General features: G+C 39.2%; 1 protein-coding gene across 6 annotated transcripts; it reads right to left on the bottom strand.

Moving 5' to 3' along the window:
• Window positions 1-32981: 32981 nt before the first annotated feature.
• Window positions 32982-70557, bottom strand: FOXP4 (forkhead box P4). Of its 6 annotated transcripts, none has more exons than XM_075195985.1 (17): window positions 70112-70557; window positions 49947-50133; window positions 48963-49052; window positions 48751-48873; window positions 47984-48097; window positions 46407-46557; window positions 46030-46222; window positions 45540-45647; window positions 43803-43890; window positions 42777-42860; window positions 42434-42635; window positions 41648-41724; window positions 41450-41551; window positions 40126-40247; window positions 36314-36380; window positions 35852-36024; window positions 32982-35623 (listed from the first exon to the last, which is right to left on the bottom strand). In XM_075195985.1, exons 2-17 carry the CDS (start codon window positions 50115-50117, stop codon window positions 35488-35490), a joined length of 2001 nt encoding a protein of 666 aa, XP_075052086.1. In that variant the 5' UTR covers window positions 50118-50133; window positions 70112-70557; the 3' UTR covers window positions 32982-35487. The 6 variants fall into 6 exon arrangements, with proteins under 6 accessions (XP_075052086.1, XP_075052085.1, XP_075052087.1 ...); XM_075195984.1 differs by having other exon boundaries at window positions 46407-46572; window positions 70112-70556; XM_075195986.1 differs by having other exon boundaries at window positions 35852-36006; window positions 46407-46572; window positions 70112-70555.
• Between the last annotated feature and the right edge of the window lie 1532 nt (window positions 70558-72089).

The following is a 72089-nucleotide window of genomic DNA, read 5'->3' as shown; positions in this document are numbered from 1 at the left end:
GGATATCAACACTAATTATAGAAATAAGGTTTCGTTTGTAACATAATACAATTCTGATTTTAGAAAAATTCATAAAATTCAAAAAAAATATTGTACAGTCCTTACCAGAGACCCAGGCATCAAAGAGGTTATTGATAGTAATCCTCATTTTATATACATAAAGGCACCAAACTTGAAAGGAAATAGAAGCCACCTCCACAGCTTCTGTATATAATATTAAAGATTTTATTACATGTAATTCTAAAAATTGTGTTTACATTATAGAATGTAGCTGTAATAAGCAGTATATAGACTGGACTTCAAGAAGGCTAAGAGAAAGATGGGCAAAGCACTTACCAAAAATAAAGAAAAGCTATCCTCTACATGCATTATCTTTACATTGTAAATTAAAGCATAGATGTAATAAAGACAATATTATTTCATTTTGTGGTATTAAAAAAGTAAGAGGGGAATGGAGAAAAAAAGATCTAGGTACATCACTAGTGGAGGCAGAAATGCAATTTATCTATTCAATTGGAACTTTAATTCCTAAGGGATTAAATAAGCATTTTGAATTAAAATGGTTCCTTTAAACTCCATATAGATCCCCTTCTTGTATTTTATTATTTCAGTATTAAAAGTTGATTATTTATATTATTTAACTACTTTCTTATTCTAGGTTAGAGCTGTGTCTCAAAAGGTTAGGCTTAGCTCTTAGTAATATACAGCTCTGATTTCTTGTTAAGAAATTTTTAGATATGCTTTAGTATACATTTATCATTCTTTTAAGGGCATTTTATGCCTTGTATGTATATTTATTGTATTTATTGATTTTTGACCCGATTTTGTGATTTTTATACATGTTTTGGAGATATTATGTATGTACATAATGTATATGATCTTGGTATTCATGGCATTGACGTGTATTAATTATGATTGTGATTAAGTGGTTAGCACTTCTGCCTTACAGCACTGGGGTCATGAGTTCAATTCCTGACCATGGCCTTATCTGTGAGGTGTTTGCGTGGGTTTTCTCCGGGTGCTCCAAAAACATACTGGTAGGTTAACTGGCTGCTATCAAATTGACCCTAGTCTGTGTGTGTTAAGGACTGTAAGCCTCAATGAGGCATGGACTGATGTGAATGAGTTCTCTGTACAGCACTGTGAAATTAGTGGTGCTATATAAATAAATAGTGATGATTATATAAAGATTCACACTGTTAATAATGGTCGATAAAAAGACGAGCCTCATTAATGATGTATTAATCATTTCCATATCAGTTTGTGTTATGTGTGTATACAGTATACACTATGTTTTGTGTTATTATTTTTTACATGGTAACATCTGAGAAATAAAGAACACACAGCACAACAAGAAAAGAATACATATTTTTCCTAATAAACACTTTAATATTTATATTCATATTTATTTGTGAATTACTGAACACTATCAAGCCGCATCTCCAGGTTAGAATAAAACAACATCATTTTTACGAGTATATTCAGATGGTAAAATACACTAAACTCCAAAACGATTGGCCCTTTGGGTTAATGAACTGTCTAAATCAGGGCCATGGCAACCCCTGGCATGCATGCTAGACATTTTTCAGTGACACTCCGACTACATCCAGACATCGCAGGAGCTCAGAGTTTCTGCCGCTGGTCTCTCCGGAATAGCTACTCTCTGTTTGGGCTGGCATTGATGTATGCTGGATAGGGTGAGCGGTCATTTAAACAGGAAACAGAGCGCAGCATCTAGCGCATGAAAGTGTGCCTACCCCAACCTCTACTTCACCTCTTCTCCTCCCTCTGGCTTCCACCATTGGCCTGGCCTTACAAAAAGAAATGTGATTGCCTTCCTTGTGGTGCACAGTAAAAAAGGCACCTGCACCAGTAAGTTAGCCCTTCCACATGCATTTCATCCCTGCCTTCTCCTGTCTCCAGTTTTCCCTGCCCAGGAGCACCTCTGCCTCCCCCTCCCCAAGACAAGTTGTGCCTCTGACACCACTGCTCATGTGTGCCCAAACTGTGTGTATTTGTCTCCACATTATGAGTGTCTGTTGCTTTCTCTCTCAGTCTTCGTGTGCATGTCTCCCTTGTGACCCAATCCCATCTGTTCCTCCACTTTTTTCTCCCATCTGCTCCCACAACCACTGTCCTCTTGCGCCACACCTACTCCCCCCTCGTCATTCACTTCTACACTTTCACACCTTTCCTTCCTCCTCATCTGGATGTGATAGGCCACATTGGTGGCTGACGATCAGATGTGATGTGGACAATCAGGAACAAAACCATGTCCAATGCCACATAAATAAGTATCTCTCTCTCTCTCTCTCTCTATATATATATATATATATATATATATATATATTACATATACAAAAATAAATATCAGGCGCACCTGAGCTTGACTGGATTTTAGCCGACACACTGATAGAAAAAGGTTGCTGACTCTTGGTCTAAATAAACTGCCCAGAGTTTTTCCTGGAGCCTGATACATGTATCTCATTGTAATACTGTCAGTCTGCCTTTTAAACATTCACTCACAAAAATAATGTTGGCCCAGAGCCTAAACATTTTAACAACCTATACTTTAGCAATACATTTTGCAATTCTAGCAGGTGGTGTGGAACCTGGAAGAGTTAAAACTTTTACACTCTGCTAATGCAATATTAGAGAACCATTGAAATATTTATTATAAGGGACTTTCCGGTTTAATAAACCAGAGTGCAAAATCCTACCCTCTCCATTTTTCTATATATGCAGCAAAGGTTTTTATAAATCATTGTTTAAGAGATGGTGAGGCAAGTGTGACACAGGATATGTGTTTATTGCTATGTGACACACCTTCACATTACCCTATGGATATTTTAGGAACTTTAAGAGAAAAAGGAACATATTAGGTGATACAGAAATTGCATTTGGTATAATGTTCCCAATGTATGGTGCATACTTGACCACTGAAAACATATATTAAATCTCTGGAATATTAAAGTAGTAAACACAACCGACACCTTAGAAAAACGTTGAGGAATTAAGAGCTACCAGGACTGTAGCCTTAGAAAACAGGATGGCCATAGATTTCCTGCGCGCTAATAAGATGAGAGTGTACAGTTTCATCCCTGGCCATGCGGATGACATAGCACACTGTATAAGAGTAATTATGAGAAGAGGAAAAATATGAAGTGCAAATGCTAATAATTGTGGTCTGTTCACTTGGCTTGGATATATAGGCCAAGGGGTGGTGGGTACAAAGTACCAGCACATGGGCCTGCCTGTGCCGGTAGATATGGTAAAGACCTACTGAGTTTAAAGAAATGCCTTCCATGCATGAGTGCGCCGTGCCTACAGAAACCCAGTTGTGTCAAACTATCATGGAAGCCTAATAAGAGTGAGTTCTTAGACCAGCCAGATCACAACACTCCAAGACAACAGGTTCCTAATATGACGAACAGCTTGTGTGCAGTTTCTATGGCACAGCTGATCTTGCAGCTCTTGTGTTACAAGCGGTGGTAGTCATTTTAGTGATAATCAGAACCCCGACACACTGTAAACCTACAATAGAGTTCTGATTGCAAGAATGACGATGAGAACGAAATACACACTTCCTATAACAAACACATTGTAGATGCCCGACATGCTTTCTATATATTATGATTGCAGTGAATGCCGCCACTTGCAATTTCCGTCACTTATCATGCCGACAGAGACATTTCTGTACTTAAAGCGGCAATGCCAGGGCCTAATGTCTTTAGAATCTAATTTAAAGGTTAGGGTTAGGATTATGGTAAAGGTTAAATTTACACTCACGATAAAGCCTTCTATAATAGAAACAAGCCCACATCTGGCATTGCCGCTTTAAATACAAAAATCTCACCGTCGGCATCATAAGTGATTGCAACTGCCGCCATTCAGTCCTATCGAAATATATAGAAAGCATGTCGGTCATCTACAATGTCTTTGTTATGGTAACTCTACATTTCGTTCTCATCAGCATTCTTGCAATTGGAATTCTTTTGTAGCTATAGTGTGTCGTATTTATGAGTATTGTACACTCGTACCCAACCTATTACAGGCATAGAGAAAGTGCAGAGAAGAGACCAAAAGAAATTAATGATTGAAGAAAAAGACACAAAAGATAGGTTACAGCTGCATACAATAGACATAAGGTCTGAAAGGGGCACAGACAATACACAGGAGGGACCATATGGACAAAAAGGATAGATTAGGGGTTAATGAACGGGTTAAAATCCAGTGAATTATGGGGTTGAATTAATTATTATCATTAATAGTAAGTATACAGGGTTTGGGGGCAAGCCGTTAGTAACATGCCACCCACCATACCTCCCTGAGGGGTGAGCATAGCATGGGCGACACAAATAACAAATAGCGACTCATCTTACTGTATACAGAGAAAGAGTGCTATGGAAGGAGTTCTTTTTGAAAATAAGAAAATCAATAAGGGTAAGTAAATAGAGGGGTATAGTTGAAAGGTGCAGTGAAATGTGGTGGGAAATACATTTTGGCAGGCTGAATCAGGAGGTGGGGGACCCAAACCAGTGACTTGCCTAGGGTACCATGAATAATTAGGGGCCTATTTATGAACCTACAAAAGGTTTAAATCCCCGAAAACTGCAGGGACTGCAAAAAAATGTTTTATTTATGTATCTCGCATATTGCAAGCTTGACACCAACAGCTAATGTTACCTGAAGATGGCGTTAGCCGTTCTAATCAATGGGGATAGCATCGCAGGAGAGGGATCTTCAGATCCCTCCCCGGCATGGTTTGGGCTCTTACCCATCGCAAATTGTCCAAGGTCATAAGAACCTGTTAGTAAAGTGATCGGAGCCTCTGGCCTGGCTAATCAAGTTTAATAAATTGCCATGTTAATTCATTTCTTATCATTGCAATAAGAAATGATAATGAATGTGAGCAATATGTGTTAGGTCATAAATAGACCCCTTAATCTGGCTCTGGCACACATGGCAATAGTATATGCAGGGTTTTATTTGTAAGGGGGGGCCCCCAAAAAGTGCCACCATGTCCCTTTGGGGGAAACACAGCTGTAGAGCACATAATATCTGTCCTAGTCCTCTATAGAGGGACCTCAAGAAGTTGCTGTACCGGGGCTCCAAAATCCTCTTGGCAGTTCTGTCTATTGGTAATATATATTTGCAAGGAATACCTATCTCAAGTTATAGTCAGAGCTCTAAGTGGTCTGATATATGGCGGTGCCATATTGCCACTTCTCCCAGTGCTGCGACTCATTTGGTACATCTGCTCATTGTGCCGAGTTAGTATATCCTCCCACTGTACACTCTCTCCCTCTCCTTCCTGTATAATCCTGCCCTGGTTCCTCCTTCCGTGAGCTGCTGCAATCTCACCTTTCCCTGGACAAATGCTGTGTATATGTCTCAAGGTATGGTCCGAGTGTGACATCTACCACCAGCTCTGCTTTGACCACCGGTGGTGAGTGATGTGAATGTGTGGATCGCCAGCGCAGCAGAAGCCACTGGGCTCCTGAGATGGTTACTAACCTTGTGTCTTTTTACCACTCTGTTCCTTAAATAACACGTGCAGGGGGTGTTTATGCCATTTTAAGATTAAATTTAACCTATCATTTCACAGTTTCTGACTACACTGCACTGAAGATTGTAAAATAAAAATTCGATCCTTGTCACTTATATATTAGTAAATTGTATCTGTGAACAGTTTTCAAGTGTCTGCTTGGTTATAATTGAGATGGTGCTGTGAGGTTGATACTCCTGGCACCCTGGGACTTGTGCATTGCAGATACTCATGAGTCCTTTTGCTTTCCTTGTACCTCCGGCAGCTGCCAGCTCTCTTCTGTTGCTTGCAGAGTCCTGGAAAATTACCTACAAAGGTGCTGATTAGTTGCTTTTGACTGTACCATCAGGACCGTAACTAGGACTGTGCGACAGGGGTGACCTGAGGGGCACAATTTAGGAATATTTTAGGTACATTTGGTTAAAATTGAGGGCTAGGGGGGCGGCATTTGTCTTTCTTTCCGCAGGCACTAGAATTCTAAGTTACGGCTCTGTGTACCATTTATGTAAACTAAACAATCTGTACTTATGCTATTGGCTGATCAGTACCACTGGTTTAAAATGCTATTGGTCATAAATAATTTTGCAGCGTACAATTCAGAAAAACAAAATCTGGGGCAACCCCATGTCAGTTCTGTATTTTGATATTCTGACTTACAGATCTGTATTTGCTTATTTATAAATAAAAACACAAGGCTACTTCCAACTGTTCTTTCCCTGGAACTCTTTTTTCCCCTCATAAAATCCATAACACAGGATAAATCTTTTTGGGAGGAGTCCAAATCTACTAAGGCAAAATTATTGTGTATGCTGCGCCCCACAACTTTTTCCAAGGGGTGGTGGTTTAGAGGCACCGAGGGGTGAATAAGGTACTTTATATTCAATAAGTATGCACACTAAGGTGTTAATGTTCTCCTGTATCTTTCTGTGCAGAATATCTCCCACCATCGTTCATGAGATTTTACCATTTCATTTCCTCAACAGAATTTTGGGCTGACTCTGTACCACTATATTTGGTAGGTGCCACTAGTTGGCTTAATCACCATTGCTTTCATTTTCTTGACTTGATGTTTAATTCCAAGGGTCACTGCCCATATCCACAGAGGGCATTATTACCATATTGTGATAAAGAAAGTTCACAAGATTTGTTTTGAAGAACTAAAACATCTTTGTATGTCAGTATGTATCATTCACTTAAACCATAGCTGGCATTTTTATCTCTGCCAGGATTAGATGAAAATTTCCACAGGTCATAGTGCACCATTTAATAATTTGTCATGGTTCACAATTTTCTATATTTTGGCCAGTTCTGTAGTCCCCAATATTGGATTGCTAAATGTTTGGTCAAACGCCTTTTTATTAAAAATAAAAGTTACAGGGGTGTGGTTTGGCGGCCATCAAGACCAGCCGCGTTCTAGGAGAGCTCCATGGAGCCTGTTAATATCTGTGGCTCCCCGGCGCTGAAACCCGGCACAACCGCATACGGAGTGCCTCGTTGCTCCCCGGGCACCCTCCGCTCGGCTCCAGCTCTAAGTTGCGGTGTCCTGTAACCGCTGTGCCACCCCCGGGGCTCCTGAGGCCTAGTTCACACAGCTGATCCCAGGCCTTGATTTTGGGCCCCGACGAGCAGTGCTCTGCTGCTGGATTGAATTCTCCTGCTGGTGCATCCAGCTAGTTTACTATGTTGGTCCCCTCTTAGCTGCTGCCAGTGACAGCTTGGGGACAGCTGAACCCCGGAGAATACTGAGGGCTTGCTGCAATTGTGGAAGAGATCTCCTATGGTTGTGTGGGCTCTATGTCTTGTTGAGCTCCACCTGCCCTATGAACCCTCTTTTGGGCCTGGAGGATTGAAGAGGCCTATTGCAGTATAACCCCTACTCTTGGGCTGGTGGTGACCCTCCAAAAGCCTTCCTGCAGGTACAAGCGCTTAGTACCTACCTGGTCTGCTGGTCGCTGCGTTCCTGGACTTGAACCCCCGCTGCCTGCTGTGATCGCTGCTGGACAGGACTTGCAGGTCAGTGGTGGCCTCTGTATTACCAGCTAGTCTCCAGGGATCGTTCACCAGCAGCGGTTCCCCAAGCTTCTTTTCTGTGTGAGTCTACACTGACAGATTGGACCTGCTCCCTTTCATTCTGCTGGAACCCCAGACTACTGTGGCTGTTCTTATTATCCGTTCCCTATATGGCACTATGGGTTCTACTTATGTTTTAACACCATATCTGGCTCGTATCGGATGGCCGGAGTCCTCAACTGCTATGTTTCTATGATGTAACTGTTATCTCATTCCCAAGTGGCATTTTCTGATTGAATTTTCTACTCTGAAGATTTCTACGGTGTTTGACCTACCCTCCCTGACTCTGATCTTGCTCTACCTAATTATGCCGAAAAACAAAAAACTACACTCTAAGGGTATCCCCCAATATTACCCTAATAAGACTTCCTCAGTCTCTGGAACCGAACAAGCATCTTCTCCTCGTTCCCTACGGACCATATTGAAAGGAAAATGGAAGATTTTGTCTCATTTCAGAAATCTACGGCTGACGACCTTTCTCAATTTAAGCAGGAGCTCAATACTATCCATGATCGCCAAGAAGATATGGACAATGGGGCCCAGAGAAACAACCTCCGAATTAAAGGCGTCCCAGAGTCCATTGAATCTGTGCATCTGGATCCCTATCTCCGGAGGCTATTCTCGCAGCTTGCACCAAAAGCTACTGGACAGAGCCCACAGGGCTTTTAAACCTTGTCCACCTGATCAGTCGACGTTATCCTCCGTCTTCACAATTTCACGGCCAAAGAAGCTGTCTTGTAGGCTGCCAGGAAGCTTCCTTCTTTAACCTATGAAGGATATGTCCTCCGAATCTTTCAGGACCTCTCTCCTACCACTTTATCTCGGAGACGAGAACTCCAGCCTGTCACTTCAGTCCTCAGGGAGAACAATATCAGATGTAATGGAATAAATTATGGTACATATATAAGTTGGATAAAATATTATTAATGTATATATGTGTTTACAATATAGTAGGTCAATTGTCTGTCTATGTATTTTGTGCAATGGGATAAATTCTTTCTATGTATATTACAACAGACATGGGCCTCTTTTCAACAGGATGTTCAAATTGATACCAGATGTAGTACTATGTGGACATAGGCTTAGAAATGTGAGAGTTCACATATGCCTCTTGACCTCTTATCAGGCGCCGCCCCCGCACTTCCTCGCTAGGCGGGGATGCACGCCTGATCACGTCAGAGCGCCCCGTTGCTAAGCAACGGGGACGCTTCCCCAGCAGTCAGCTGCGCATGCGTGCCCATCACCATGACGACGGGACGCGCAATGGAACTTCCGGTTGGCGGTCAGCACGTCTGACCGCCGAACCACTGCCCACCAATGAGATACCATCATTCTCTATATAACTCCTGCTCTGACATCACTAGGGTGCCAGAGCAACTAGTATTCTAGCCTCCAGCGTTCCTGTGTATATTAGCTTCCTGCCATTTGTTTCCTGTTACCGACCCGGCTCTCCTTGACTTCGCTTTAAGATCTTCCCTATTGTCCTGCATAATATCTCCGGTTCTGACTTCGGCCTGCTGACTATTCTTCGCTTCCTGATTTGGTACCTTCTCTGCCCGTCTGGTTCTGACTTCTGCCTGTACGACATTGATTACCTCCATCATCTCACAAATAGCTACCTGGGAGGGCCACGACCTGCACGTCGTTCGCCGCGAAGTCCAAACTTCCTTGCGGGGGTCCCTGGTGAAAACCGGCGGCGTGTTAGACTCCGCGCCTCCTAGTGTAGCTGTGCCAATACTTGCAGGTGTAGACACCATCCTGGTGACAGTTTGCTCTGGCCATGTCAACCAAAACGCCTGGCGAACCATCTGCTCGGGACATTCTCCTCCACCTGGCACACAGAGTTGAAAAACAGGAAGCCGAGCAGGCGCAGTTGCTGCAATGTATTCAAGGAGTCGCAGCGCGTCTCGAGACCCTTCAGACTTCCGTGGCTTCTACTCAGGCCGTGCCTGTGACGACTTCTGTTGCCATGGCAACCTCATCCTCTCCCGTGGTGGTCTCTACTGCTTCGTTAAAACTTCCCACGCCGGATAAATTTGATGGAGAACCCAAGAAATGCAGAGGGTTCCTTAATCAGTGTCTTATCCACTTTGAATGCAATCCAGCATCCTTTCCCTCAGAACGCATTAAGGTGGCCTTCATTATATCTCTTTTGTCTGGACAAGCTCTAGCCTGGGCCTCCCACCTGTGGGAGCGGAATGACCCCTTGTTGGCTAGTGCCTCTTCGTTTATTGAGGCATTCCAAAGAGTTTTTGATGAGCCCGGTCGTATTTCTTCAGCGGCTTCCAGCCTTTTGAATCTACGCCAGGGATCTCTGACAGTCGGTCAGTATGCAATTCAATTCCGCACCCTGTCCTCCGAGCTCAGTTGGAATAATGAAGCTTTAGTTGCGACTTTCTGGCAGGGACTGGCAGATCGAGTTAAAGATGAATAAACCTCACGAGAACTTCCGGCGGATCTGGACTCCTTGATCTCCCTATGCAACTGCATAGATCTACGCTTTCGGGAGCATACTCTGGAACGTTCCGCCACCAGACGGACTTCTACTCGCCTTGCTCCCCTATTTCAGAATCCCGTGCCTATGGAGGAACCCATGCAGCTCGGCCGTTCCCGACTAACACCTGAGGAACGTCAGCGACGCTTTAAGCAAAATCTCTGTTTGTACTGCGGAGACCCTGGTCATGTTATATCCTCTTGCACCAAGAGACCGGGAAACGCCCCCTCCTAGTCGGTGGCGGGGAGGCCGGCTTAGGAGTTGGAGTTACTACTCCCTACTCTACTTCTGGCACTGATTGTCTCATGCCCATCTCCTTGGAAACTCCTGTCGGCCCTTTTGAGACCTCTGCCTTTGTGGATTCCGGCTCTGCCGGGAATTTCATCTCTGCCACACTGGCATCGCAACTCCAATTATCCTCACTAAAATTGCCTCAGTCTTTATTCCTCACCGCGGTGGATGGGAATCGGATCTCCAACGGGTCCGTTTCCCATACCCGCACTCCAATTCGGCTGACAGTAGGGGTGCTACATTCTGAAGTCATCGAGTTCCTGGTTCTTCCTCGCTCAGTGAATGCCGTGATTCTAGGATTACCTTGGCTCAAGCTTCACTCTCCCCAATTCGATTGGAGTCGTGCGATGGCTACCTCTTGGGGTCTCCGATGTTTCAAGTCTTGTTTGGCTGGCCTAAAACTTGGTCAGTCCCCTGTTCCCTGTCGTTTGACGTCACCTCAGATTGACTTACCATCTCCATATCTCTCCTTCCAGGATGTGTTTTGCAAGGCCGCTGCAGAAACCCTTCCTCCTCACCATCCCTGGGACTGTGCTATTGAACTTCTTCCTGACAAACCACTCCCTAAGGGCAGAATCTATCCATTATCTCTACCTGAAAATTCTGCTATGACTACCTATATTTCTGAAAATCTTCAGCGTGGGTTCATCAGGAAGTCTATCTCTCCTGCTTCCGCAGGATTTTTCTTTGTTAAGAAGAAGGATGGCTCCTTACGGCCTTGTATTGACTACCGGCGATTGAATGCCATTACCGTCAAAAACAGATACCCGCTGCCGCTTATTTCTGAACTCTTTGACAGGATCGCTGGATCCAAGATCTTTACCAAACTAGACGTTCGGGGGACGTACAATCTTATTCGTATACGCTCAGAAGACGAGTGGAAGACTGCTTTCTGTACCAAGGAAGGACATTTTGAATATTTAGTGATGCCCTTTGGGCTGTGTAACGCTCCTGCTGTGTTCCAGTCTTTTATTAACGAGATTTTTCAAGACCTCCTCTACGTCTCGGTTGTAGCTTACCTAGACGATATCTTAATCTTTTCCTCTGATCTAGTTAACCATCGTTGTCATGTTAAAGAGGTCCTATCTCGCCTACGCACAAATAAACTATACTGCAAACTCGAGAAGTGCATTTTTGAGGTGCCACAGATTCCCTTCCTGGGCTACATTGTGTCGGGGGCTGGTCTGCAGATGGATCCGGTAAAGTTATCTGCAATCCTTAAGTGGCCAAGACCTGTGGGACTAAAAGCTATTCAAAGATTTATTGGCTTCGCCAACTACTATCGACAGTTTATACCACTATTCTCCTCCATCATCGCTCCCATCACTGCCCTGACCAGGAGGTCAGCTAACCCTCAGGTTTGGTCCCCAGAGGCTGTCTCCGCCTTTGAAGTATTAAAGAAGGCCTTCTCTTCCGCTTCTGTTCTTGCTCAGCCCGATCAAAACAGACCATTCCTAGTCGAAGTTGATGCTTCCTCGGTTGGAGTTGGGGCAGTTCTGTCGCAGGAATCTATCACTGGAAAACTACTCCCCTGTGGTTTCTTTTTGAGGAAATTCTCCCCTTCCGAATCTAACTATGGCATAGGAGATAAAGAATTACTCGCAGTGAAATCCACGCTTGAGGAATGGCGTCATCTTCTGGAGGGCGCTCTTCACCCGGTGACTGTCTTTACCGATCATAAGAACCTCATCTACCTTCGGGATGCCCGGTGTCTAAACCCCCGTCAAGCCAGATGGTCCTCATTTTTCGCTCGGTTTAATCTTAAACTCACCTACCGTGCTGGTATTCTGAATTCCAAGGCTGATGCTCTCTCCCGTTCGTTTGACATCTCCGATACTACTCCTACCACTGAACCTCCTCCGGTGATTGAACCTTCTTGCATTGTGGCTATCACTCGTAAACCTCCAGTCGGGTGCTCCTTTCTGGAACCTCATCTACGCCTGAAGGCGCTCCGTTGGGCGCATGTTTCTAAATTTGCTGGTCATGCCGGTACTGAGAAGACCCTCTCCCTGCTATCTTTACATTATTGGTGGCCTACTGTCCGTACTGACGTTCAGGAGTTCGTAGCCTGTTGTACTACCTGTGCCCAAAATAAGGTACCTAGGCAACTTCCCGCAGGGCTGTTACAACCTCTTCCTATCCCTGATCATCCATGGTCTAGCATTTCGATGGACTTCATCACTGATTTACCCCCCAGCTGTGGCTTCAACACCATTTGGGTAACAGTGGACAGGTTCTCCAAGATGGCCCATTTTGTTCCACTAAAGGGTCTTCCATCAGCTTCCAAATTAGCTCAAGCCTTTATCAAAGAGATCTTTCTCCTCCACGGTTGCCCTCAGGAGATAATCTTGGACCGTGGCGTGCAGTTCATCTCCCGGTTCTGGAGGGCCTTTTGCAAAGATTTGGGTATTGCTCTTAAATTCTCCTATGGGTATCACCCACAGACTAACGGCGAGACAGAGTGGGTAAATCAAGACTTGGAATTATTTTTCCGCTGCTTTTCCTCACACAACCAGTCCAATTGGAGTCTTTTGCTGCCTTGGACAGAATTTGCCCATAACAATCATAGTCATACTTCTTCTGGATATTCACCCTTCTTTACTGTGTATGGGACCCATCCTATTCTCCCCACTTTTTCTTCCCCACCTCCCACAGTTCCTGCTGCTCATGCCATGACTCAAGATATGGCTGAACTATGGGTTTCCACAAAGCAGAACTTGCTAAAATCTGGACGTCATTATAAGTCATCCGCCGATCATCATAGAAGACTTGTGCCCATCCTCCAGGTTGGGTACAAGGTGTGGTTGTCCACTCGGAATTTGAGACTACGGGTTCACTCCATGAAACTGGCACCCCGCTTTATTGGTCCTTTTGTAGTTAGTCAGGTGATTAACCCAGTTACTGTTAGACTCCAACTTCCTCCTGCGCTGAAGATCCATAACACGTTCCATATCCCCCTCCTTAAACCCCTGGTACTCAACAAATTTTCTCAGGTCACTCCTGTTCCTCAAGCCATTCTAACCACTATTGGGGACGAATATTAAGTTAGTCAGGTTCTTGCTGTACGTAAATTCCGAGGACGTTTACAGTATCTGGTACACTGGAGGGGCTTCGGACCGGAGGAGAGGTCTTGGGTTTTTAAAGAAGATTTGCATGCCCCACGATTATTGGCTGCCTTCCTTAAACGGCGCTCTTTGTCCGATGTTTCCCCCAATTGTGAGGAGGGAGGTACTATCAGGCGCCGCCCCCGCACTTCCTCGCTAGGCGGGGACACACGCCTGATCACGTCAGAGCGCCCCATTGCTAAGCAACGGGGATGCTTCCCCGGCAGTCAGCTGCGCATGCGCGCCCCTCACCATGATGACGGGACGCGCAATGGAACTTCCGGTCGGCGGTCAGCGCGTCTGACCGCCGAACCACTGCCCACCAATGAGAGACCATCACTCTCTATATAACTCCTGCTCTGACACCACTAGGGTGCAAGAGCAACTAGTATTCTAGCCTCCAGCGTTCCTGTGTATATTAGCTTCCTGCCATTTGTTTCCTGTTACCGACCCGGCTCTCCTTGACTTCGCTTTTGGATCTTCCTATTGTTCTACATAGTATTCCAGTACTGACCTCGGCCTGCTGACTATTCTTCACTTCCTGATTTGGTACCTTCTCCGCCCGTCTGGTTCTGACTCCTGCCTGTACGACATCGATTACCTCCATCATCTCGCAAGTAGCTACCTGGGAGGGCCGTGACCTGCACGTTGTTCACCGCAAAGTCCAAACTTCCTTGCGGGGGTCCCTGGTGAAAATCGGCGGCGTGTTAGACTCCGCGCCTCCTAGTGTAGTTGTGCCAATACTTGCAGTTGCAGACACCTTCCTGGTGACACCTCTTAGGTATAAGATTTTCTGTTTGATGAAATGTCTGCAAAAAGCATTTACAATTGATTTTTTTCCTTGTATGGCATATTATTTCAAAGTATGTGAAGTGATTAGTGACGTCTGTTAAGAGGGGTGGGCTTATCTGAATATAATCTGTGCTTTCACATAGGGAAAAGTCAGTCTGATTCAATTGTTGAACTCAGACTCAATTCATTGCATTTTGGAAGAATAAAGAGAACTTTGCTTTTTCTACACTTACTATTTTTGAATCTTTTCTACTGTAACATTTTGGAGGTCCCACCGAGATACATCTGTAAATAGCGATCAGCCAACAATTCTGGAAGAGGGGAGACTAATTATATATTCAACTGCAGTCACAAAGGTAATATATTTTTTATCTTTCTGACTATATACCTCTGTCTCCCACTCTCTGGGTTTGCTGAAAAGGTATTTATAATTATCTCTGTAAGTATAAAATTGCCAACGTATTTTTTTTATTTTTTATTTGTTTGTTTATATGTTTGTATAGATGTATAAGTATAGATTTGGAACCAGTTAGAATTTCCATTTGCTGTTCATTGCTCAGAGACTGTTTTACCTTGTTAACCATAGTATGAAAGATTGCATGTATGTGAGTGTGAAAGGGTTTTCTTTACGAAACCTGTGTCCAGGACAGTTACTGATTTCAAGTATTACTTCTGGTTAATACTTGAAGGAGGTAAAGAATAGCTCCAAGTAACGTACTGTGAAACACAAAAAAGTACACTATAAGGTCTTAGATAGCAGTGCGTGTAACATGTGTGTGTGTGTGATAAGACCAGGATTTATCTGACGAGATAAAGTGTGGTATCCCCAATAATGGTTGAAGCCGGTAAAGGGGGTGATAACTATAAATAGTGGTTGTAGCCCTATTACCATAATGCAGACTGACTGGAGTGTAAAAACAATAAACTGCATTATGGGAGCATATGTAACCACACAGCAAAAGCCTAATAATAGGTTTAAAATTTCCTCTTGTTCTCCAGTTGCCGTTATGTTCTATAAATATGGAAAAAAGTGTGTTCAATATGTGCATAAATGGTTAAAAAGGTGTCCTGAATTTACAGGAAAGGGAAATTTTGATTTAAATGTCTTAGGAGAAATAGGAAAGGGTGTTTCTAAAAGTAAAGAAGTGCAAGCTTTGCAATTATGGTTAAATGAGGCTAGAATTCCGCCTCCATATATTGATCAATATATGCCAGTTAAAATTCCTAGTGCACCAGGAGAGCAAAATGACCCATCATCTGATTTGTTACCTATTGTAATGGGAGCACAAAGAAGGTTGTAACCACAAGTACCTCTCTATGTGGATCATCAAATAGATATACCACAGGGAAATAAAATTGTGGATAAAACAAAAAGGGTTGATGAAATTGTTGTAAGGTCTGATGAGCATCAAATATTTGATGAGGACAGTGAGGAAGAAGTAAGGGGAACAGTAGGAGATCTGGTTACAGAGGTTAAAAAGCCCCTTATGGGTAAAGATTATTCAAATATATCTGCAAATAACATTTCCAGTATTCCAAGACGACCTGGAAAATCCTCTGAGGTCCACATGCTTCCTTTAAGGACTATAACTACAGAGCAGGGAGCACAGTGGGTAGCTCATGTCCCTTGGACACAAACTGAATTGAATTCAATTGTTACGGAATGTACAGATTATAGAACTAAACATGCAGTGGTAATGATTAAATTGCAGAGATTATACAAAACACATTGTCCCACAATTTCAGATATACTGCAATTGTTTCATGCTCTGTTAACCTCAGATGAACTTACTACTTTAAATATCCAGTGAAAGTGGAATGAGGCTATTTTTCAAACTCCAAGAAATGATGCAAGGGCTGATATTGATGCACAGTGGGAACTTGCAATGGCAAAATTTAAAGAAATGTTTCCTCTGAAAGTAGATTGGTCCAACGTTTTTTTTTTTATTAAACAGGGTGCAACTGAAGGGGTAAGAGAATATAATGTTAGATTCAGAAGAGAAGTTGTAAATTATTCAGGTGTTTCTGATGTGTTTGCAAAATCTAATTTTAAAAGTATTTTGACTAGTGCTTTTGTGGAGGGGTTGAAAAATAATTTAAAAATCAGAGTTCAAATTCATGACCGTCTCTGGACTATAAAAGATATTGATGATTTAGCTGCAATTGCTGCACATCATGAGGATAATATGGTAATTAAAAAAGTGCAAGCAGAAACAAAACTGATGAATTTGCAAATGGAAGCAGCTAAAGCTACAATTCAGGGGGTTGGACCTAAAGCAAGGGTGAATGTATCTCCTGACAGAAGTAATAGATCACAAGTGATTTGCTATAATTGCCAGGAGAGGGGGCATTTTGCTAAGTATTGCAGGAAGCCTAGAAAACAAATAGATAATAGGGGGAGGCCAGATCAATTAACCACTTCTCAAGATAATATATATTGACGGTCTCCAGCAGCTCCTGTGCACATCTGTCCAGTATTAAGAACAGATGTAAAGGACCCCACTGTAAACATGACAGTTAGTGGTAATACACATGAATTTCTGATTGATACGGGAGCTGCAAGCTCAGTATTAAAAAATGAAATTTCATTACCAATTACTGACAGAATTGTAAATGCTATAGGGGTCGCTGGTCACGTAATTTCTTTAAAAGAAACAGAGCCAGTTAAAGTCACTTTAGGTCCTATCACAGAGAAACATTATTTTTTATTGGCAGCAACTGCTCCTTCTAATTTATTGGGTAGAGATTTGTTATGTAAATTAGGGTGTTCAATATATTGTGCTCCGGATAGAGTGTTTTTAGACATATCTGAGAGAAATAGACATGAAGTGCAGATAGCTCTTGACATGGATGCTAATATGCCTTATCACGACACATATGACATTAAGCCCGTATGGTGCTACCAACCAGGGCTAAATAAAACGGTAGATGACATGCTAGAAAATGTAACTAGTCAGTTGTGGACTACGGATGCAAATGAGACTGGGAAAATGAAGCTTAGTCCAATCTCTGTTAAATTGAAACCAAATGTAAGACTTCCCTCAATACATCAAAACCCATTAAGGCCAGAAGCTGAGCAGGGTATTTTTCCTGAAATACAATCGTTATTACAGCAAGGAGTTTTGATTAAAACACAGAGTTCTTGTAATAGTCCAATTTAGCCGATAAAGAAATGCGGGTGGGAGCTACAGCCTAGTTCAAGACCTACGGGCTATTAATGCGATAGTTGAACCCCTACATCCAGTTGTTCCAAATCCTGTAACAATTCTTATGCAAATACCAGCAGAAGCCCAGGTTTTTTCAGTCATTGATTTATGTTCCGCTTACTTTTTTATTCCTATCCATGAAGATAGTCAATATCTATTCGCATTTACTTATCAGGGTGAACAGTATACTTGGACTAGAATTTCCCAGGGTTTTTTGAACAGTGGTACTGTATTCAGCCAAGCCTTAGCAGCTGATTTAAAGACTTTGAAATTTTCACAACAAAGTATGCTTATTCAGTAAGTGGATGATTTGTTGCTATGTTCTGAATCTTTTGAAGCATCGCTTACAGACACTAGTGAATTGTTAACTCATTTTGCATATTCAGGACACAAGGTGTCAAAGGGTAAAATGCAGATGTGCAGTCCACAGGTCCTGTACATAGGACACTGTTTAACTAAAGGTAAAAGACATTTATCCCCAGATCGCATACAAGCTATTCATGATTTAACTTTGCCATTAAACAAAAGGAAGTTACACGGGTTTTTAGGGTGTTGTGGATTTTGTCGTAGTTTCATATCAAACTATTCAAGTTTAACTGTATGAACTTACAACTGATGGTGATAAAGAACCTCTCATTCATACCAATATTACCAAAAACTCTTTTGAGCAGCTTAAACAAGAGCTCTTGATGCCCCCTGCATTGGGTATACCAAATTATGAGTTATCATTTACTTTGTTTTGTCATGAACATTCAGGTCATGCGGCTGGTGTTTTGACACAGCCCCATGAGAATATCCCCAGACCTGAGGGCTTCCAAATTGTTTAAAATCTGTTGCAGCCACAGCTTTTTTGGTAGACAAATGTGCTGATATAGTTTTGGGAAATCCAGTAACAGTACAAGTCCCACATTCAGTAGCTGCACTTTTAAATTGTCATATGCTCCAAATATTACACTCGTCAGATGTAATGTTTTAAACCCTGCTACTCTGTTGCCTATTGCTTCTGATATTGAATCTTATCAGATTCAAAGGGAGGGGAAAGGTATATTTGAATACAGATGGCAGAGCTGTAACTAGGGAGGTGCGGGCAGTGCCGTCGCCCAGGGCACAAGCCCAAGGGTGCGCAGCAGCCGCCCGCTATCTGCCTCTGTGCCCTGGCTCAATTACTTCTGTCACTGCTCAGTGCACAACTCAACGTACACTTTTCTGACCCCTCACGGCCCCCGTCCTTCCTCAGGGGTAGTTTAATGATAAAGAAAAGAGAAAAAAATGGAACCTCCAGCGCGACAGCAGTCTCCAGAAAAAGCCGAGCTCAGATAACGCATTGGCTGCTTAGTCACTAACAATTTATGGTTGCGGGTTTGATTGCTCTGGTCGTTTGGAATAGGGAAGTGCGTGCTTCTTGTGTTATTACATTTTTGGACACCACGTGAGGCGATAAGCTCCTCCCCATTTAGTGACATTCTGAAATCTGTGTTAACAGGTATGCTATTTTTAGCCCATTGGGTTATTTGTTAACCAGCTCACTGCCAACCCTAGGGTGTACGCTGACTGTACTTTGTAAATAAATGCACTGTCACTCATCTGTTACCTCCTAGGTACATGGTGTGTACCATACAACTGTTATACATATTATTTATGCTCATGTATATAAATGGTTAAACGACCTCACACACAATTATTGGATGCTGTGGTGTGTTATTAATGAAACATAGGGACTTGTTACATGCACTTTAGATGTGGTTCGTGTAATTCTACAGACATCTAAGCTGTGGGGGCGGATAATGAGAAATTGGGTCATGTAATAAAGGCAGAATTATCCCGATTTCTACTGCCATGTGCTATCTTTCTTGCACTGCTGTCCCCTGCCTGTGAGATTATTCACCTGCACATTAAAGTGCAGCTAGGGAATGAGATACTTGGTGATTACTAGCCTCCCTAAAATTGTTTATCTATAATGATGGCATTCTATCCTCATTGCACCAACTGTCCCTACTTTCCAGGTATAGTGCAGAGTTTTAAAGGTTTGCACCAGGAAATGTCCTTGTTTTTCAGTACAGACAAATTGCACAATATAATTCTTATTTCTCTGCATGTTAGATGTGTTTCTTACAGTCTATTCGTATTCTGAATGCTTTAGAAGCTAATATTTATTTAAAAGGAGTATTTAAAATGTAGTGCTCCATTGATACATGTGTATCCTGGTAGTGAAATACTTCTAGTGTTGTGTACATTATGCTGGTTTGCATTGGTGGCAGACCACCTCCAGTGTTGAGTGCACTGACACTGGACACATCGGCAACTGAACATCTCCAGTGCTGTATACACTGCAAGTGTGCTCCCTGGTGAATGCACTGTTCTGGTGTGCATCCTGATGGCAAAATGCCTCCATTGCTGTGTATTCTATAGTGACTTGAAAAGGGTCTGTGAATATCCGCACAGAAACACAAAGTAAGAAATATCTAATGTGGACTACCTGTTTTATCCATATGTAATGAAAATAGAGAAAAAGATCTTGGGCCTGATTCATTAAGGTTCTTAAATGAAGAGGATACTCAATTCAGTCTCCTGGACAAAACCATGTTACAATGGAAGGGGTGCAAATAAGTGTTCTGTTTTACACATAAGTTAAATATTGCCTGTTTTTTCATGTAACACACAAATATCAACTTTAAATTTCAGTGTACAAATAAGCTATCAAATATTTGTGTGTTACATGAAAAAACAGGCAATATTTAACTTATGTGTAAAACAGAACACTTATTTGCACCCCTTCCATTGTAAAATGGTTTTGTCCAAGAGACTGAAATGAGTATCCTCTTCATTTGAGATCCTTAATGAATCAGGCCCCTTATTATTATTTAAGGATATTTCACAAGACAGTGACATGGGACAGCATGCTGGCTTAGTGGTTAATACTTCTGTCTCACAGCATTGGGGTCATGAGTTCAATTCCCGACCACAGCCTTATCTGTGTGGAGCTTGTATTTTGTATGTTCTCCCTGTGTTTTGTAGGTTTCCATCCGTAATCCAAAAATATACTAGCAGGCTAATTGGCTGCTATCAAAATTGATCAATCTCAGGGGGTACTCATTGAACGCATTCAATGATACACACAGTGGCTGTTGTTAACATATCTGTCTTTTCTTAATGTGCTCTCTGCTATTGGAATCTATTAGTTGGTTAGTCTAATACTAAAATAAATACAGTCTATCTCTATCAAATTAAATCTAACATCATTGTTACCTATAGATGATATTTATTATTATATAATCTATAGTGATATTATTCTGTTAGAAAATGACTTCCATCTTGCCCCCATTTGCAAATAGTATAACAGAATTATTTCAGTAAAGTGCTAGCCACACCCCCACATTAGATTGGCCACACCCACTTGGAACATGTCGCTCCCACTTAGATGGGGGGCACCAGTTCCCTGTATCGCCTAGGGCACTAAAAGGTCTAGTTACGGCACTGACAGATGGTAATAATTTGGCATTTAGTGAATCAGATGAGGAGAATACACATAAAAGTGAACGTCAGAATTTTACACATTTTGCTCATGAACCACATGATTGTGTTGTATACATGCAGCAAACTACTGCATCATGACCAGATTTAAAGAAATACCATTGCAAAATCCTGATTTGATTTTCTATGTAAATGGGAGTTGTCATAGGACAAATGATACAGGAGCATTGCAGTCAGGATTTGCAATAGTGGATGATAATATGACTGTATATTCTGAAAGCTTATTATCTCACGATTCTGCAGAGGGTTAAACAGTAAATATTTACACTGATAGTAAATAGAGGTTCGGTCTCGTTCATGATTATGCTGAAATATGGTGACAAAGAAATTTCATCACAGCTAATGGTACACCAGTTGCTCATCATGAAATTGTAAATTAATTATTGCATGCTATTCAGTTACCAAAACAGGTAGCAGTTATTAAATGGCAAGAGCAAATGACAGGACATGATGAGGTAACAAAAGGAAATCATAGAGCTGACTTAGCTGCTAAGAAAGCAGCAGAAAGAGACATTGCACAGATTGTTGAAAATACTGAAATTCTAAATGTTGTAATACCTGATCAAACTGAACTAATTGAGATGCAAAAAGGTTGTATGTCACAGGAAAAGGCCCGAATGGAAATGGCAGGATGTCAAATTGGTAAAGATGGACTGTGGCATTGGATGGGAGGTAAGCCTGTAGCTCCCAAAGTACTCTTGCCAGCATTGGCAAGTGAGTCATGGATTAACGCATGCAGGTAAGACTGCTATGAAGAATATAGTCCAAATGTATTGGTATGCACCTGGACTTTCAGCCATGGCCGCCAGGTACTGTGCTTCATGTATTATCTGTCTCCAGAGCAATGCAGAGAAGGCAGTTAAAACAATACCTAATCACCTGCCACTAATTGACGGCCCTTTTCAAATAATTTAAATTTATTTTATCCAACTTCCTAAGTGTAGTATGTTAGAATATGTATTTGTATGTGCTGATCAATTTTCTGTTTGGGTTGAAGGTTATGTAGTTGCAAAAGCCACCACTAATGTTACAGCTAAAAAGATTTTACAAGAATTTGTATGTAGATATGGCATACCACAGGTAATTTCTTCTGATTGAGGTCCTCATTTTATTGGATCTGTTTTTAAGCAAATGTTTGAATTGCTAGGTATAAAACAACAGCTTCATGTACCGTACCATCCACAATGTAGTGGGAAGGTTGAGAGATACAATAGAATTATTAAAAATAAACTGTCTAAAATATTCAAGGAAGCGGGATGCTATGGTCTGATGCATTGCCAATAGTTTTACATGCTATCAGATTAACCCCTCAAGGTCCTCTCAATTTATCACCATATGAAATTCTATTTGGAAAAATTCCTAATTTAACTAATTGAACTGCAATACCAGTCAAAGCCAAGTTAATGATGTGATTGTTAACTACATTCTATCATTTACTAAACAGTTGAGACAGATTCAAGCTGCTGTGATAGGCACACAATCAATTCCGATTGACGGAGCCTGTCATAATTTGAATCCGAGAGATTGGGTGATGATAAGAAGTTTCTTAAGATCCGGCTCATTGACTGATCGGTGGGAGGGTCCATATCTCGTGCTATTGACGATGCCAACAGCGATAAAGGTCAAAGAAAAAAGCACTTGGATACACGCTTCCCATTGTAAAAAAGCAGTCGATTCTGGACAAGTGAGAAGATAATTATCACCTTTATTCTACAAGTAAGGGATATTTCTGAGACCATAATAATGTCTCAGCCTTTACAAGGGCAAGATGCTCTCCTCTTGATGAAGTCAGGGGATGAAAATCTTGTGAAGAGGAGAAGACAAGAAAAGGAAAGAAACTGGTATTCAGAGTTGACTGGTCCACAACCAAATTTGAAATTATGGACATTGCTATTTGTATTAACGTTAATCATGTTTGCAATTGGTATTTTTCTTGAACTGTATGTTTACAGCCCTGTAAATGGACAACAGAACAATAATGTAACGGTTCCGGAAAGGAGAGGTAAACGAGATACATCACAGGACCATTGTAAAGATTTACCTCCAACACAAGCATGTATTTGTAAATATTGTGAGCGTCATATGGAAAAACAATGCGTACAATGGTGCTTAGATGATCCAATTTTTTTTAGTGATCAACATCCAATAGATGTGTTTCATCAGTTGATAGGAAAGAAACTTAATATCAGTAGGTGTTTGGTTTGTACACAAGTACCTCGTAGACATCATAATGTTAGTCTTATATCGTTTCCCATAAATGAGAGTAAATTAGGTGAAAAAAAATGTGGTAGACGAAAGGAGAGTATAGTACTACAATGCCACCACATATAAAGTTGATAAAGTATTATAATGTGATACATGAAAATATAACATGTTATAATAAAACTGCAAATCCTACAGTTCAAAAGAAAGGAGTGAATTATAATGTACCAAAAATATATTTAGGAGCAATAAAGGAATGTTTGAGAATTGTACAGTTTAATAACTTAAATTTAATTGAAGAACTGATCAATGTAACATTGAGTGGGAATGTAACTAGGTGGATGATACATTCTGTTAATCGGACCACTTGTGAATTGAGCTATGAGGCAGCTCATAGTTTAATGTCTGATATACCATATACACTTCCTGAGAATTTGTATTTCATATGTGGAAGGCGAGCATATAAATGGCTACCTCCAAAACTCGAAGGTATATGTTATATTGGAGAATTAATTCCTAATACAATTATCATGAAACATTAGGATCTGATTGACATGATCACTCAAAACTTAAACCGCAGGAAGAGGAGATCTGCAAAAACTGTAAGTACTAAATATAAACATCTTATTAAAATAGAACATTCAATCAAAGTAAGGGTAGGTTTTTGAAAATTATTTCACTCATGGACATGTGGGATATTTAAACAATATTGAAGCAATTAAACAATTAGCTGATTTGTTGGATAACATCACAGAAATTTATGATGCCACTTTAAGATATGTTTCCAAAGAGCTAAGCATATAAAACTGAATTAGTCCAACATAGATTAATATTAGATTACTTAACTGCACAAAGTAGTGGATATTGTCACACATTAGAAACTGTTTATGGTGTCCATTGTTGTACCTATATTTCAAATGATACAACCAACCCAGAGGAAGAAATAGATAAATATATGTTACATATTTCACAATTAAAAAATGAATTCAGAATAAGTCATGATATTGATACAGAAAATGATTCCTGGTGGAATCCTTCTACTTGGTTTACAGGTATATTCTCTGCAATATAGCGGGGTGGTGGAAAGGGCTATTCTGGACATTAGGAAAATATGTTATTATTTTTTTAATAATATGTGAATTAATTTATGTCCTTTTAAAATGTGTTCCAGGTATATTAGGAAAGTTGTGCAAGGTTGGGACAAATGCTTTACAAATAAATGTAGTGATGGAATCACAAGGGAATGTCTCAATTGCATTGAAAAATGTCAAGGAGAATAGAATATTTGTACCACAACTTAAATGAACATGTCTCTCTTGATAGTTAGTTTTTATAATAGAGGATATTAATATCCTTCTGCTTTGTTTAGATTTTGTTTGTAGTGGAAATGTTTTTTTAGTTAAAGGTTATATATAGTGTGTGAATAGTTTTCACAAAGAGGGGAATGTAATGGAATAAATTATGGTACAAATATAAGTTGGATAAAATATTATTAATGTATATATGTATTTAAAATATAGTAGGTCAATTGTCTGTCTATGTATTCTGTGCAATGGGTTAAATTCTTTATGTATATATTACAACAGACATGGGCCTCTTTTTCAACAGGATGTTCAAATTGATACCAGATATAGTACTATGTGGACATAGGCTTAGAAATGTGAGGGGTCACATATGCCTCTTGACCTCTAAGGTATAGGATTTTCTGTTTGATGAAATGTCTGTAAAGAGCATTTGCATCTGATTTTTTTTCCTTGTATGGTATATTATTTTAAAGTATGTGAAGTGATTAGTGACGTCTGTGTCGAAGTCGTATAATTGGATGAACGAAAGTATATTGGTTTAATATTGTTTTGCCGTGCGTTTGCGATCCGTACGCCACATAACACGTGGCGTGGTGCGATCGCACGGTAAAATACGCATGCACACACTCTCATTACAACATTTAGTTATTTATTCATATTCATAGTGGTTTCGTTACACTGTAATTTATGAGCAGATAATATTTGGTTTATTATTAGTCTATATATATATATATATATATATATATATATATATATATATATATAATATGATTATATGTACATTTTAGTGTTATTAAAGGTTTAGCTTATAGGAAAGGTGTCATGCCTGATATCATATTGATCCCCTAATCATCAGCAGCTGTCCGGTGCAGTCGGCGAAGAGATCGCACATTGCATACTTTAGTTATTGATATTAGAGAATAAACCTTTTGTATGATGCTGGCTATGAAAGGAGCAGACCCCGGGAGAGAAGACCCCCACCTTTGGATTCCTTAGATTGAATCAGCCTATGACCTGTTTACCCTGGAGCCACCCAACATCTGGACCTATAGAAACAAACTACGTCCTCTCTATTGTTCTCTGTAACACTGAATGTGTATATATGATCATAGCTGCACACCCAGCCTCAGTCAACTCTGACACAGTATTCTAACAGATATACTGTCCACCGGGTCCCGTGGGTGCGCAGCGAGCGCATGCGATAGCATTGGTATGTACTTATCTTTTGGTATTGGCTGTACTGTACTTTATTATAATATAATAATGTATTGAATTGTTGACTATTTACATCTGCTAAAATAAATCACTTTGTGCTTTGGAAACACATACAATTGATTGAGCAATGCTTATTTTAAAACAATAGAATTACTTTAATATCTGTTAAGAGGGGTGGGCTTATCTGCATATAATGTGGTTTCACATAGGGAAAAGTCAATCTGATTCAATTGTTGAACTCAGACTGACTCCTTTTGGAAGAATAAAGAGAACTTTGCTTTTTCTACACCTACTATTTTTTAATCTTTTCTACTCTAACATCAGATACCGCTGGGGGTTTCCCTTTATCTATGGCACCAGAAAAAACAACTGTCAGACAAAAACTTAGAGGAAGCACGTGACCTTCTCCGCAAGATTGGTTTGAATCAACATGCCTCTCCAGAGACCTCAATGGCTCTTGCTAATGTTGCGGACCCCTCCACCCCAAGAGCTCAGTGGCCTCCGCATAGAGATTGGTCGACTGTCCCTCGCCATTCTAAACTGCAATCTACTGATAACTGATTGGCTTGTCCCTGTTTCTACTTCTTCACAGTACAAGCACCTGGATTCCCATCTACGTGACCCGATGTGGTCCCTGCAGCTGCTTGGCATAGTTCTACAACTGGGTGTGGATATCAAGGATGCCACATCTTCAACTTTCTTCTCTCACTGTTCCAAGACTACTGCTATCGCCAGATACTGTGTTGCCTTCCGTTGACTGTTGTCCTGTTTTCTATGGTTCTGTGAGGCGTGTTATTGTTCCTCACCTTATCTCCAAGGTGCGTTCCATGAGCTTGCCACCTCATTCTGCTCTGATGGACTCACAAGGTGACCTCAATGTATCATTGATGATGCGTGGACTGCAGCTCCTGTCTTGTCGCTGATAAGTAACTATGATGTTCTGTTTAATTTTTATGTTGTATTTGTTGTTGGTCTGTTTTGTCCTTTCATTAACAACTCTTACATCTGACCAGGCCCAGATGCTTCACGTGTGGGCATCACGATATGTGTCTTGATATTGAGTTACCTGATGTACCATGTAATTTGTTTAATGCTGGTGATTTCTTCCCTTGTTTTCTTTCCCCTGTTTTCCTTTTTCTATTTTACTCTACGGTGCAGTAATTTCCTCACACCTTTTCCCCTTCTCCTCTCCTCAATAGGTCATACACCCTAAGTAGGCCTCCCGGGGTCTCCTATTTGGTCCCCCGGCCGCCCATTATTGGTTGTTGCTAGATTTCCACCCCCCCTTAGAGCCTAGCATTCTATGCTGGTCCCCCTGATGACTTGGTCATCGTATCCTGTCCTTTACCAGCAACTGCGACAAGTAGACTTTGGTCCGCTATGTCGACCCCTTCTTACCTTTAACCTCTGGTCCTTTCTTCCTTTTCCTCTCTGGTCGTCACCTGGTTTATCTTATCTCAACTATTATTCTTTCTTTTCCTCCTTCTTTGACACCTCATATCTGTTCTGGTCTCCTATGTTTCGAACATTGGCTTACCTATGACCCTTAACCTTATCTCCCACAATGCAAGGACCTCAACTCCCCTCAGAAATGAGCTAAGCTCCATTTTTCTCTCAATACTCTTAGAGACAACTTGATATTCCTGCAAGAAACACATTTTGTTTACCATCTCCACCCTGAGCTCCGTTCTAGAAAATTCCCCGACATATCATGCATGTGATCTTAGACAGAAAAAACGAGGTGTTTGCCCGTCATCTAATTTTTGAACTTCGCGACTGCCACAAAGATAAGGAAGGTAGATTCCTGATCCTCATAGGCTCTCTAATCTCCCCTGCACTCTGGTGAACATATATGCACCCAACACTGGTCAGCATAAATTCTTCAAAAAATTGGGTTCTTTGCTTGCGTGTCTTCGTCAGGGTGAACTTATTGTCGCTGGTGATTTCAATTCTGTTTTAGCACCGACTATAGATCGTTCCTCAGCCTCTTCTTCCCCTACCTTGGGGAGAGATGACCCTAATACTGGTGCTTTACAGGCTTTTCTGAAACTCCAACATTTGTACGATTCGTGGAGAGTATTAGACCCCTCGGCTAGGGACTACACTTTCTTCTCTTCTCCCCATAGTACTTACTCCAGGATTGATATGATCCTGCTCAGCCACGACCTCACTCTTAGACTCAACTCTTCCCAAAGCTACCTGGAGAATTAACGAATTGCTTTTGCATGACATAGAAACCACTACTCACCTTCATTATCTTCTCTCTGAGTATTTTGTGATGAACGACACCCCTGATATTTCACCTATGACTCTTTGGGATGCTCATAAGGCTGTAATTTGGGGTCATTCAGGGGCTTATTGCATTGGCTCCTCGGACTAAGCAAATTCGCCTGGCCAAAACTGTCAGACTCGTTGAGGGCCTAGAGCAACCCCTCAAACTGAATCCTGATCCCCTAGATCTCCAGGAAATGGCTTCTGTTAGGGGTGAACTTAATCTTTTATTATCCCATCAGGTTGCCAATAAGCTGAAGTGGCTCAATCAGCGCTTTTATGAAAAGGGCAAAAAGGCCAATAGATTGCTGGCTACCAAACTTAGAGCTAAGATAGTGGCCTGAAATCTCCTGGCTGTCAGGAACTCTGATGGAGTTTTACATTATGATCCTCAGCGGATACGTGATGCCTTACAATCCTACTATACTAAACTTTATAACCTTCCTCGACCCTCTGATCCCTTAGTCTCCCAGCGACACTCCCAGTTGATTCTTTTCTTTCTTCTGCTAAGCTTCCGAAACTCTCCCCACAGTCTAGTGCTCTTTTGGGAGTCAAGATTACTAGGGATGAGGTTGAGCAGGTTGTAAAGTCCCAGAAATCAGGTAAGGCTCCGGGGTCTGATGGCTTTACTGCTGTCTATTATAAGAGGTTCGCTGGGCTCCTGGTCCCCCCGTTTGCACACTCTCTTCAATTCAATCCTGGCAGGGGGCTCTTGGTCCAGAGATTCTTTGGATTCTCGGATCTCCGTTATCCATATAGAGGGTAAAGATGTCTACAACTGTGCCAGTTCTCGCCCTATCTCCCTGCTTAATACAGATGTTACATTTTATGCTAAAATCTTGGCTAATAGATTAATCAGTCCTTCCCTCCCTTCTACATTACTACCAGGCTGGCTTTATCCCGGGCTATCATGCCAGAGATAACACAAGAACCGTGGATCTGCTTTATATCATTAATACCAGGAAGGTTCCAATTATCACTCTGTCGACGCCGAGAAGGTTTTCAACAGGATTTCTGGGAGCTTTATGTCCGGAGCTTTGTTGGTGTTTGGAATCTCATGTAGCCTCCTTACTGGTATTCAAGTCTTGTATTCTCGACCCTCTGCGAGAGTTATGATCAATGGCTCTCTGTCTGACCTTATTTCCACCTGCCAGGGTTGCCCTCACTCCCCTCTCATCTTTGCCCTCGTTATAGAGCCTCTTGCTGCTTCCATGAGAGCCTGTCCTGATATAGGGAGTGTGCTGACGGGGGACTTGGAGAGTAAGCTTTCTCTCTTCGCAAATGATGTCCTTTTGACTCTCCAGCAGCCAGGGAATTAATATTGCTAAATCAGAAGCCCTTCTGCTCAATATTTCCAACCGGGTGGGGCTAGCACTCAACTCCTGCTTTAACTTTCGTTTGCAAAGAAGAAAATCAAATACTTAGGTATTTTTATCACCAACTCCTACAACTCCCTCTACCGGGAGAACTATCCGGGCCTGTTTGTTAAAATCAAGTCAGAACTTTTCTCCTGACGTTCATTGATTATCTCGTAGCTGGGCAGGATAATTTCTGTCAAGATGAACCAACTCCCTAAGCTAGTTTATTATTTTCAGACCCTTCCTGTTAGAGTCCCCCTTTTAGAACTATCTTCTATCCAAAAATGTCTTTCTAGATTTGTCTGGAACGGCAGGTCTCCCAGGATCAAGCTGGCTCTCCTAAAGAGACCCACCAAGTGTGGAGGTAGGGGCTTCCCGGATTTGAAAATTTATTATTGGGTGGCTTGAGTCAGATTGTTGCATCCTTTGCACTCCCCCCCCCCACCGCGGCGCTGTCATGGGTTGACATTGAATCCACCTATCTTAAACTCCCAATTCTTTCTAGTATATGGGGTCTCCCAAAACAAGTTAGATCGCGACTTACCCGTCGATGCCCCACTTTATTATTCTTAGTTGCGGTCATTGTCCCGATTCTTTCTCCCCTTATTATACCTCTTTGGGGTAATCCTACCTTTCCTCCTGGACTCTCCTCCACCTTCTGTAATGCCTGGTCTACTGCAGGTGTCTGATTTGCTGGAGATCTAATATATCAAGGTGCCTTTGTCACCTGGGATTATCTGTGTTCTAGGTATCCTAATCTCCATCCTAAATTCTACAAGTATTATCAGATTCGGCACTTTGTGGGCTCTCTCCTCCGGGGTCCTCCTTCTCTATTTCCCCCTTTGAAACCTTATGTCTCTCCTCACACCTGCGTAGAGGCACGATTTACTATATCTATAGCTTAATTCTCTATGAACTTTTACCGCCCAGCGGTAGACACAAGAGGGAGTGGGAGAGGGATCTGCTCCCCCCCCCCCCCGGAGGACTACTGGGAGATCATAAGGGAACAGGTTGCTGCCAGCTCCATTTCCACCTTGGTCAAGGAGAACGCATATATAATATTTTATAGGTGGTATTACACCCCAGAGAAACTTATTAAAATGTTCCCCTCCAGTTCTCCGTTATGTTGGCGGGGTTGTGGCCAGATGGCATCTTTTTACATATCTGGTGGACCTGCCCTAAAATTTCCTCCATTTGGGACCGAGTTAGTGCCCTCCTCTCCTCCCTCCGTGTCCTGTCCAGAAAGACCCATGGTCCTTTCTCCTGTTATCCCCTGATTGATGACGAAAGTCTGCGAAATTAGCTTCCCATATTCTTGCTGCAGCAAGATGCCTAGTGTCTAAGTCATGGAAACAAGTTGAGCCCCCTACTATGACGTCCTTACACTCCTATATCTGGTTTATTGCCCAGATGGAACAGATTACATGCCATTTACATGATAAGGATGATAAATTCCACCAGGTTTGGGTTCCATGGCTTTACTTATAAGCCCTCAACACCTACACAAACTCCTTTTTGTTATATGAATTCCCAATGGTCCCTGCTAGGCGAACAGCTCATAGGTGGTCTGTTTCTTGAAATTGTCCCCTCCTCCCGAGTATTGGGGTATTATTCTCTTCTGCGCTTTGTTTTTTCTCTCTCTCCCCTTAGGCGACGTCCAGTGCCCCCCCACCTTCCCACCTCATGTTATTAAAACGTCATAAAGTCTTGAATAATTAGTGTTACAAATGTTTACTTACTTGTTTGCTCTGCAACAATCTGTTATTGGTTTTGATATTTGCTATTTGAATATCTCCCTTTATTGTTATGTACGTTTAATTTTTTTTTTTTCTTATCTTCTTTGTATTCATGCAAGTTACATTATGAAATTTTGCTTTACCATTAAAACATCCGTTTCATTTTTGTGTTCAGAGCATATTTGTTAAAACTAACCTGATTGTGTGTAGCTTTGTGTACCTCCTGAAATTACTCCATGTTATTTGCAGCTAAACTGTTTTGCATAATTTGAGCTGCATGCATTTGTGCATATTTATACAGGAGCCTGGTCTACTCAAACTGAAATGTTGCAGCTTTATATCACCCCTTAGTACCTTAGCACAATATTGCTCATTAGAGCTGTGACACTTAGGTACAATAAAGACTTTTCTTTATAAAATATAATTTGATGTTAAGCACTGGAGGCCTGGGGTAGAGTGGAATTTGCAGTTGATATAGACCTACACCTCTGCCCCCGAGAAATAAATGGATGGGGATAGAGACATAATATAATAAAAAACAAAAGCATGTGGTAGTGCTTGATGAAATAAGAATGACACAGTAGTGGCTTCTGTACAAACCAACAGGTTTGAAGAAATGCATCACTTGTATGGTATTTCCTGTATCTGATTGTGTGCCTCATATTACATCAGGGGTGTTCAAAGCAATATAGGAGAACGTTAGTAAAATTTGACAGCAGGCTTAAGTAAGCAGCCAGGGAAGATGTGTGTTAACTGAACTCAGTATAAATAAATTTTGTATTAGGCAGTACAGTATATATTTCCTAACCACCAAAAAATACTATTTACTTCTAACAAGCCTGTTAGATTCTGTTTATAGTGGTACACAGAGGAGACCATTTACAATGCACAAAGTGGCCAAGATTCAAGAGCAAAATTCTCTTGGTGGTGCTGTGGGCCTGTAAGCGTATGGTGTTTGCACCAGCTGACAGGAAGAAATGGCTGTTACTTGCTCAGTACAGGGCACGAGCACCATTGAGTCTATTTTTGCAGAGCCGTGCAAAAGTGAGATTTAATTCTGCATAGTAACAAATGAGCAATTACATTAATTAAAGCTTTGGATAAGGCATTTGCACAATGAAAAAAAAATAAAAAAACGCTTCAAACTCACAGAAGGCCACATGTAATAAAGACATTCTCAATGTCCCCTCACTCTCATGATTAATTGAATCCATTAATGAGGCTAACCTGAACAGTATTTAGAGGAAAACTGAGGTTTTATTTAATGAAATGGGTGGTTCTAAAGGAGGTTGTGACGTGTATTTTTACATAGTGCGCCTTTTGAGGTTTGTTCTGCCTCACCACAAACCTGGGCACAGTAACAATACATTACATCCATTTCTGATTTGTTTGCTGGCACACATTGTGCCATGCCAGCATTATTTACACTCTTGGCAAGTATTACTTCACTGAACCCTATCCTGCATTAGAACAACAAGTATCCAAATTGCTATTCAAATGTGGTTCCACATAGCTAGAATGCTGTAACTCTCAGGAATATAGAAAAAGCTCTTCTGCCCAGTGGAACATATTGACTCACATGAATTCTTATTTCTAATTTGGATAGTATTTATTTTCCCCATTCCCCTACCCTTCCATATCCTTGTACAACGCCCTCTGTTAATACTGCCCTATAATCCTTGCAATATTCAACACAAAATAGTCCTATAAGCAGTATACAAGAGGACAGAATTTCTTCTTGTTTAATATTCACCATGTGATGACCTAGATGTTCATTACTTTTATGTTTTTCTGTACAAATGTTAATTTTATTTTTTTTTATATAAAAAAACCTTATAAATAAAGGATAAAAACAAAAATGATGTAGTGTTTGTATTATCTATTATGCTTATAATAGTTAACAGCTATGTCTGTATCTTTCCATCATTAAAAAAATAAGGAATTGGTGATTCCAGTTAAGACCATTTGCCCATAAGAGCCAAGCTAGGTTAAATGTTAAGAAGTGACCTCAGGCCTGATGGACGGTTGATAAGTACATGACAATATAGAAGACAGATATTTATATACATATAGTTATATATATAGTAAAACGCTACAGTAATTTTTTAGGATACCTATGTTTAAACAAGTCAGTGTTTGCTGAGCAGTGCATTTAAGGTCTTTTATCATCAGACAGATGTATATCAAATAACTTTACAGATGTACTACTTCTCTTCACTTACACAAGTAGAAGGATGTGTGACAGAATGATATTTATTGCATTTTATATGCCAATGTCCATACATGTTTGTTTCATGCACCTAGAACCTATTGTACACGAGGAATCTGCACCAAGTGCACACGTGATGCCGGCACAGTGTTGGATCCTTTATACAGAGACCACAGCACTGATGAGGTAACAATTCCTGCCTCTTCTCTTTCTCCTCCCACCAACCAGCAGCATAGTGACAACACAAGGCCAGATCCAGAGGAAAGGACACAAGGTATGGGCTGCAGTGTGTAAATAATCTCACCCATTGTTGTATACACAGTTCCATTTACACATCTCACACACTGTGTGTGTGTACCCTTCAAACTTTAACTCCCACCCACTTGACATTCACCAAACACTAACACGCTATCTTCAACTTAAGCTCACACTCACAGAGTGTAACTGCACACACTTATCAATGTGTGTGACACACTCAACATTCATACTGTTATAGGACTTCTACATGATCAAACTTAATACTTTTTATATTCTCGCTAACCACACACACACACACAAATCCCACTCGTACAACTTTTCACAGTCAACAGACTTCCGCACAAAGTGCACGACGGTTACTATTGACACAGACGCCAAACCTCACAGTGTATGTATACAGACAGATGAGATACAGCATGAGGGGAGATCGGGCTCCAGCAGGGAAGGGTAGAGACAGTCTCAGTGACTGTTGCAGATACACTAGTACCTTTGGCTTGGGGTGACCTCCATATTTTCTTCCGTGTTCCAGGAACCTAAAGCCAAAGTAAGAGGTGGTTTTGGTTTATTTGGCATGAAGAGGTATCTTTGGTCAGGGAGGGGTAGGAGGATGCAGCACACAGGAGGGAGGGTCCATTCTACTAGCCCTTCACTTGTACAGGAGCACTGTGTAATTTTGTGACAGGGCAGAATATACATGAGAAAGAAGCAGTTGTTGTAGAAGTAAATGGAGTATGTAAGTCATTTCATTGAAAACAATCTATGTGCTAGGGAAGTAGGTGTGAAATGTGTATGTGTACAATGAGGCATGTTTAATATATCTGTGAATTGGAATGTTTGTTTCCATGATATGCAACAAAATTGGTCCCAAATAATATCCTTTTTTTTAGTGGACTGCAATGGGTTTCGTAAATCTAATAGTGATCCTGTCTGTGATGTAAAACTGTACTTATATATAACACAGTAAGCCATATAAGTGCCTTGCGTATGTAACTTATAAACTGACACTCTAGGCTCTTATTCAAAAAAACAAAACAACAGGGCATGAACAGCCGATTTGGAGCTGAACCAAAATTTGCTGTTCTTTCATGTGCACCATTCATGGAGCAATATATTTCACAGGTACAAAAAAATATTTGTAAAAGTATTTTGAAAACAAGATGAGTCCAGATGGGTTGCAAAGTTTGTACACATATGAAGCAGCATTTGTCCTATTTTGCAGTGCACATATCCCCTCCAAGGCACAAGCAACATTGCCCTTCATAGTCCCACATGTGTGCATTTGTCTAAAATTAGTGTGTGTTGAACTGTACATGTGTGCTTTATGTTGTTTTTTTTGGATGTGTCTGCATCCATCTGTAAGTGTACGTACCATATGCTCACATGTATGTGTGAGGAATGCCAGCAGTAACATTGATCCAAAACAAGCAGAGCAAAATAAATAAAAGTCTGGGTTTTTGGTACCTTCAGAATTGACCAGACAAAAGAGCTAGTAAAGGGGACTTGACGAGGGACACCCGGTCCTGCATGCATTGTGGGACAGAAGTAGTCCAGGCATGTTCCTAAAGGCAACTGTAGGAGTCCACACTTCTCATAATGTGCAGGAAGGGTTAAGAACACAGGAGTGGTTCCCCCCTCCCTGGTAATATCCAGCCATAAAAAGAATCAGTGCCCATTCCATATCTGTTTAGGGAGAAAAATATTATGGGACCCCTCTTCTGTCCATAAGTCACTGAAGTGAAGTGCTGCAAAAACGAGGAAGACCCAAGGGGTGGTAGTTAGCCATGTTCATGTCTCTTTCAGTTTCAAATGAACAAGGTTTGGGGTAGAGGGTCAAGTTGGTCTCTGATGGAAGTGCTGGACTTTGGGGCAAGGGAGGTAACTCTTGGATACTGAAACTATTAGGGCAAGTCTTCCATAGCTGTTTCTGGTTCCAAGTCATGATCTTCTGGCAGCACTGTATTCTGGTTGGGGACTGAGAGAGAGCCAGGTCTGACATCCTCTTCAGCTGGTTCTTCTTTGACATGAACGGATTGACTGCAGTGGAAAAGAGAAGAATAGTTAAGTGAAGCAAATGAGATTGCCAATCCATTGCTTAAGTGATAATGGAGCTCCCCTGAAACCCAAACATAATTAGAGAGATAGATAGAAAGATATATATTGAAATCTCCATATCTATCTATCTATCTATCTATCTATCTATCTATCTATCTATATCTCATCAGGAGCAGATGTGTGAATAGGAATTTCTGAAACCAGTATTACCTGTATTGGGGGGACAGGCGTGGGCTGCTACCATTACTGTTTCCAGGCTCTCCGGTGCTGGTTACATCATCATGTCCACCGTGAAGGCCACTGCCAGAGCTGTTGAGAAGTGGAGGGCTATTCAATAGAGGAAAACTACTCTCAGCGAGTGCAGCCTGGGTGGGAATAGAGAACTGTTATAAAAAGGTAAAAAATTATTTACAAAAAAATAAAATAATTTACCAAAATTTTTAAGTAGTGGTAATTTTCCCCTTTTCTACAAACATTCAGTGATAGATTCCACCAAAATATATGATGCACCCAATTACTAATTTTAGGTAAAAAACCATAATGACCCCTTAAATGACAATGAATATGGCACAATGTTTGCCATACTGAACATAACAGGACCTTTGTTTTACCCAGAAGAAAAAAAAAAGGCAAATAAATATAAACATATAATTTCAAAATAAAATATCATACCTGGTAACTGGCATTTAAGGCCCCATAGCCCAGTCCTGAAATCATGTTCTTTACCAGGGTTGGGCTCCTGCAGCAATTCAAAGCAGTGGAAGCATTATAAGACCGGTTTATGAATAACTGGAGCCAGCACAAGGCATGTGTTAAAAAAAAAAAAAAAAAAAAAAAAACACAACTAAAAATATTTGACCTGAATCCAATATTATAGGAAACATTAACTAGAACACATTGATGCCAACTTATGTTTGCTGTAATAATAGCATGGACCTGCTTTTTCATTCTAATTGCATTAATATGGAACTAATTAATTAACTGATTTTAAGAAAACACACTTTGCATCATTTAATTAATTTAGCCATGGTTACTGCAGTGGGAAATATTTGGAAAAAGTAGAACTACACTGTAGGCTGCTTGGTATGTAAAATGAAAGCTAAAGTGAATTTCAACAGCTTCACAGTCTGTGACCGAGACCATTTTCTGTGCAGTATTGAAGACATGTATCTATGCTGCCACCTGCTGGGAGTGCTTGGTGTTACATCTGCTGGTGTGACATCTGTTGACTACTGAACTTGCTTTATGGTACATCCCCATCCACCACACAACAGTATTAATCATGCAGAACCTGAAATGTATCAGGTTGCCTACCACAAATGTACATTTACAAATGGATGATTTATGGTATGATGGCATTTTATTCATATGCACCTGCTGATGCACCTACTCTATTAAACTGCACTGGCGCTATTATTTTTGTTGCGAATTAAGAAGGTTCTATGTTAAAGAATAGGACTGAATCACAAGTCTATGCTACAATGTAGAGCAAATCTGTACAATGTTGATGTGTGATGTCAACTATAGGTAACACACTGAATCACAAAATAATAAAGAAACGCAAGCTATTTTCCTCATTTGCATATTTATATTTTTGCACCAGGTTCCTATGTCAGAGTTCATAATCCTTTTTGTGCCATCACAAAACATTTCTGCAGACACACTTCTATAGTAAAAGTGTAATAATTGTGTTTTCTAATTAATATATGTGTGACAGAAGGAGGTTTGCTATTTGAGGATTGTTATTGCCAAAGTAGCATAAAATGCTTTTTTTAAACTTAATTTTATGAAATTATGAATTAGATAAATGTTACCATTATTATTATTTTTTATTAGCAGGAAATACAGTTGCTACATTATTATTGGTTAAGACAGTGGTTCCCAAACTCTTGCAGTTCGCGGCACCCTTAGAGTCTCCATAATTTTTTCAAGGCACCTGTCACGATGTCCCCCTCCTCTGCCCTCTCTCACGCTGTCCTTCTCCTCTGTCACAATGTCCCCATCCTCTGCCCTCTTTCACGCTCCCTTTCACTCTGCCCCGCGCCAGCCATAGAAAAAAACAAACAACACATAAACTTACCAATCCGCGCGGCGCCGGTACATAGCATCCTCCTCTCTCACGCAAGCTGCGTGAGAGAGGAGGATACTGGGTCCCGGCGCCACGCGGATTGGTAAGTTTATGTGTTGTTTGTTTTTTCTATGGCTGGCCCGCGGCACCTCTGTGACAGCACCGTGGCACCCCTGGGAGCCGCGGCGCACACTTTGGGAACCGCGGGGTTTAAGAGATTAGTGTAGCATAATAAATTAACGTATGTCAATGCTATGGCTAATGGTGTATTTCTTGATCCACTGCTTCAAATTACAATACAAAGTAAACACTTAACCATCATGGGTAAGGGTGCTAGATATAACAAATATCTAAGGCATCTCAGTCAATGTTCAAACACTGAGCAAAATGAGATTGTACTTAAAAATGCTAATTATTGCACTCAAAACTGACAAAAGACCAGGTTGACAGACATCATTGGTTTCTCCTTGTACCAGACAACCAATCTTTTTCAGATAGGCAGTTGGATGCCCAATGACAACGTGCTACGAGCAGTAGTGTGCATTAACAAGTGGAGAAATGAGGGGAATGCAGAAAACCAGGGGATAGCCTTAACAACGGACACCACGTTAGCTTTTGGGACTGGGTTGTATTTAGTACACACCACACAAAGCTCAATTTTTAGTGGAATTATCCTTTATTAAAAAAGGACCAATCCCCAAAATATAAAGGATATAAAAAAAAAAGCCACTAAAAACATTCATAAATATATCTAACATTTTTAAGAGCTTATAAAGGACGGTAACTATTTTAGATATAATTTGGTGGGGAAGTTCTTTTCCTCCCTGTAAACAGAAGGCTCCCTCTGCCTGTAAGGTTAATAAAGCACATTGCATCAGAAAATGTCTATTAACAGTACTATGGCTTGTATTCCACTAAAGTTAGTAGACACAAAAATGGAAACACCTGGGACAGTACGCATATTAAAAGCAAGGGCTTTCAGGCAGGTGTGGCTCCGACACTAATAAAGTAAATGATATCCTAGTAATGTCAGGGTCATGCATAAGAATGCTGAACTGCCTTGGTGGCCTATAATTATGGCTAGCATGGCTACAAGTGGACACCCCTCAGTGACTTTGAAAGAGAAGCTATTACTTGGATGCATTTGGCAGAAGCTTCAGTGACAAAGACAGCTCAACTTTCCAATATTTCAAGAACAATGTTATCCAAAGTTGCTATCGGCATGGAGATCTGAGGGGAAAACCACCATCAGCAAAGGGCAGCAGTGCCTAAAAGCACGTACTCCAGGACTGTGATATGAATACATTCATACGAACTGCATGGAAATCAGGTGAGCAACTGCAGATCATATGATAAATGCAAACTTTCAACCTGTACCACAAGCAGCCAGTTTCATTAAAAAAAAAAAGTCCAATGAAAACGCTGGTTATCAAAGCCTGGTTGCAGAGCATAAACAGCTCATCACATCTGACAATGCATATTTGTGAGCTCTGTGGTGCAATGGACTACCGATTGGAGGAAAGTGGTATGGTCATATAAATCTTCATCATGTTCTTGCGCTCTAAAGAACGCTCCAACCCCAAGTGCTTGTCTCAAAGGAATGGTTCTGATGGTAAGTAATGTTGTGAGAAGTTTCCCTGGCATGGTTTGGGTGTACTTATTCACTTAGAAGGCATAGTCAAAGATGATCACTCAGTACCATGAAGAAGCGATTATCTTTTCCCCATGTTGCAGTATTTCTTGGCTGATGGTAAGGAAGTCTTACAAGGTGACAATGCCCCCTTTCACAGAGCAGGTGTGGTCGCACAATGGTTTGTTGAGCATGACATTAATAGTATCCATGTGTCATAGCCTTCCCAGTCACCAGATCTAAACCAAATGGAGCATTTCTGAGATACTCCCCAACACCACCTGTGACAGCATTTTCCACCACCATCAGCCAGGGAACAGTACTCTATGCAAAAATTAAAGTGACTTTATATTGTTGTTTCCATCTTTTGTTTACTGCCTATACACAGCAAATATAAATAGAGTGTCAAACATTAGGAAAACTTTCCTATTGTATTAGTTTGGCTGTTTAATTAAGCAGTTTTATATAAGGCAACTTATGTTTAGAAGTCCTTTAAGAGTTTTCGAGTCACATTTTGCCAAATTGCATCACAAATTCTGTAAAAGTGATGAAATAAAGTTTTTTTTTAAAAAAAAAAAGAGCTAATGAGTTATGTCTGTTCTATTATATTCATCCATTCAGTTCCTTTTTTTTTTTTCAACATTTATACACATGCATTCTACTTTCATGTAGTGATCTGATCCCTACTGTACACATTTAATATGGCCACTTCCACTAAATGTATGCTCCTAATATTGATACCTCAATTTTGCTAACATTAAATGGGTCTGCTTTCTAAGAATATACCCGGTCATCTTTGGTGGTCTCCTCTTTTGGTATTCCAGCTCATCCACTGTCCATACGGCGCCTTTCACGTTCTCCACACGCACAAAGCATTTGTGCAAGCTAAGGTTGTGGCGAACTGCATTCTGTAGAAGAGTGAATGATTTTGTAAATGTTCATATTATCATCACCTGCTTCAGTTTAATGCCATGCATTGTCCAAATAAAAAGACAAAATTATTTTTCATTTACAGCTTGTCAAGCATGGGTTAATTTACACCACAGAGCCATCTTGACAGTGAGCAGGCAGCCTACATGAATCATTGTTCCTTCTTAACGCAAACTAATTTGCTTCTAATTTAACCAAGTATATTAAAAAGAGTCTCACAAGCTGATGCCTATGCAATTTTGATTACCAAGGAGTTAATATTAGCATGTACATATCACCACCCTTTCCTGATGCTCCCACACACAAATTATATGACCCCAATTTCAAAGCAGCGCCCCCTTCTCTCATTCTAAGCCCTGGCTGAAGATGAGAGACTAATTCGTTAGGCTAAAACATTAACAGCAATTTGAAAGGTCAGAAAGGGGTCAGGCAAGCAGAGCTCAGACAGATTGGGAGGGAGAGAAAAAATGAGAGCGAGGGAAGGACAAATGAATACACTAGATAGATCACGAGGAAAAAAAATCAAAACTTTATAATAATCAAGCAAAATAACAAAATAAAACACATTTACTGAAATAAAACCTCCAAAAATAAGTCCCCAGAAGTTGTACATACTGTTTAATATACCTAGTGGTAACTAATAACAACACCACTTTAGAATGACATAAAATTAACTTTAGCAAAGCACTGACTGGTTAAATCTGCAAAATATGTTTTAATTTATAGAGAAAGTTTATGTTCCCACAAGTGTTTATTATCATACTGCTTAGCCTGCCGAAACTACAACAGTACATAGATCAGTTGCCAAATCACCCAAAAAACGATATAGCGATTGCTAAGCATCAGCAAGGAATATTTGAATAAAGAAAATTCTTGTCAAGTACTCGGATCTGTCAAGTACTTGGCAAAAAGGGCCATATGGAATATACTGCTTTATATAAAATACATTTAAAAAATAAATAATGTTCCTTTTTTTCTGGAAAATCACATGTATCCATAGAAATGACAAGAACAACATAGAATACTTCATTAGTGATATTAATTATTGCAATAGTACTGTGTTGCTTACATTTACCATACATGGATAGGCCTCAACCCCTTTCATTAGACAGTGACAACATGGAAGGCAGTGGGGCATATGACAGATACAAATATTTACAGTAAACTTGTTCTTCCTTACCTTCCATGTTGCTGTGTTTCGGCGAAAATACGCAAACATGCGAGTAAACCAATTGTAGATCTCATTTAGAGTCAGCTGCCTGTCTGGCGTGTCTAGAATAGCCTGTTAAGAAATTATCAAAAGGTGGGTTAAATATTTAAAATATTCCACCAGAAAGTTGCTTAATGATCCCCATCTCTCATCTTTCTGAGCTGTTACCTGGCGGATGAGAGAGGCATATGTGAAGGGTGGGCGGACTTCAGCATTTTTATAAAACTCATGATTCTGAGCAAGCTCTAAAAGACAGAAGGACATATAGAGAAGTGAGTGCACAATTGTAACAAGAGGTAAAGAAGGCTGTGAATGTAATGGAAGACATACAGCTGACCACAACAAAACAAGCACAATCTAGCAGAATAAAACTATTAAATAGAGAGTGAGAGACTGTTGCATCTCCATGCATTTTGTTTAAAGGCAAATAAACAGAGTCTTTGTATTATCAGTTTAAAGTGCAACTAAACATAAAAGCTCATCTAATAAGAAATGTCATCTTAAATTTACAACTGTTTCTGCAAAAGTGCCCAAGTTGATTGACATTGTATGTAACCATGTTTTGTACATGAAAACAGACTGTTGTGTTTTTTAACTATCCACTTTACACTCTGAAAGGCTCACTGCACTTACTTTCTATAGGCTTACTTAACTGTAAATGAAGTCTTATGGGGATAAGAAAAAATATTTACTACATAATCTTCAATACATATTCTTGTATTTTATGAATACATTTTAAAAGCAACTTGTGTTTTATGTGTTGTGGTGACCTTAGTGAAATTTATTTTAATGTCCTGCACCACTTTGTATTATTTGGTGAATAGTGCCATCATGTAGGGCATACTGCAATTCATTTTTGTTTTAGATGGAAAAAAAAAGGAAAGTAATTAGTGGCACTAGGTAGGCCTAAGTGCTAAGTAAGACATGTGAAGGTTTGGACTAAATAGCCTTCACCTGAGGATATTGGGGTGCAAAACTTGTCCACTATCCTTCTTCGCACTGGACCAAGGCTAGACAGGCTTGACGAGCTAATCACAGATGTGCCTGCTCTCATTGGAGTGATGGGGGCTGTTGCAGAGGTTGGAGGTTGAGGTAAGCCATCAGGGTAGGTGTCTGGGGACATTTTGGTAAGGGATGCGCTGGAGACCAGGTTGAGCTGGAAGATGATAAAACCAAAAAAATAAAAATGAATAAATAAAAGAGGAACAGGTATTCAGCCAATGACAGGTAATAACTGAAGAAAAGGCACATTTTAAAAAAGATATAAGATAGTGGTTCAGAAGAGGATGTGACTCACTGGTTGATTGAAGTGCTTTGGTTCTGATGGTCTCATGTGGAGATGTGTCATCATGGCCTGTAACCGTTCACTCTCTTTTGCCAGCTAGCATAGAAACGATTTATTAGTCCAATATAATCGGTAAATCAAATTTAGCATTACAAATACAAGCAAGGATCATTTTAATCATCTGCACGGTGAAAACTGCAAATTCAATTACAAAAAATGTCATGCAATTTGTATTATAAAAAACGTAAGACTATGCTACAAAATTAATACACAAATAAAACTGTAAACAAATAGTGATAACTAGCAGTTAACACCAAAAAGCCCTCTTAGGGCCAGAAATCCAATTCCTCGGTGAAGCTCAATCTGCTGCATGTGCAGCAGATCAGCACAAAAACTTCACCACGCTGCTTCCCAAGCTGGTGCAGCTTAATCTGTGAGGCACGAGGAGCAGCATGGTGAAGACGACCTTCCACTCACATGGTGAGAAGAAACAGATCCAGCAGAGAGAAATATGAGAGACAGGTAAGTAAGGCAGAGAGAAAAAGACAGATGATGAAATAAAGGAGACAATGAAAGGTGGAACATTACAATGCTATATAGAGATACATGGATACTACATTTATTTTACTCTGTTCCTTTTGCCTGCCACTCTCACAGTTCCATCTCCCTTGGGACCTTCTCTCTCTCCTCCTGCACCTCCCTCACCTAGTTCCATCTCCTTTGGGAATCTCATCTCTCTCCTGTGACACTTGCAGCCTGTGACCCAACATCCTCTTTCCTTACCTAGTTCCTTCATCCACTCTCCTGTTTCTATTTTTCTATTATATATGCATTTCCTTAACACTACAAAACACTAATTTTTGCATGTCAACAGAAAACAAAAAAAACAAACAGTTATAAACCCAGAGTACCCCCAAAATTAAACACTGGGAAACGGAAACCCTAATTATAGTCTATAAGTCCATATAGTCTACTGGTCTATTTCATCCATAATAAGCAAACATGGTTGAGGTCTAAACCTCAGCCTCTGACAGTCACCTGTATCTCCAGTTGCTGCACAACCTGCATCTGTACTCGGCACTGTGCTGTGCTACGATCATCCAGCGCATGTTCGGTGTTCAGATGTCTGCATAGTCCACAAAACACGAATGGTTAAAAGTATAGTGCTGCCATTGTAGTGTTTAAGAGTTAGTCTTGAAAATGCAGTTTTACAGTACATTGCCTAGTTTGCTGTCGAGTTTCGAGGCTACAGTTTAAGCCTTATTAATTAATTCAGTACGATAGCCCCAGTTGCTATAAACTAGCTATGACCATGTGAATACCTTCTGTTACAAAGAAGGCTAACCTTAATTTTAAAGTATAAAAGATACAGATGTAGGACTATATCATTTTAACGGTAGTAATATCAAAACACTACATTTACTTAGCAATACAATAAATATATTGTGTGGATCAATCAGGTCACACGAATTCCATTGTCCTCAGCTGAGAAAATGGTTGTAATGCAAGGGCCTCATTTAGTGTTGGACATACATCAATTTATGTGCTCACCAAAATACATCAGTATGTACATGTTAGTATCTTAGACTTGTGGCCCCTTACTACTGGAAAGGTAGGCAAGTGTCAATAGAGTACAGTAATGGGATGTACACATCAGTTTAGCATGCCTCTTGGAGAAAAGACCTACTTAGACTTTGATGCATCCCCAGACATGCTTGTTAGGAAATGCAGGTAATGGAGACCTGGGGGTAAATGTATGAATCTCCGGATTCTTCATCTCCGGCATGTTCAGCCTCTTCAGCGCTTAAATTTAAAGCGGCGTTGCATTGTAAAGGGAAGTTTCCCTTTACAATGCAGCGCCGCTTTAAATTTAAGCGCTGAAGAGGCTGAACACGCCGGAGATGAAGAATCCGGAGATTCATACATTTACCCCCTGGTGTAATGATAAGTCATGATGAAACCACTTGCAGCACTATCTAGCCGCTTCTGATTGGCTGTGCATTGATCTCTCCAGCTGACAGTGCTTCAGTCATTAGCATTGCAACTATATAATATTTATAGTTGCTTCCTGTTTGGATTACTTATTTGTCATTTCCATTTGGACTACTGTAGGAAAGAAGATTCCAACCAGATTTTTAAAGGGATAAACAACGAATGTGGAAGTGTTTACATTTTACATGGAAATGCAACTTTTGCATTTATTAGTAACACTGTCATAAGACGGATGTAGAAACAATGCAAATTTTGAGTTGGATGGATCTCTAAATTAGGTAAATATTCTGAATTTTTAAAGCCTAATATAGATATTATATTTTTCTTGCACAGTACTTTTCTAATGTTCAGAATGCATGGCTGGTATGTTCAGTATGCTTGAAGGGACATTATGTTGGAATGCTAGTTATTCACAAAAATACATTTTATAGAGCTACTCATTCATTAATGTATTGCTTAAGAGAATCCAATAATTTTACATTATATTAGCATCCCATTAGGAGCAGTGTTTTATTGCAGCCTTTGGTTGATATCTTTCTTTACCTTGGCTAAGAAGCATGGAAGTTCCCACATGGTAATAATAAAAACAAGTATGCAAAAAATAAAAGTGTGGCTCTCTGTCCACAAAATGTTATATGCTCAGGTATTATTAAACAAATTTAGTAAAATTAATCACTAGGAAAAATATGCCTTGTAATAAACAAACCTCTGAAAAACAACCACATTTTATGTGCTACAAGTAATGTAAACACACAAATGTAAAAATAGACAGTTGATACTAACTTGATAAACTGTCCCATATCCTCACATAGAGCCTCACAGCCTGGCCACCGGCATTCACCATGTCCATACAGAGGATGTGAACTTGGAGGCATCTCATAATGCGACGAGCTGCAGAAAGAAAGAATGGGTGAGAAAAGTACATTGTGGTCAGAAAGAAAGCAGCGCAGTCAGAGAAAGATAACACTTTGCTCAAATATGTGTGTTCCTGATGCCTGTTTACTTGGTGGGAATGGATCACGCACTAAAGACCAAGCTTATGGCAACCTATCATAGGTGCAGAAATATGAACAAGTTTAAACACCTGAATAGAGGCTTGACCCTCAACACGTAGTTAAAAGGGAGATCGTCAAAATTAATATGAAAAGTAGGAATAGAAGATTGTTATATCTGTTCCTACGGTAGATTATAGATAGCAAGGCATAGAATCAAGCATAATACTGTGAGAATACTGTAAAATTAACTTTACTTTTAAGAGATAGCTAGCACTTGCCTGTCCCGGCGTATGGTCTGTAGAGCACTTTGCCCATTGGGTAAAGAGGGGTAAACAGTGGCAGGGGACACCTTGGTAGATGGGTATGAGGTAGTGATTGTAGTACTTAGTTCAACACTGTCCTGCTTGCTGGAATCCTCTTGATTGCTACTCATCTCCTTCAAGAGTTGCTGCAGATCTGATGGTGATACCGCTAGGAAGAGATGCCAAAATCATCTATAAGTTAATCTGCAAATCAAAGACATCCTAGCTTGCAATACATCCTTTAATGCTGGCTGTGTGTTATATTTCTCATATGTACTGTATACATATGGTTGTCAACACATTGAAAAAACAGGTATGGTATCTTTTTTATATGTACTGACATCAACACTCACCTTGCGGGAGGCCTGGCAAGGTCACTGATCCTTGCCCTGGCTGCAGTCCTATCAGGCTCTGTCTCTGTAGGTTTAGCAAGTGCTGTTGTTGCAGCTGCTGCATCTGTAAAAGCTGTTGCTGGAACGCTAGCTGTTTATTCCCCAATGCAGGCTGTAAAGCAGAGATCTAAGTACATGAGCAGAAAGAAGGCTGAGGAACAAAAAAAACTTTATACAAGACTACACCAGCAACTGAGATATTCTGATATTGATACATACATAATACTCATCTCTAGGTACAAGTAAGTCATGTAAAAACCAGGATTTCCTGTATATTTAACAATACCATAAAACACCTAGCGAACTTAATAATAAACATTACAAGAACGGACCACTTAGGCTTGGGGCCTAGCAGTGGGCACTGTAATTACTAGTGCAATAAATGGCATTATGCTCAAAGACAATCCCTCATATACAAGCAAATCTTGTATATAAAAGAGGTAGACGGATGGATCAACTGAAGCTAGACTACTTACATTCCCTTGTAACCATCTAACACAGGGATTGTAGGGGCATAGACACAGTGTCAAATACTTTTGCAAAACATAAATATACATCTACACCCAACTCACTATCTAATTTTCTATTTACTTCCTCATAAATTAAAAGTAGATTTGTTTTACACAAGGTCTTTCATAAATCCATGTTGTTTTATGGGGATATTACTATATAATAATATGTACTAGAAAGTAAGTAAAGCCACTATTTGACATTAATTTATAGCAATGGGTATGTATTATGGAGCTAAAAATATACATCAAATAGGTTTTGTGTTTACACTTAACAAAATATGTCCTCCGTGCTCCCTTTCACTCCGCTGTAGCAGTCTGCCATGTTAGGAGAGTTGTACTTCTCTAAATAAGTAGGCAGTATGACTATGGTTTGTGGATTGGTTGATTAATACTCAGGGACCAAGGTGTCACAAAACTCAGAGTCACCTTCTGACCTGCATAAGATCCCACAGGCACTGTATCCCAAGTATGCTGTAGTATGGAGTGGGGAGGTGATACTTTACATTTAACAAAGCTGTGGTGGAACGTCACGTAGACACTGAAAAATGTATTTTATCTCCATGTTTATATCTGAAAATTTCAATTTTGGCATATTGTGGTCTATCACGACCCTCCAATATCTTCCCAATTACATGTAAAACAAAAACATATTGGCCTACTGTGGCCAGTACAGACGGCAATGTCTTTGACAATGACATTTATGGATATATATTCGATCTGGCACACCGTACTTTACTTTTTTTTTTAGATACAAATTAAACACAGACTTGTATTCATATAAATGTTTGGATTGCATCAGATTAAAATCCATTCAATGCATCCAGGTTTGATCGATTCTAAAATTCAAATAACAGACTGGCAACTTCATTGAAGCCCCTGAGCATGTTATTACATTCAGCAAGATGATACTACCCTTGAAATGGCATTTCCCCCCCACATGAAACCATTGGCAAGTGAATAAATATAATCTGATGGATTAGTTGGGGGACACCAGAATGAGGTGTAATCTACTTGCAGGTTACTCACCTCTTTGAGCTGATGTTTCCCTGCCTGTTGCTGGGAGAGTAATTGGAGGTGTAATTGCTCTTGCTGCTTTTTGTAATATTCCTGCAGCTGCCAAGATAAAGAAGGAAGCAATGGCTGAAACGTTATTGAAGATGTATGTAGCCAAGTACAACACCCTAAATCATACATTTTGAAAATGTGGATTTCAGCTGGGTGTAACCTTATTCTACATCAACAAAATAATTTTCATGGAGATTGTGTCTTTTGACAATTTTAGAGACTAATTATAAATACACTTGTAGGATCCAATTATAATGTGTTCTATAGTGTTAAACATGGGTGTTATTAGGCTGCCGAGAGATTATTAATATTATTATCATTTATTTGTTAGGCGCCACAAGGTATCCGCAGCGCCGCACACAGTACTAACAGTAGACTATACAGGGTGAAACCATACAGAACAATGAACAAAAAGTACCAATAGATCCAGGCCTGGCCCCATAATTGAGATCACCCTATTTGTAGTGCTCACCCCATGCACACTAATAAAAAGAGGGAATGTCTGTAAAGCACAGGTATAGTATAGTGTATACAGGTATTTGTATTGTGTAACATTGTAACTACATCAAATAAGTTATTAATTAAAGCAACAACAAAAAAACAAAAACAAAAAAAAGAGAAAAATGAACCAGAGATTTAGGGACTGTGCTCCTGATGCCTAGCAATGTAATGTTATAAGCCCAAACGTGTCCCATTTCTTTCTCCTCAACATCAATGACAGAACTCACCTGTTGTAACATTAGCGCTTGTTGCTGCTGTAGAACAGCCTGGAGCTGTCCTGGGGACAAAATCTGCTGCATTTGTTGCTGTGTAATCATCTGAGGAGACATCATGGCCATTGAAACCGGGACCTGTGAGAAAGATGGGGAAATAATGTAATTTCAACGACTTCATGAGAAGACATCATTGTCTTGCAATGCACCTGTCCAATGGATCTCACCTGAACTGAAGTCTGCTTGTTATCTGTACTACTAGGGGAGCTTAGACCTGTCGCTTGCTGAAGCAAAAACTGCCTTGCCACCTGTAAAGCCTACAGGATAAAAAAATACGTAAATTCAATCTGTATAGTAGACAAAGGTCCTGAAAACAAATATTTACTTGCCTTCTGCTTTAACTTTCATTTGATTTTAACAAATTAAATCTCGTTTACTGGTATCATACTTCCTTTTATATTAATGACCACACACATTTTATCTCATGACTTCCCCCCTTCCTTTTCTTAATGTGCCACTGTTTATTTTTCTTTAATCACCCATCCCCTTTATCTCCAATCTCTGCTGAAGCAGGAAGTGTAAGATCTAGAGGTCACACTGTGTCTGTCACCTTTACCTATATGGTCTTCCCCAACACTTCCTTCCACATTTGCTTTCCTCCATAGCACAAAAAAGGTCACAAGGAAAAACAACATATGACACCATGGAAAGAAGACCATATTAACAAGCCAGTTACATTTATCCAAACCTTCTGCTTTATAAATGTGGAACATAAAACGTAACAATCTAAAATGTATGTCTAGGATGTGGGTGACAAACAAAACAAGAACCTTGCCTGATGCTCTGATAAAACTTCCAGAATTACCATTCTAAAGGGGGAGATTCAATTATTATTATTATTATTATTATTAATTAGTACAGTAAAAAAATCTGCTGGTTTTTGTTCGCAGGTCTATGGGGCAGGTCCTAATTTAATCTCCCACCCTCCTTCTCAGTGGTAAGATGTTTGTTTTATATGGTTTCCTACTAAACTGGTATGGAGTTTAGACGTTTATACAAACCTGAACACCACTGAGCTTAACACTAGTATAGATGTCTGGAAAAATATTAATGCTGTTCCTGTTCTCACAGACCGAACGTTTATAAAAAGTGGCTTCTAAAGTGACCCCATTTTTCTGGTTATCAGCTAGTTTCTTTTGCTTGCTCTTTACCTGCTGCTGTTGGAAGTGCAAGAGTTCTGCTGTACTTAATTCTCCATTAGCATCCCCACTTGCACTACCTTCCCTTGCTCCACCTCCGTCTGATTGGTTTGGAAGACTGCCCACTCCATTCTGACTGGTTGGAGTTGATCGTATCGACTCAGATGCGGATTCCACCATCATGACTTGTTTTTAAAACCTAAGTAAAAAAAAAAAATTAAAATGAAAGATTACTGATATCTGGAAGACGCAAGAACATTCATGAGACACCGCCATGTGGATAAGATATGTATAGATTAACACACTCATACACATAGGTATAGGATTAACACACTCTTACACAACTTACAAAAATGACACAGTAATTTCCCAATGTACATTTATAAATTTAAATGCCAAACTTGGGGGCTATAGATTCATTGTATTATATATTTGAGCTTTTGACAAAAGGGGTAGGGACTTAAGTGTAAATGTTTCTAATATTTCAGTTTATATAAAGGAAACCAGTTTACGTTTACACACAGATATCCAGATGGCACCTTAACTACCACATTTTCACTGTGCATCAGTTTTGTAGAGCATTACTTGATACCAGGTGAGTTATGCTGATACTGCCTTGTTCAATAGGCCAAATTAAAAATCTCCACACACCTACCTGGGCCAGCCCTACCAGGGTGAATCTCTGTTAATGTTACATCATTAGGTCATTGGACTCCCTTAAAAATGTGTAACTGCAACAGCATTAAGCTTTGCATATGGAGTGCAGCAATCAGGTGGATAGGAAATCACCAAAATGGCGCAGTCAGCCGTCAATGTAGATACACATGAGTGTGTGTGGCTTCTATAGTTAAGCTGCGAAATGGCACTTCATTACATAACATTTAGAAACTTCATTCTGTGACCAAAAAAAAACACCCCAAAAAAACCACAACTAATAAACCCAAAAACATTTAAATAGCATTAAAGGGTTATTTTAAAAATGGAGTTTGTGTTCACTGAACAGTAAATGTATATGTCTACAGTGTATGTGGTCAATTATTTCTATATAGTAACTTGTGTTGAGTAAATAGTCACCTCCCTTCTCCTTGATGTGGTATGGCTGCAAATGTACGGCCTGATTTATGTCAGAATACAAAATGGGCATAATTTCTACATTGACAAAGAGTATGCAACTTTTCCGTAGTTCCTCCCATATTCAAAACCAAATGCTTCTTAAGATAAGATACAATGCGAACAGGAGTGAAAATACACTCTGTATAAATTGTATGTATTTTCCATAAATGTAGACACACATACAGGCTGGATTATATTTTAGGAGCATTTGTACTATGCTTATTAAATGCATATTTACAATGAATTCACATTAGAATGCACATAGCTTTTATATGCCCAAGCTTAAATAACTATATAACAATATAATAACCAAAAACAAACATAAAAACACAATTTTTTCTCCATTTCATCTACCATTTTAAAATAACTAAATAAATCATCAATGCTTACAGTGCATACAATACGTATTGAAAATCAGTCTTCTGCTATAATTAGCTTACCCCATGTGTAAATCGTTTGTCTGCCCCTTTCCCTTTAGATTGCAAGTTCTAGTGAGCAGGGCCCTCCTCCCTCTTTTACTCATTAACTAACTTTTTTCTTTCAGGCTACCATTAGCTGTGTTGTAGTGTTTATTGTATTGCATGGTTATATCATATACTGTATTGTTGTTTGCCTTCTGTACGGCGCTGTGGAGCTCATGTGGTGCCCTATGAAGATTAATAATAATAATAATAATAATACATAGCTATTCTGTGCAAGTTACTGAGAAACAGGCATGAACAAATAGTAAACAGAGATAATGTCATTTTGGTCATCAACATCATCTGACATTTATTTACACATGCCCTGTAGCAGGTGCAAAAGATATGGCTGAAAACAAGCATAGTTATGCTAAACGCAGGATTTGAATTAGTCGCATCTGCGTGAACATTCCCCTACGTTGGTCCACCCATTCCTTCCTCCATTCTGCCTCTTAAGACGTAAACAGTAGTAAGTGTCAGATGTGTGCGGATATGAATTACGTGCAATTGCAAAAGTTTGGTTTCTGGGCATACGCAGTGCAAAATTACGCAAAATGCGCTACCCAAACGGATGCTCACTTAAGCAGCTCCCTGTTTTGTTCAAAATCTTTGCAGTTCAAGGAGAATTAAAAAAAAAAAAAGAAAAAAAGATTTACACATTTCCTTTACATTTTATTGACTTTTTTCACAAGAAAAATTTTTACTTTGGAACAACAACTTCCTACTACCAACTTTATATTCTCCATATTATCAGCCCACTTATTGGTATAAGAAAGAATGTTTACATCAAAGGATGCTTGAAATGCAGGAATACATTAAGGTCTTGCCAATAGATCTTGAAATTGTGCCACGGTTTGTAGTGTTGGGGAGAAGACACAAAATTAGTTTTTATTCATTCTAGCTACGTCTGTGAAACACAATTCATAATATCAAAGGGTGAACACTTAGGTGTCTCATTTAGGAGCAAATGTACACCTTGGCAAAACCATGTGGCACTGCAGAGAGGGGGGTAGGGAAAATGTAAAATGTGCGTACAGATTTTTATTTGGGAGGGGGCGTGTCCTATCATCTCTAAATAGCAGTGTACAAATAAAGCGGCCCATTATTTGTGGGCTACAGGCATAAGCAGAGGACTATTGTCGCTTCCTGAAAAAATAAATATATGTGATTGCACCACTTTCATTGCAACATGGTTTGCCCAGGAGCAAATTTGCTCACAGCTCTAAATGAGGCCCTTAGATGTTGTTGAGTAAACATTACAATATACCACCCAGATACCCAAGCGACAAATAACCTGTTAGCATTGAGTAAGGCTGTTAGAAAAGAAAGGTGTAAAGACAATTCAGGTATTTTATAATGGGCAAGCTGTTGGAAAAAGGAGACAGGGAGTAAAATGTTAAAGATTATGCAAAATAAGACACAGAAACATTTGATAAAAAAAACAAACATACTTTCAATTACTTTAGACACTGTACTAAACAAATGTGTCAATCGTTTATAGACACACAACATTTTATGTGAAGACAATGTATAACCATATATTAAACAATACTCTTCTAACTACATTAAAACAGAACGTGTCACAGACATGAAGGTTGTATACTACTACAACTTGTTACTCACACATGAAGTGCAGAAGTAGACGGACCAAAAACAAACTGCCTGAAAGAAGGAATCCGTCAGCTGTATGAATGCATTGCCCTGCTCGCTGCTGTTGAAAATATTAGGGGCAGCTAGCTCAAGGTATTAGTGCCCCTCTTGGTAAGTAAACATTGCAGGGCGTTCGTTTACAGCCAACACACAAAAGTGGCCAATCCACATTCTGCTGCACAGGTCAAACTGAGCAGGGAGGGGATGATTGAGATAAGAAGGGGGTGAGGAGGAAGAACGCTTATTGTTTTACCTGTACACCTGACACAAGTAGCCGGGTGAAGGGTCCTGGACCTTGTCCTCCCACACCCCACAGATAGGAAAAATGTGCTCAGCCTATTACTTGTGTTAACACTTCACAACACCTATAAGAAAGCACTAATAAACTCACACATACAACATATAGGAAAAAAAACCCTAAATAATTTGTACACTAAGGCTACAACATAAGCATGTGTAAAACTTTTAAGTATATATGTGAGAAGCATAAATTCATATGTAAAGTTTCAACATAAACATGTGTGCTTGTGTAAGATGTTTCAGTATATATGTGCAAAGACTGTTTACACCATATGTAAGGTGTGTCTATATTTATATACACAGCAGTTTGTCTCTGCAAATATGTTTGTCGATATTTGCGGAGCAAAGTTCCCTAGTAATCTATTCAGAAATTGCAGTTCCCACATGCCATGATCCTGGCTTCTGTCCCTTGAGAATATTCTTTGCATACAGGTCTGTACATTACAGTACAACATTAAAAAGGGAATTCCACATTATTTTAAATTTATATGCATAATTGGATCATTTGCAAGTCATTGCTTTTGTATTTTCCCACTGCCTTCTGATAAAAATAAAGTGCACATGTCTTTTAAATATACCTATGTCTACTTGTCTGATGTAGAATCCACATGGCCTGTGTTAAATGAACTTGAAAAGATACCAGACTGGGCTTTCACATCCTCCTATATAGCCAGCCAAGCTCTGGCCTTTTTGTGATACATTATAGAAGCATTAACTGTACTGCAAATGAGAACCTAAACAATGATTTACAAATTAGCTTATTAATTGTGGGCAGCAAAAAAAACCATTGGGAGTTCACCTTTAAGAAAATCATGTGACTGCTTGTAACAGGTTTTCAAATGAACTGTCATATGATTTAATTTTGTATTTATTGTTTATTTATATAGTGCCACCATATTACACTGCGCTGTACAAAAGCTATTGAATCATTAACATCACTCCCTGCTCAATTTGAACTTTCACTCTAAAGGGTCTAGTTATCTTAAGGGAGATGAGGCCTAAATTCAGCTATCGCAGGTGGTAGCCATTGCCTGCCATGCTATTTACCATCTACTTGTACCGCCCCTGTCCTCTGAATGCTAAAGCGATCTCAAGATTGCATTTGCCTGGAGTGCCCAAAGGAAAAAGTGCTTTACTAGTAAAATAAAGTATTTTTCCCTGTGTTTTTAAATAAAAGGTATTTTCTTGAATCTGGAACTAGAAGCCTAAATCCAGGCTTTATTGTATTTGACACTTGGGAGGAAGAAGTAGGTGTTTATATATATATATATATATATATATATATATATTATATTCCTTTATTTTGAGTGTTCAGTAAAATATACAAATAAGAAAAAAAAAAAAAAAGATTAAACAGATATAAAAAGGTTAAACTTTCAAAAAACACATAGAAAATATTGAAATGTATTCAAATCACAACAGAAGACCATTTTTGAAAGGTTTACAATCAGCAATAATATAACATTATTTAAAAATGAGATTGAAAATGTGGGAGGGGTACAGGAGCAGGGGTGGAGGACCAATATACATAATTTGGGGATGACTGCAGGTGAGTAAGGAAGAGTGTATAGGACAAGTTATTCACTACACATGGGGCACCGGAAAAGGTGGGTAGCAGAAAGAGAGGGGCGGAGGTCTACATTTTCGCAAATAGCTAGGCCGCCAAAACTTGATTAAAAACATGGCCTCCATCATGAAGGTAATAGGATATCTTCTGCATGGCTGCAACATGCCATATCTGCCTTTTGAGAACGGAGAGGGATGGAGAGAGATGATTTTTCCAGTACAAAGCTAAGAGGGTCCTGGCAGCCGGCAGTATGTGTGAAGCTAATGTTTTGGATAACTTTACAAGATCTTGAAGGCGGGGGCAACACTGCAAAAATATCCAAGGATCCATCGTCCCTGTGGCATCTTGTCCCAGAAGGGGGCAATAACCGGGCAGGTCCATCAAATGTGCACCCTGGTGTCCCGGTGGCCAAAGCGCCACCAACAGTCAGGGAAAGAGGAGAGAACATTTTGAGGAGTTTGGTTAGTGTATAGTACCAGTGGTAATAAATAATAGGCAATACATTTACTAAGTATATTAAATTAGTTGAGATAGAGCTTTGGATATGCCCAGTCTCGTGTTCTCACGCCTCTACATCTGACTAGAGTCCAAGATCCCCTTGGAATGACATCGTACTATCATTGAACGAGATTTTTAATCAGGTTTAAAAATCAAATGAAATGATATGATGTGCTTTGGAATGATAATCATTCATCAATGTAGTGTTCACACTAATGTGATATCGGGCCAGTTGTTTATCGAATTATTGGCCCGATAATCGTCTGAAATCCCTGTAGTATATACCCAGCTTTAGGAAGTAGGAGGACAATAAGTAGCAATAAACAACTGTTGGGCTGATTTGAAAACATGGTGCAAAGTGCATGAAAAAGTGCTGTAGCTCTCAATTGGTTGTTTTAATATGGTAACTGTACAGAACAAATGACAGAATCCGATGAGTAGCAGCATGTGTGTGTATACTGCATCATGTTGTTAATAAGCCCTTATATTGTGAGACTGCAACTTGCATTTCATGGTCAAACACTGTGCATATACTTGAAACTAAGGCTAGGTAGACACTGAAGAATTTTACGACAGACATGTTATCTCAAACGATTGTACCTGAAAGTCTGATCAGTCTGACAATTTATGCATACACACTGGCGGAATTTACCTTCAGATCTGTGCTCTACATCTGGTCCTCTAGTTGTCAATATTCATTCATTCATTCATTCATTCTTGTCACACAGATAAAAACCGCCTTGTTATAGCTATCCACATGTCCTAACGAATTTCGTTAGCTTCTGTGACTCTGAAACTAAACATTATGTCTCAGAACGAACAAATGAATTATTCCTTCTACAGAACTCTCTACATTTATTCACCGGAACATTCATTGTTAGCATCGCCTGAAAAGAGCCCGACTCTGTAAACTCTATGGAGATCGTGAGCATGAGTGCATACACACTACATGATTGGTCGGAAAATATTAAACAGTATGACCAACCAAATGACCTGTCGATCAACACTTTGGAACGACTTTCATCCATCAAATTTAGATAGTCCAGTGATGGCAACAGGTGGTCCTAGTGCTGCATGTGCCCCCCCCCCCCCCCCCCCCCCACACACACATAAGCCTTCACCTGCTGCCCAAAGCTCCTGCAAGCTTTATTGTCAGATTTGTTATAGCTTTCTTTGACTAAATATGTTGTTTTACATTATTACTGAGATTAAATGTAAGGTGTGGCCCTTTTGAAAATTAGAGGGCCCCTGATCTGTATAAGGTTGGCTATAACTGCTTTAGTCTATATTCTACAAGATGGACAAATCAATTAGAAATTGATAGACTTAAAATAGTTCTTTGGGGGTTGCTTTTCTCGCAGTGGAGTAACTGGCCTACGCAGATCCACACTATGAGATCTTGAAAGTTAAGAAGTACTGTACAAGAAGAGGAAGCTTATCTTCTCCATCTCATTAAAAAGGTAAACATGAGAGCCAGCTAAGTGTCTAATTAAGCTTCTAATTAGTCCCTGCTTGTTACTAATGCAAATTAGATTACGCCGCTTAACTACAGCATGTCCACAACACCCTTGTTAATTGCGGCCTTTGAAATTAAATTACTCCCTAATTAGCATATCAAAGCCATTGATTCTCAGCCAGAGAAGACAAGGGCAGGAGAGAGGCGAGTGCCAAGTTTTGTTAATTAGGGTCGCCTAATTAAATTGTGACGTGTGCCTGCATGGTGAGGTCTCAAGTACTATAGAGGCACGTGTTTTGTAGAGTGCCAGCTCATGGGGCTAATAGAGAAGACACAGTCTGTAGTAAGATTATTATGGTATTGCTTACAAATTCGATAGCCACATTAACAGACTCATGTACACCATATTTAACATATTAACCCAGAAATCTTTCTAAACAATGTTGGGGTTAAAATAAACAAATTCTCTATAGTCAGATCACCACACCCTGGGGATTTGCCCACAGGCTGGATGGCCACATTTTGTTATTCTTGGTGTTTGGCAATATGGTAGAACCATAAAGGCTCTATGTAATCTAATAAGAAAATGACATCATCAGCTACCTTAAATACTCAGCCTTCTCTATGAAAATCTGATCAGCAAAACAATTGCTTAGTGGCCACTCTATACTGCTGGACCAGTACAGGCAAAAAAATTAAAATAATTATCTCACAAAATTGTATTTTGTGCAACCAACTTCATCTTTATCACTTAATCTGTTATCTCTGCTGATAACTATGAACACTGAATCATTTGCATTCTGTCAGTTACAGAGGCAAGACCTAAAATTTAGAATGTTTGGAACCAAATCATTCAGTTGTTTGTTTGATGACAATATTCACCCAAACATTGGAAACAACAGCTCCTGCAAACAGAAAAAACAAATTCTATCATATAAAAAATTTGCATAACATCTGCATAACGCACATCCCTCAAAGGGAATAAACTTGTTTCCTTTAGATCAGATTTAGATGTTTCATTTAGGGTGGAGTTATAGTTTAGGCAAAAAATTGTTAAAACCAATGAGTGAGGAGAGAAACGCCCAACACATACCATAGAGCTTCCATAATCTCAAAGTGTTAGTTTAACTGCTTATTCTAAATAAACAGCTATCCATAAACAAGACAAGCATTTACTTTTAATTTTCTTTTGTCAGGTGATTCATGCTGGATGCAAACATTCCCTAACACAGAACTTTCTCCTTATCATTCAGTGGCCTTGTGGACATCTTAGAAAAGACAGGACTTTTCCATGCCTGAAGCTTGAAAGCTTTGCCTGAGACAAGAGGAACAATCCTTATTCATCTCTTATTTTACTGAAAATGTAGAAAAATGGCAAAATAAAAAGGAAGGTTTCATAATGTTGCAGTGATTGAAATAAGAAAGGGAAAAGAAAGCCCAGAGAGAGGCCGCTTTTAATCACCCTCCACACAAACCTCGTCCCTGAGCTGATTCAATTAACTGATAACAGAAGCATCAAATTAATTTTTCAAGGATGTTAGATTTTGATGAAGAAAATCTTTCTGATTTTAATCGGCATGGTGTTTAAAAGCATAAATGAATATCCCTTTTAAATCATCAGGGGCACCAAAGGACACTGCGCTTTGCTTAACGTGTACATTCCAACCGTTTAATTGGGGAGGGGGTAAGAAGAGAGTAGCAAATCTGTATGAAAAAATTAAAAAAAAAATAAACCCACGCCCCTTTAAATATTAAACAATGGATGGGAAACTTTTCTCATTACAGATTTCTAAAGCAGAAGAGAGACATACATGCAGAGACAGAGATACAGAATACCAAAGGAATCACCAGGAATTACAAATATTAAACAAATGTGGAGATGCTGACTGCCTTAATACGGTCGCTTACATTATTCTTATGCGCTCTGCTTTCTGACAGCAATCATAGCTGTCAGCATCATAACCGGTTTTAGAACAAGATAAAAAGAGTAATTACTGGGGTCCTCAACTTCAAATGGTCCCCTGAATCTTTTTATTTGACCCCAGTATATTGCTGTCCACATGTGAATGGTCAAATTGGATACGATTCTGCAGCTTGACCCTGTACTACCAATCCCCATGCAGACCTGTAATGATGTTTTCACACACAGGAGGATAACAGTCATCTTATGACTATATCTACCAACATGCCCGCAAACTATGCAATCAGATAGTTCTTGAGCACTGCTTTAATTCTGTGGCTAAACATGGCAATAAGTCAACAGTTGGCCAATATTGCCAAATATGAGTCCAACTTTGAACTATTTAAATTGCATTGGATATACATACCTTTTGCAATCAAACCAGTTCTCATTTTAACTTCTAGATTAATAAACTAAACTTAAGTAGGGCGGGACATCTAGTTTTATGTCCTTGGCACTTGAAACTTCAGCCTTTCCAGTAGCGCTTCAACCAAAGTTTTCCAAAACTAACTCCGGTTTCCTCCCACACTCCACAAACATACCAGTAGGTTAATTGGCGGCTATCAAATTAACCCTAGTCTTTGTGTGTGTCTCTGTGCGTGTGTGTATTAGGGAACTTAGACTGTAAGCTCCAATGAGGCAGGTACTGATGTGAGTGAGTTCTCTGTACAGCGCTGCAGAATTGGTGGCGCTTTATAGATAAATGATGATATTGTTGCCAAGATTTGAAAATGGTTTCCAGGGACTCTTTGCACCTGAGCCGTGCATCTTACCACATGACACGTGATATTGTCTTGGTGGATCACTATAATTCCCATCATGTCATTTATTGGATAATTAGATAATAAGAATAAATATGAAGAACTGCATATGGCATGCAGAAAAAGATTAATGTTATAGTGCAGTTGGTCAGTAATGAAATATAGGGACATTTCAGGGATAAATCTTTAAAACCTGGGTCTGTTTGGGTGTCCCTTATAATTAGGGGCTGTTGACAATTGTTGATAAGATACGGTTTTGAGTCAATAATTTCTGTAAACATTGTGCTTGCACCCATTGCACATTCTCAAGATTATAGAACTAAAAGCCACAGTTTATAAGTAAAATAAATAAATAGTGAAATAAAATTCTGCAGCAATAAAATAATGTATTATCCCAGACATTAATGTTCACTGGTGCAGAGTATTACAAGATCACTATAAATGTGTGTCTACAATATAAACATATGACATTCATTATTATTTTGTGTACTAAAATTTTGTGTTTAAAATGTGCAATAATAAAAGGTGTTAAACATGTAGGACTTACACTGCATGTAATAAACATAAAGGCTAACCTTGATAAAGTATAATGATCGTACATGCCACACAGAGTACAAAACAGCATTTGCACACTGTAACATTACATATTTTTATAAATAGAATGTGTTATGTGTTTTGTAGAGCTATTTGTGCTGAAAAAATAATACCATGTCTTAAAGATGCTCTGTTCAAAAATAATTGCTTGCACGATCTAAACCTCTACCACCTTCCACACAATATGACCACTGGGGGCAGCAATCCAATGAAACTTATGGATGTAGTTTTATCGCTTTCAACCACACAGAAGGTCAGTTTTGTTATGCAAATATTCACTGAAATACAGTGTTCTGTTAAAAATATTCCAGGTCTTTATATTGTACCGAACATTTATAAAACAAAAAGTGAAAGTAAAATGATTATAAATAGGGTTCCAGCTGTCTGCTCTGTGAAGCGCTACAAATGAAGATTTTTTTTTATCTTTTTTAATATTCTCCGTTAACAATTGGAGAGTCTAGCTGTCTGGAGATTGAAAAATAAATTGAGCAAGTGAGAAATAATCTAAAATGTTGCTGAGAAATTCACACTTGCTAAGACCAAGCTTTGCATATTAACCACACAAATATTATGATGACGATTTTCTGTAGTTTCCACTTTAAACATAACACTTTCCTTTCTGTCATTGTAAAGACATTGGGATAACTTACAAACCATTCTGTTAGGGAAAGAAGAGAGGGTTTGTTTTTTTACAGTCAAAAGATGTGAGAAGAGGTACATGTTACGTGGTCTGCTTGATTAAAAGTGGAATGGAGATTGCACACAGCAAAGAAAGAGAACTTGAGTAGAGATAACCAGGTTAAATGCAGAAATTCTTGGAATGAATGTCCTAAGAGGGAAAACAAACAGAGCGGAGAGCACATTCTCCATCCACTCTTGTACCCCTCCCCTCCATCTCCCCTATGTGAGCACAGAGCTGGGAAAATGGGGTTGGAAGCAAGTGAAGGCTTTGTGGGAAGTTGGAATGAAGCCAGTAAAATTATCTAATTTGAATGGCTTAGTGCATCATCTCATTCATGAGGTTGCATAGAAAGCAACATAGAACACTTCTACAAACTCTTAACATACATACAGTACATTCAGAAGGCCTTAAACATAATCTACATTGCTAGTAAATGCAAATTGAGCAGTTACTTCATGAAGACTCATAATCCGAGTCAGGGTTGAGTCTGCTGTGTTTCTCAGTTCAGTTTTTCAAATACTGCAGGCAAATGTGTTTTTTTCAACTATATGTTTCTTCCAAGTACCATAATATTTTACTCTTATTCAATTATAGGGAAGAAAGAGTACCTTGACTTTATCTAAATATGCTACATTAATTTGAATAAATATGTCTTGATATGACAATTTGTGCATTTACAACAAAGGTCTGGAAATAATTCAATCTGCTTCCAAATAGCCCAAATTGGGACACGTCCAAAATATTCAAAAAATATAGGTAGACAAAAGTCTGGGATGATATTGGTGCAGTACTTGTAAAGCAAGGAAGAAAATATAATAGTGTAGAGTTAAAACTATTCCTATCTTTTATTTATAAGTAAAAAAAATAGCCAAAATAAGAACAAAACAAAAAAAAAATTCATACCGAAACAAAGAAAGTTTTCACATTGCTTTTTGAGGAGTTAAACAATGAAAAAAAGTGGATAAGAACACAGCTCAATTTGTAGGAGTTATACAAGTTACATTTTTCCCAAGTTCTACATTATTTTATTATACCGTGATGTTAATAGGGATCTATCTAATGGGAATCTGTAAATGAAAGACTATTTCCACCTAAACACTAACTTTAGCCAACATTACCCTTCTGCTAACTAGCAGAACTATGGAGATCCTCTTGCAGGGGACTCCCCTAGTTTGGAAAAATTAACCCCTGCCAGAAGGGGAGATAGAAACAGCACATTGTTAGTTTCTAACAAAACCCGTGACTGTGATGAAAAGCATCTCTGTTTAATTAATACCTGTGTCCGACAGGAACGCTGCTTAGATTTTTGCCAATGTTGGTGGGAGTTAAAATAAATAAATTAGATTTTGGGTGAATTACCCTTTAATGCCGGATGAACTTAAAGAGTTAGACAAACGTCAAGGTACGTAACAAGGTAAATTCAACCATGCAACTTTGCAAATATAGAAAAGCCTTGCATTTAGAAAGGTTATTTAAAGCAACTGCTGTTTGTCTTGTTTAATGACACAGTAAACCGTGTTAGTCTAATGCTTTTATGTCATGACATGCTGAGACTTGTAGTTGAACAACTGCTAGGGAGCCACAGGTTGCCTAAGTTTGTTATTGGGGAGGGATCATATCAATCATGTAGCTCCCATTTTTAAAGTGGACCTGCCATAACAACATAAACATTGGTGTCTTTTACATTGCAAGCAACCATTTAGCTAGTTAACTGTACGTGTACAGCATAAAGGAACCTTTGGAATTACTTGTCATAATCAGTCCTCCAAAGCCAAAGACAGATTAAAAAAGGAAAATAAACAATAAAAAACATGTTCCTTGAATTAAGCAAAACAGAACTTTAGAATATAATTATTTTGATAATACATCACTGGCGTTTCACTAACATAAGAGTGGATATATTTGTCTCTCCGTAGACAGACTAAATGGCTTTTCTTTAAATGCCTGCGAGTGTGACATCCCGAATGAATTGAAAATATTTGGACCATCTTCCAACAGTATTGTTCCATTAGTTTAAAATAGAGCACACATTTTCTATATTAATTTCTCCTACAGAATATAAAAGGTCCATTGATCCCATTACTTTAACTGTACATTTATTAATCAGACAACCTTATCCCCAGCTCAGACCTGGCAGTTCATATACTGCATATAAAACTGAAAGTATATGAAGTGAAGAGTGATTCAGATTATAAGAGGTATGTTAGGTATCTGCTCCAGAGCAGCCTCATATTTATGAGGCACGAGACAAGTTATAAAAGTAGACATGACAGAGATGTACAGACACAACATACAGACATAATAAACCCATGCAGAATACACAGAGGGATGATGTACAAGGACAGTACAGAATGCAGAGACAAGAAACAGATGTGCAGTCAGTATACAGAGATAATACAATATGCAGAGACAAGACTTAAATCTATAGATACAATATAGAGAGATAAGGCATGAGCAAAATATGTATTAACGCTTTAAACACCGTTGTAGAGCAAGATTTTATAACAGTGGTTACTTCAGACAGACTCAAGGTGCTCTTCAGCCTGTTAAATTGGACTCAAAATAAAAGTTTACTATATTAATAAGAAGCGTTATTTTATTAAATGATCACTGAGTCTATAACAAAACTTAACTTGTATAAAAGAGCTATGAAAGAACAATGTCAAAATTATATGTAAACGTTCCCATATCATATTCTATTGCTAGATGCCAGAGTGCAAGTTATTGATTTCTGTTGTCACCTATTTCAGACAAAGAGATCAACTGGTTGTGTTCTCAATGGATTTGAATACAGGAAGTGTGCTGTGCATCAAAGAAAATATCTTCCACATTAGAACTTCATTTTAAATTTCATATATTGTCCAAAAAACTTTTACATACATTATATATAATAGGGGATAGCGACCTTTTATGCATTGAACGGGGGCATCCATCTGCCTGCCATACCTGCAGCAGAAATGCTGAACACACTGTTCTTCCATGCAGCTGTATTGAAGAGGACTGGGCAGACTGTAATGCCCCAGTACGAGCTGCTCAGGTAACAGAAAGAAGGGAGGAGGTCCTGGGGGGCTATTCTTGGACAGTCATTTTATCATTTTAAGTACGTATTTGGTAAACACAGATAAGGTAGTAGAAAAAAAAGTTTAAAAAGAGACATGAAAGCAATAGTAAGCATTAGTGTCTCTATTGATAAGCACTTATTCCAGCTTTAATAAATGGGAAACAATATCCAGTACGTACTACAGAGTCATACAAGTACAGATGCCACAACAGCAGTCACAGTTAGACACTGCATATGGTAACATTGTAGTTACTGTCACACAGGCCCAGGAGAAGAACACCATGTAGTTTCAGACATCTAGATTTACAAATGAGCATACGGACCCCCAGATTACTTTCATGTCAATGTGATTTGACTCATGTGGTAGCTACAAGAACAGCCATATAAATGTACAGCTTTATGTTGTCCTAATGAGAGGAGTGGCATATCACCAGGGTGTATGATACCCAAGACCTCTGCAGCAGTGTCAGGACCATGACAAGTTATACAAGTAGACATGACAAAGATGTACAGAGACACAAGGTAAAGCTACATGCATAATACACAGAGAGCAGATGTACAAGGACATCTGTCACTATGAGGTGCAGGAACACAGATAATTTCTCACTTCTATGCAAAACCAATAGTGTCACACTGATCTGCTCAAACAACTTTATGCTACCATTTATAAACTAGTGATGATATAGATAAAGACAAAGACAGAATCTTTAAAGGCACAGCCTTAAAACAAAGTCTGAAAATGATGGTTTGGTGGCATCTACTGCAGCTTTCATCCAATTTGCTTCAGTTTATCGTTGATGATGTTGAATACTATTATGAATTTACAATCAGCATTGTACCATTATTTCAAGTAGACTGAGTGAAGCTGCTGCAAACAAAGTGTAACGCTAAGAGGATCTTAAAAAAACCCTGGTTTGCAAGCCTAGGAAGGAATTTAAAAGACACTTGGAACGAAAGAGAAAATGAACAGTGTACAAATAAGCGCAAGGCAGTAGTTCGGTCTCTGTAACACTGTCCTACGCAAACAATCGGGAAAAGCAGTTTAATAGAACACACACCACTACACAGGAGCAAACACGCTGCCCTCGAACATGCAGAACATTGGTAAGCAGAAACGCAGGAAAGGAAATATAATGTCTCACTCTCACACACTGTGTCACCAGTCTCTGCATACAATGGGCCACACAGTCGTTCAAAAACACTCGGTGGCACAAAGTCTTGCAGGAAACAGAATGTGTAGCACAGACAGGATCAGCCACACAATGTCACACATTGCTACAGAAGACAAAACTAAGGTGGCCTCACTGCACACACTTGGATTTTAATGGCACATTTCCTGCCTCATTACACACCAAAGTTATGGGGTCTGAGAGCCCTGGCAGTAGGGTGACTGTGCAGTATCATGGCCCCCTCCCTTCAGTCCTACTGATCTCAGCTGTGTAAACATCCCATCCTCACCCCCTAAAATACCTCCCAGTTCCGAAAGGGATATGCAGCTGGTGACTTTGGCCTTGATAGAGTTATAGACAACTCTTGCCCTTATGCCATTCTCCTGCTCTACACAGTGGAAGTTGTGCTATAGATCTACACGCTTGAAGTCTAACAAATATGTTTTCTGCAACAGTCCTGCAGCATTAATAGCTGCAAATTTGGAAGGTGTTCTAAGAAATAGAGCTGCCCAGAAAGCAGAAAGAATAAAAAAAAAGAACTCCTCCACAGAAAATCAGTGTAGATAGTCCGAGTAAAACAACAACAGTAGCAAGCACAAACTTGCAGCATTTGGTCAAACATGCAGAGATCTGTGATAAACAATAGTGGTATATGATAAAAAAATAAAAATTAATGATAAATCGTATCTATTATCGCAATCTACAGAAGATTATTTCCCGAGCTCATCTTGTTGCTGTAAGATCACCACACTTTTAGGAAAACATTCAACCTCTGCTCACTTATATGAAGCTTATCATTGTATTCAACAGGTGTTATTTATTTCCCCCACAAAACGTTATTAACCTATACAACCAAGCAGGTGTTTCATTTATACAGCGTTTGCATTTCTACAAAACAAGGTAGAGACTACAGAAATTCAATACAAAAAAAAATGTAATGTAAACAACAAAATTCATGTAGCATCTTGATGATGAAAAAGTGCTTTAAACGTAAATGCTGATGACAAAGAATACTTTGACGATGACATATGCATAAGAAAAATCCCCCCCCCCCCCCCCCCCCCCGAAAAAAACTGTTGGTAGAATTTAATTTGTATGTATCTTCTTTTTTCAGGGGGGAAGGGGGGGTGTTCTATTGGTACCAATTACAAAAAGTATATGCCCACAGAAACATCTGCAGTCACATAAATGAAGGTTGGTTCGTTCCAGATTAGACACTAGTGTATTATCTTGCAACTGCTCTGAACAGAGATTTCCACAGATATCACTGTGTTCAACTTTCTCTCCTAACGCAAATGAACAATGAAAATATCCATAAAGCACATCAATAGAGGAATGCACTAATATGGACAACCATCTCTCAATAACGGAAGATTACTGTACAAACTGTTATCATGAACTAGTATAAAGCAGTCTGGGAAACTGGTTGGAATGACAAAACCGATGTCAGATCAGAACAAATGAGTGACAGGGACTAAACACAGTACCTGGCATGTTAGATGAAGAACTGTGAGGAGAAGCCAATGAGGCTTGTGTACAGACATAGTAAAGAGACCAAGAAAAATGTAGGAAGAGACGGACAGATTTCAACACATTAACTGATTTTCACAGACCTACAAGTAAGGCACCTGGAATTATTCTGTAAAAAGAAAATCACATATTTACATAGGCTCCTTATTTACACCACGTGTGTGTGTTATTGGAGTGTACATTTTACGTCAACATTCTGATATATAGAGAATAAAAATAAGGGTTTGTTTAGAAATACTATAAAACAATATTGAATGTGACCTATTTTAGTGGTAAATACAAACATGTAAATTAAAAGTTTTGCTCACATATTGAGAAGATTCTATCTTCCAAAACATAATTCAATTTTTTTATGCTTTACCTGTTAGTCATGAAAAAGGAAAATTATTTAATTTATACCAGCAAGAATATTTTTTACAATATTTATAGCAGTATCATTTTTACATTTATTTTTAGCTACATATACTACATAAGTTGGATATTCACAGCTCTCGGGAAGATCAGAGGATATCGGGAAAATGGATCAGACAGATTACTTGCCAGTATCATTATACACTGCTACCGTGAGTATATTACTTTCACATGAAGTGAACTTAAGAAGTATTGGCGCAGAAAGCTACTTTGTGAATACGTTCTATTCAAATAAATACCACTGCACAAGCACTGCACTAAGAATTTTACACCAGGGAAATTTGGAAGAGCTCCTGTGGTTATCTATATTAGTCCATCAAGTACTGTAAGTAAAATAACTTCTGTGTTAATGCAACATATAGTAGAATTTTTTCTTAGGAATTTTTAAATATATTTTCGATAGTGAAAAAAGACAAAAGTTCAGGAATCTGGCACACAAGACGCCTGACAAAATCAGTAAAAATGTCACAGCTTTGTTTCTTATTTACTGTTAAAATTTAAAGCTGTGGATTTGTTTTTGTATTGCTGAACCCCAAAGCAGTTTTTCCTCTCCTTTTCCAATCTGTTTTAAGCAACAAAAACTCCCCAACATCCTCTGAAACAATAAAGCCCCAGACTTTTCCAACTGGCATCTGAGAGCCCAAAAGTGCTCTCACAAGAGAGCACAATGCGCAGTATTGTTACATATGGAAACAAGTTCATGTATCCCAATCACACGAACACAAAACTCTGAAGGCGAAATAGGAAGACAGACATACAAGTTGCACATCCCAGACATCATAAATTCAATGCTCTCCCATTCTAGCGTGAAGTTATAGTATCCAGACATCTTCACTTGCTCTACATATACAGACACATATGTATGTCTTTGGAAAATGTGTGTATATATATACATATATTACACACGTTAGTACAATTACCTGTGCACACCAATATGAATATTGTCATCTTTGAAAAGTTATGCCTGCAAATTCCATAATTTTTAATATAATCATAACACACATACTACAAACTAGAAATCTGCACATTAAATATTGTGTATTTAAGACAAAAATACAAAACAGTCTGGATGTATGGATGTGTGTATATATATATATATATATATATATATATGTATATATATATAAAAAGTTTTAAAGACAGCCTCCAATATTTATAGGACAAAACTGCACTTGTATACATACAGATATTTTTTTTTCTCTAATGTATACATGTAATCATTAACCTATATACAAACAGAGGAATGCATACTAGCCATCCTGACGACAGTACACAAACAAAACCCACACAAGAGGCTTTCTAGCAAGAAATAGTAATTTTAGTACCAAGACCATAAAATGAAGGTTGAGCCAGTAAAGGTCATGCAGAGGTAGCTACAAAAAAAAATGTCCCACTTAAGAGGGATGAGTGACTAATTAAGACTTTTTTTCCCAGAGGAAGCCAAGTAGTACAATGATTTGGGGGTCAGTTAAGCAAAGCTCCGCTTTAGCCCCATACAGAACAAGTGAATGTTCAGGGGTACAGTAAGTAGACATATCAAAAGATGCCACTCCCAAGGCAACAGCATTTACTAACAGAGAAAAGTTGTGTCTGAGAAAAGACAACACAAAAGCGTCATATGGAAAAGAAGATCCACCACAGCCGCACTCACAGGCTTGGAATAGTGGCCTTAAGAGGCACAGCACCCCCACATCACAGAACAAAATAAATGCTAATAAAATAAAATAAAGTGTAGAAGGTATTTGCAGATATATATGTTAATGCAAATTATGTTGCCATTTGGCCTAATAAGCAAGTATATTTTGGCATCTATATTCCCAACATATCTACATATATTTACATACCAAGCACACACTTAGAAACACCCACACAGATAATGGGAGCAATCATTCCCTGATTACTGTCACCTCGTTAGCGTATGGGGATATGACAGGCAGGTCTCACAAGATTTGCACTAAACCCGCCATAGTCACGAGTACATGGCCCTTTCACAACCATAAAATTACACTATACTTATATGCAATAACAGTTTGCATTAAGGTGCTCCAAAACTAACCTGTTATTCAAGCAATAATTGTTCGGAGTGCTAAAATTAATGTCATCCAAATATGTTTTTATAAAATTTTGTTAATAAAAATCACTTCAACATTTCAGATTGTTCCAAGTACTTGGAAAGAGGTTTACTAAAGGTTCCTTACTTTATTGTTCAAGGAGCAAGTTATACACAAGTCAGATACCACGCAAGTTTTCCTTTGACAACAAAACCCACATCAAAACCATTACACTTGTGAAATCTCAATGATCACTGTGGCGAGTCTGGGCCCTGAGCATATGTTATGTCTTTTAAAGTTATATTAACATATCATAGACATGAAATGTTTCTATCACCTGACAGGAAACCAATGTGACCGATTTACTTTGTTATCAAGCAAAGTGTTTACCAAACTTCTTCCAGAACCTGTAAATATGTGCAGGCTTTAGGCAAACACTGCTGCAGACGTTTGTGTAACAAAGATTACTGTAAGAACACGTTTACAGCACTTGCTCCCAGAGTCACTGTGCATATGGTGCACACTGGGGAGAATATTTTATATATATATATATATATATATATATATATATATATATATATAACACACATATATATACATATATATACATACATACACATACATATATATATATATATATATATATATATATATATATACATATACATGCACACATACATACACATACATATATATATATATACACACACACACACACACACACACACACACACACACACACACACACACACACACACACACATATATACATACACACATGAATATATTCATTCACAAAGCCCATATGTTAACCTGTATGACTATAGAGAGGGGAGAAAGGGAAGAATGAGGATCGAGCTGTCCGTTTTGGTATACGAGTACAAACTCAAAAATTATATTTCCATAAACTTACCTCTAGATACGTTCAAATGAACTTCCTGCAACTGAACTGCCAGTGACAGACTCCATGCAGATATTCTGAGGACCAACAAAACTTATATAAAGAGTAGAAGTTTCAGTTGCACCCAGTCGCTGCTTAACCTCCAGACGAAACACAATGTCCGTGTCTGCGCCAGAGACTGGATATCCCACAAGAGCAGGTGGAACACACTTCTCTAAAATGTGGGAGGAATACAGGAAAGGGGGGGGGGAAAAAGAAAATATTCCCAAGATATGGGAAGAAAACTTGAGAGGAAGGGAGAGATTGTCCTTGCTTCTTCCGAGGCAGCAGGCAGAGAGTGACTGGATTCAGGAACAGCAGAAAAAAACTCCTTCCTCGCCCCCCCACCGTGACACTACAAAGACAAGAGCAGAGCAGCACCTCTCTCTATCTGCTCAGAACCCCCTCCCCTCCCAAAACACACACACACACACACAAAAAAAAAATTCAGACAATCCTCTCCCGGCCCCCTCCTCCCTCTCTGCAAGACACCAGCTCTGAGACTGAAAGAAAAGAAAGCAGGGTAGGGGAAGAAGAAAAGATTGGGTCTTCTCTCTAGGCACGAAATCTGAGCCGCCTCTTCACATCTCAGTGCACACGCGGATTCAGACAGGGCTTATTCACAAAAAAGCCAGCAGCTCGCTCTGCCGGCTCGGAGGGCGCTTCTATCCCGCTTTTCTTCTATCACTCTTCTCTTGTTCTAGGACTCCCCGGCCTCCTACTGCTTGGAGATTTACAAGGGGGAGAAAAAGTTTGAACTTCTATTTTTGTTTTGCGGTTTTGTGTGTGATCAATTTTAAAGCTGGCATCCCACCCCAAATAAATTACTTTGGGGATCAGTGATCGTTACAGCTAAAACTGAGAGCTATTTCTCCATCAAATTTTTAGCAATGATATTTCACTTTCCACTTTGGGGTGTGACATTTTCTTTCTTTTCTTCTAATAAAGTGCAAGAGTCCTTTGTCCCATTGCAGCACAAAACTAGCAAAAAACACCCTACAATTTATCCAGCGAAATGTCTCCCATAAACTTACATATGCATTAATTTATTAAACATGTTTTGTTCTTTTCTGCAATCAGCTAAGGTGCAAAAAAGGTTAATTAAACATTTCCAATTTCTTTAAAATGCTATAACTATATTGCTGATTCCTTTATGGTTCCAGATGTTTTGGTTTGTTGGTTGTCATTCAGAAACTTATATATATATATATATATATATATATATATATATATATATATATATATATATATATATATATATATATAAACATTATTAAGTTTATATATATTTATATACATTATTAAGTGTACATTTATTTATATATATATATATATATATATATATATATATATATATATATCTACATATATATATATTAGCAAATAATTTGCATCTATGGGGCAAAAAAGTAAGAATACAAAGACCTATGTGAATGCCCACAAATTATTGCTAGCAAGTCACAAGGCGGCACAAATAAGGCTTAAAATGTTTTTTTTCTTTATTTTTTCTTTATTAAATTGGAAGAAAACCTTAATATTGACAATTAAAAAAAACAACTGAATGTAATTTTTTTTAAAACACTTTCTTTTGGCATGGTATAAACAATTAAAGTCACATTGGAGATTTCATTCACTAAGCAAAAGTTCTAATGATGCAAAGGACAAATGTCAAGAGTAGAGTATCTACATATCTGTTATGCTTGCATAGTTTACATTAAAGAAAATCCATATTATGCATTTTAGCACCAAAACAAAGGACTCACCGTTTATGAGAAGGGTGACGATTAAGCAAAAGGTCAAGGGGGTTTCAAAAGTCTTCTTTTAAGTGGTGAAGAGCGATGGTACCACACAGAGTCAAGAGCAGCCAAGGGAAGTGGTGTGGTTAGGTGATGCTGAAGAGGAAAGTTGCTTTAGTAAAGTGACGCTCTTCTGAAAAGCAGCAGCTGAACTT

Source organism: Mixophyes fleayi, chromosome 2 (assembly GCF_038048845.1).
Source record: "Mixophyes fleayi isolate aMixFle1 chromosome 2, aMixFle1.hap1, whole genome shotgun sequence".
NCBI classification, from domain to species: Eukaryota; Metazoa; Chordata; class Amphibia; order Anura; family Limnodynastidae; genus Mixophyes; species Mixophyes fleayi.
This window is presented reverse-complemented; position numbering and strand designations above follow the sequence as displayed.

Bases quoted from the DNA above. Each gene is read 5' to 3' on its own strand.
- FOXP4 (XM_075195984.1), bottom strand. From the start codon at position 50,117: ATGATGGTGGAATCCGCATCTGAGTCGATACGATCAACTCCAACCAGT. The intron at 41,552-41,647 runs GTAACAGCTCAG...ATTTCTTAACAG, and splicing joins ATGCCTCTCTCATCCGCCAG to GCTATTCTAGACACGCCAGA. The intron at 36,025-36,313 runs GTATGATATTTT...TTTTTATAACAG, and splicing joins CCTTAAATGCCAGTTACCAG to TTCTCTATTCCCACCCAGGC.